Source organism: Cavia porcellus, unplaced genomic scaffold (genome assembly GCF_034190915.1).
Source record: "Cavia porcellus strain 051 isolate PalLab524CR breed Dunkin Hartley unplaced genomic scaffold, mCavPor4.1 scaffold_24, whole genome shotgun sequence".
In the NCBI taxonomy this organism is placed as follows: domain Eukaryota; kingdom Metazoa; phylum Chordata; class Mammalia; order Rodentia; family Caviidae; genus Cavia; species Cavia porcellus.
The window spans coordinates 57518775-57590863 of record NW_026947507.1 but is presented as its reverse complement, the minus strand read 5'-3'; the positions used below and the strand labels follow the sequence as shown (position 1 = coordinate 57590863).

The following is a 72089-nucleotide window of genomic DNA, read 5'->3' as shown; positions in this document are numbered from 1 at the left end:
TGTGGCAGCCAGATGGCCACCCTGTCTGCAGTGATTTCCTCAGTGGCCCCCTCTTAAAGGAGGCTTAAAAATTGACTTTTGGACGCAAACTCCTAATTCTATCCTCCTATTCGCTGGAGACTCTCATCAAGGCTCCACCAGACTGATGGATGTCTAATTCCCGAGCCATACATTATCAGGCACTATTTCTGGAAACAGCAGCTTCGAACTCGGCTACTTTGCTGCCTGAGGATGACCCCTCATTGCCTCACCACAATTGTACTGAGGTCATTGATCACCTCATGGAACGTTGACCTTATCTAGTGGATAAGCTACTATCTAGAGTTCCATCCTACTTCTCTGATGGAAGCAGTTACGTCTATCAAGGTAAGCGGGTCGTGGGAGCTGCTGTTACACAAAATCTTAGGTTCTATGGGAATAAATCTTAGAGCCAGAGACATCAACATAGTGGGCTGTCGGTGTCGCTCCCGGCCGGCAGGAAGGACACACGACAAAGTCTGGCAGTGGACAACCTTTTCTTTTATTTTCTCTCCGTACAGCCTGCCCTGGGATCGCTCCCAGCCGAAGCCTCCTCTGGTCCGCTCCCCGCGGCTCCTTCCGTGCTTCTCTCCTCTCGCGGAAGAGGCACTAGTATATATGCAGATACAGCGCCCAATCATGTTAAAGCCGGCGATGCAAGCTGATTGGCTAACGTCATTAGTTACTAGGTAAACTACATTGTTGAGCGGGTTGTTTCAACCAGGAAGCAGGAAACTAACGTGCTCGATGGGAGGGGTAATCTAACTCAGGCTTTACTCTTTACCACAGGCCGCATGATTGCTATATGCGGCGGCTCGGCAATGTGGTGGCTCCCAACATCTCCCCCTTTTTTATTTTAAATGAGTCTATGCATCGCAGCCCATCCTGAATTGAGTGTAGAGGCCTATGCCCTGATAGGAGGCCCACCATGGGCTCTCGGCGTCGGCCCGGGTCGGCCGTCCCCGAGTCTGCCGAGGCCCCAAGGCCCTCGTCCTTTTTCCAGGGCCAGGAAGGAACCGGACGGAACCTGGATGCACACAGGCATACACTCATGTCGCTCCGCATGATCCCCCCGGGGCGACATTTGGTTCGGGCGGAACCTAGTAATTCAGCGGCTTTCGTGCGGTATGGGGTAGGGCCTGTCTTAGGTTGAGTCATGCTGGGGAGGCATGCTCTTACCCGTCATTGACTCATCTACCCTGCTATATCATAATTTTTTAGAGGAGGAGTGTGGGAAGCTCACCGCCCCTAGACTCAGTCATAGGCTAGGCGAGCGAGCCATGCATATGCCTGAGGATCTTCTTGTCCATTTCGGGCTACCGCTATTTCTATTCATCTTGTTGGTTGGTCTGTGATGGATCTCCGGTAGGGCAGGTCTGATCTTCAGTCAAGGGCTTTGTCGCCCGTGTCAGTCTCTCCGGTACCCACAGTGGTTCTCGTCCCGGTTCCTGTGGGAAGACACAAACCGCACCTCGGTTCCAGCTGACCACTGGATCCGGGCCCATCCATTGTCCTGTCAGGACATCTTTCCACTTCACCCACCCTTTATGGTTGGGGGAAGGGTTGCAGTGCTCCATAGCTGGGGAGCAATTATCATTATTTAAATTTAAAAAATTGTGTGTAAATAGTGCCATGGATAATCGTGCCTTTGGGGCCAGGCCTTGGCCTACTCCCCCTTTTTGTTTAGCTAGAATTGCTTTGAGACTTCTATGGGCTCTTTCAATGATTCCTTGACCTTGGGGATTGTATGGGATACCATGTTTTAATTGAACCTCCATCATTTTGCAGAACTCATTGAAGGCTTTGCCTATATAGGCTGGTCCATTATCAGTCTTTAATATTTTTGGTTTGCCCCATGCGGCCCAAGCTGCCAGGCAATGATTGATCACATTAGACACTTTTTCACCTGTTTCTGCTGTTGCAAATATGACGTGAGAACAGGTGTCTGTGGAAACATGAACATATTTAAGAGTCCCAAACTCCTGTATATGTGTGATGTCCATCTGCCAAACATCACCAGGGATCAAACCTCGAGGGTTTACTCCCATCGGTATGGCAGGTTTGTATGTGGCACAGGAGCCACATAGTCGCACGATATCTCATGCATCTGCTCTGGGAACATGGAAATGGTTTGCTAGTGTCCTGGCATTGACATGAAACTTATCATGGAAGGCACGGGCTCGCTCGATTGGTGTTAGTAAGGTAAAAAATCCATAACGGGCGAGTGGCAGTGTCAGCAGCCGCATTCCCCTGTGCCATAGGCCCTGGCAGGGACGTATGTGCTCTTATGTGGGTGGTGAAGACCTTATGGTGTCTGTTCTGAAGCAATGTCTGGATAGACAGGAACAGCCCAGCCACTGTGGAAGTGGATCTAATTAAACCGGCAGTCTCAAGCACTTGCATAGCATTGACCACATAGCTAGAATCGGAGACAATGTTAATGGCTCCTGAGAACCGTTCAAGAATCATTTTAACGATCTGCAGTTCCACAACCTGAGGCTGATCTGGTTCAAATTGTATGGTAACCGGGGGCTTGCCTAGGATCACATAGGCGCCTATCCCCGTCTTGGAGCCATCTGTATATATTGTAGTTGCTGGGACTAATGGCTCAGAGGCAGTAACCTTTGGAAAAATTACAGGGTGCTGAGTAACAAATGACAAGATAGGGTCTTTAGGGTATTGATTGTTTATATCCCCATGGAAAACACATCTCAAAACGGCCCAAGTATCTATGCAGGCAGCCAGGGTCTTGATCTGGCTGGCGGTATAGGGTACTCGGATGGCTTGTGGTCCTGAGCCAAAATGTTGGACAGCTCTATCATGCGCTTCAAGGGCCAATGAAGCGACTGCCTCCGGGTAATGCTCTATGACTTTTGCAGGTGAGACCTTAGGGTGTATCCACAGGAGTGGTCTTTTCTGCCAAATCACCGCTGTGGGCTGTAGACTAGTCTGTAGCAAACAGATGTCAAAGGGTCGCCCTGGTTCAATTCTGTGTAAGGTAGCCCCACCTAAGGCTTCCTCCACTCTCTGTAAGGCAGCTCTTGCCTCAGGAGTGAGCCTCCTGTGGGAGGCTATATCTGGGTCTCCCTTCAGAAGGTCGAACAGGGGTTTGAGATCTGAATTTGGTATATGTAAATATGGCCTAATCCAATTAATGTCTCCCAATAGCTTTTGCATGTCATTTAGGGTCGTAACGCCATCCGTCCTAATGGTGACCTTCTGCGGAGAGACTAGCATAGGGGAGATTCTCGCGCCTAAGTAGGTCACCATTTCTCCTCCCTGAATCTTGTCGGGGGCAACATGCAGATTGGCTTGTCTCAGGGCCTCGACCAACTGGCCGAGCATATTATTTAGCATGTCTGGGTCCCTGCCGCTGAGCAAAAGGTCGTCCATGTAATGCACACATCTTATCTTGGGAAAGGATTTCCGTAGGGGGGGCAGTAGGGAATCAAGGTAAATCTGACACATAGTGGGACTGTTGGCCATACCTTGGGGCAGCGTTATCCACTCGTATCTGAGATCAGGGCTTTCTTGGTTAATGGTGGGTAAAGTAAAGGCGAACCTATGGGTGTCCTCTGGATGCAGGGGGATTGAGAAGAAACAGTCTCTAAGATCTATAACATAAATCGGCCAAGACTGAGGGATGGCTGAGAGAGCTGGCAGCCCCCTCTGGACCGCCCCCAGGGACTGCATCTGCGCGTTGACCGCCCTTAGATCATGGAGCAGCCTCCACTTGCCAGACTTTTTCTTAATTATAAAAATGGGGGTGTTCCATGGGGAGGTCGACGGCTTAATGTGTCCTAATCTAAGTTGTGTACTGACTATTTCTGACAAGGCTAATAGCTTCTCCTTAGGCAGGGGCCACTGAGGTACCCAAACCGGATCATTTGATTTCCAGGTGATTTTGATCGAAGTGGGTAGGAGAGCTTCTTCAGCGGCCCCTAAGAAAAACCCAGCCCTTGCCTACCTTTTCTGTTCTCTACTGGTATTGGGGATGTCCGACCCTGTAGGGCATGCCCAAGCCTTTGCCGGGGGTATATCCCTGGTTCCTGAGTATATCCTTAGCCTGGGGGGAGCAGTTTGACGTAAGTGTGACATCCATCTGAGTGAGGATGTCCCTTCCCCATAGAGACACTGGCAACTGCAACACAAATGGTTGGAAATGGCCCTGATGACCCTCCTCATCGCATCAGAGCAGGGTTGAAGCACTAACCTGAGGAGCTGACACCATCCCCAGGCCCTGCAGCGTGTTATCTGCAGTGTTGGTGGGCCAGTTGGAAGGCCAATCCTTTTTGGAGACAATGGAACGGTCAGCTCCTGTGTCTAGGAGCCCTGTTATATTCTTGCCATTGACCTTAAGTGAGAGCATGGGCCTTTTATCAAGTGTCATATGGAGTCCCTCGAAGACTTCCCCTGAGGAACCGAAACCTTGACTTTCTCTAATTTTCTGCTTTGAGGGAAATCTCTTGTGGAGACTGGGGAGCAGCAAGAGCTGCGCTATCTTGTCTCCTTTATTGATTACCATAGTGCCCACAAGAGATTGAACCATAATTTTAATATGTCCTGTGTAGTCTGAGTCTATGACCCCCGGGACTACTGTGAGACCCCGGAGGGCCGTGGAGGACCTTCCAATCACCAGACCGACGGAATCCTCGGGTAATGGTCCCTTGAAAGTGGTTTCCACCACCTGAACACCCATGTCGGGCGCTAATATGAGTCTGGAGGCGACACAGAGGTCCACACCGGCTGACCCAGGGGTGGCCCTTGTTGAAGGCTGCCATCCTGCACTGTCTTGTCTCTGGGGCGGGGGCCCGCCTGTGAGGAGGGCCCCCTCTGGCCGTTTTTTGGCTCTCTAGCATCTCGTCCACAAATACGGTTGCCCTGAGCATCAAAGACCGACCTACACTCCTCAGCTTTGTGTGGTCCCTTCTTGCATCACCCACAAACATATGGCTCTTCATTCCTAGGACGGGGCCTAGCATCTGCATTGTTTGGGCAGTGACGTTTAATGTGTCCTGGCTCCCCGCAGGCAAAACACCCTTTGGCCTTACATTCCTCTCCTGATCCGCGGGGTCCCTTCTGCTGTACAGCTGCTGCCAGGAGAGCGGCAACTCCCGAATTGGAGAGCGGCCCCCCGATCTCTCTGCATATTCTGATCCAGTTGTTAAGATCCTTGTTCTTATGGGGGGCTATTGCTGCTTTACATTCCTTTGTGCATTGCTCGAAAATCAACTGTCTAACCAGCGGTTGAGCCACTTCCCTATCGGAAAAGATCTTATCGGCGGCATCTTGCATCCGAGCCACAAAATCAACGAATGGCTCTGTTGTGCCCTGGACTATTTTAGAAAGGCACAAGGATGCCGCTCCGGCACCACTCACCTGCTTCCAGGCGCGAAGCCCAATGATATTGATCTGCTCATAAACTGCACCAGGGAACTGAGTCTGATCATCAGCGTGTTGGCCTTCCCCCATAAGCATGTCTCTATTCCACCCCCGGTTTCCCCGATTGGCGTTTCTCTCAGCCTGCTCGGCAGAGAACTCGGCGTACCAGGCTCGCCAATCCAGGTAACTACCTGAGGGCAGACAAGCCTTCGCCAGCTGAACCCAATCTGCAGGGGTAAGGGGTCCAGAAGACAGGTTCTCCAGCAAGGCAATGGTGTAAGGCGCAGTCGGCCCAAAGGTTGTAACTGCATTTTTAAGTTCTCTAATCTGCTTTATCTCAAAAGGCTCCCATGCATTACGTCCCTGGCCCATAGCTACTTGTACAGGAAATATCCCGTAGGGGCCACTATCTATCCCAGGTAGTGGATGTACCTCATGAGACAAACGTCCCCCCTGCCAAAGCCGCCTGTAAAAATACCGACCCGCCGGCGGCGGAGCATAAGACGGCAGCCGTGATTGGGCGGAAAATGGCGGCCTGTGCATCACTTCCTGTTCTGGCGAAAGGGGAGGGAGCTCCCACGCGGCCACCTCGTGGCGAGGGATCGCTTCTGGGAACAGCCCCCAAGGCGGGGCGGAAGGCTTCGCCTCCCTCTCCCGCCAGGGGGCGCTCAGGAGCTCTCTACTCCTCCGCAGACCAAGTTGAGCGGAGTGCAATTCGCGGCGCAATGCTGCGAAAGAACCCTGCGACTCCTTATCGAGCGGCCTATCCTCTTGGCATCTAGGCTCCTTGGTCTCATCGTTGTCTAAGCCTTCCTCATTCTCGGAGTCAGACGACTCCGAGGCCTGAGCCCCGTCTTCCTCCTTTATATCTTTGTCCCCCTTGACGGACCCCTCCCGGGAGCTCCCTGACTGGGCCTGTTCGAATGCCCTACGCACTTTAATGAGCTCTTGAGAGCCTTCCCTGCAACCACCCTCGCTCTTCAAGCATGCATATATCATTTCCCACAGTGGCCGAGCGAAGACCGAAGCCCCGCCCTCCCTTTCCGCTAGAGAAACATCCCTGCCCAACTTCTCCCACGAGGGCAGGTTTAAGTGCCCTGTGGGCAAGAACCAGGGAGCGAAACTATTAATCTCCTCAAAAAAGCTCTCCAGCGTTTTGCGTCCCACCTTGAGGTCTCTGGACTTTAAGAGCTTCCGGAGGACCTGTACCAAGGGCTGGGTGTTGTTACTCGGTACGTTACCCATATTTAATATGTTACTCACCGCGTGAGGCCCAAAAATCCGCCACTTACGCGTGAGCCTGAGAGGAGTCTACAAACCCTGTAGGTGCACGCCACCCAGGGCCCAGGTTTATCCTCTACTCACCTGTCCTGCAGCTCTGCGTCAGAGAATGTTGTCCACTGCCTCGTCTCGGGGTTGATCAACCCCCGTAAGGGCCACCAGATGTCGGTGTCGCTCCCGGCCAGCAGGAAGGACACACGACAAAGTCTGGCAGTGGACAACCTTTTCTTTTATTTTCTCTCCGTACAGCCTGCCCTGGGATCGCTCCCAGCCGAAGCCTCCTCTGGTCCGCTCCCCGCGGCTCCTTCCATGCTTCTCTCCTCTCGCGGAAGAGGCACTAGTATATATGCAGATACAGCGCCCAATCATGTTAAAGCCGGCGATGCAAGCTGATTGGCTAACGTCATTAGTTACTAGGTAAACTACATTGTTGAGTGGGTTGTTTCAACCAGGAAGCAGGAAACTAACGTGCTCGATGGGAGGGGTAATCTAACTCAGGCTTTACTCTTTACCACAGGCCGCATGATTGCTATATGCAGCGGCTCGGCCATGTGGTGGCTCCCAACAGTGGGCTAACCTCATTGCCCACACTGAGGCCTCAAGTTGTCTTTATCAAAAATGGTGTTTATTGTCTTCTGGGGTCAAAAGATTAAAAATGCTCCCCAAATTTGGACTTGTTGGCTGCCATCTAGATGCCAAGGAGAGTGGCTACTATCTGCTGTATAAGCCATTGGGCAGAAGATGGTCTTGTTATAGGAGAAAATAATTTGGCAAATGCCACCTTCCAAAAGACAGCCAGAAAGCCCCAAAATCAGTGGGGATTGAGATAAGCTTGACATTACTGCTGATCCCACTTATTTTCTTTGTCAGAGCCCATTTTCACTTTAAAAGACCAGCATCTGGTAGCTCAACTTCCAAGAGATCCCCTGGGCTAGATCAGCTAGCCCAGTCTGTGAGCTTCAGATGCCCTCAGTGCCAATTGGTAAATCTAAAAGTACTGCAACAAATAGAAACCACTGGTTATTGTGGGACTATGCCTAAAAACACTGGAAAATAGATTTTACAAAAATAAAAAGCCCGAACTTCAAAGACATAAGTGTTTACTTTAATGGTTGATACTTTCACTAGATGGGTAAAAGCGTTTTCTACTTAGTCTGAGTCAGCTCTGATAGCAGTTTCCCTGATTTGGTCTCCCTTTTTATCCGTGGGGTCCGACAATGGCCTGGCTTTTATAGCCTAGTAACTCAAATTAACCTAAGCTTTGCAGATCAATTAGAAAACTCGACTGGGCTTACCAGCCTCAGAGTTCAGGAGAGGTAAAAAGATAAGTCAGATTTTAAAGACTATAATTACTAATGGCCTTGAAAACTGGTGAAAACTGGGTGAGTCTCTTTTCCTTTTGCCCCTTTTGTGTGCGTGATGCACCCCCTATGTTGCAGATATTTCCTCTTTTGGGGTTTTATGTGAGAGATCTTCCTCTTATCCTTAAAGGTTTCTAGAAATTAGCTGATTTAACTAATCAAGATCTTATTAAGTCTCCCCCAGACTTTTCAGCTAGCTCTGACTTCCATCTACGGGTTATTTTGCTGCTGCCCACTGCGAGCTAAAGAGCCTAGGCACCTGGACAAGCGACCTCACTGTAAATCTGTTGAGCTGCAATGGACTGTCAAAGTAGCTGAAAGCCTGCCTGGATTCATTGTTCCTACTGCAAGCAGGCTTCAAAAGACAATCAGCCTGCGGATAAGTGAGCTGTCATTTCTTCCAAGGACACTTTAAAGCTTAATATTGTCTAATATAACTGTTAATTTTGTGTTCTCCTCCTTTGTAGAGACCCCAAGGAGGCCTCTGTCTGACTTAAAAATTGTTACTTGTATGATAAAACAGAGTAAATTTAAATGTTGGTTTACTTTCTCCTTTTGGTTAACAGCTTTAATGACAGCTGCAAGACCTTTGTTAATCCTCCTTCTGGGCCTTGTGTTGTAAACAAGTTGATAAACTATGTCAAAGTTCTTAAAAGCTTATGATTTTAAAGACACAAGCAAGGTTATAAACAGATGCCAATGATCAATGATTTGACTCACTGACTAAAATCAGTGGGGAATGTTGTACTCTAAGAAAATAGATTCGTTATATGTGTATTATAGCAAACCTGTAAAGTGGCTTATTAAATGTGTTTTTTTATCCTTTTTCCTAACTAATATGTTAAGTGACCTAATTGATATATTGCAAGAATCACACCTAATTGATATGTTAACCATTGTTGCCCTCTACAAACTACAGAAGTGGTGCTAAAACAAGCTAACAAGGGTTGTTAATCTCTGTTAGGCGCCTCTATTCTCTGCTAAAGAGCTAAAGAAAATTAAAATGGCCCATTAATTTACACTTGTTGAAAGTAACCTGCTTGTGTGCAGAGAGATTTGCATATGAGTTTAACCCTTTACCCTGACCTTGACACATAACCGCCATTTTCTGTTCTGTATGGCGCCTTATTGCCTCCCTCTCCCCTCACCTATCTATCTAGGCCATAAAGAATTTGGGTTTCTGGTGACCTCTTCCCGACCCGGTGATGATCTGTCATAAAATGAGCCTGCCCCAATTTTAAGAACTGTTTAGCTTCAAAGAAATTACCAGGAAATACTATGGCCCAAACCCCAATCATTGCTTTCCTTTTGTTCTGTATGCATCAAATTAGTTAGATATCAGATCTTTGTAAAACTTAAGTTTCAGCTTCTTGTAACTCTTGACCGCTTTGCACCCACTAGTGAAAACGAGCTGTCCTAGGGAAATTAACTGTCTACTTTCTTCCCCAAATATGGCTGCAGATGTGCCACTCCAAGATAATGTCAGTCTGTAGGATGGGAGTAATTTGAGAAACACCAGGAACTCCCGAGATTGTCAGAGCTAAGTGGACAGCAATACAGTTTCCAGACTTGGGTCAACAAGTTTGATGGCTCTGCAGATTTCTTTGTTTCCACCACCCCTTTTCCTCCAGCCTCTTTTTAAAGTCCTCCCTTCAGTCTCTGGGACACAGTCTCCAAATTGGCTCCTGGAGACTGGTCGCCAGGCCTAGAAATAAAGCCTTTGCCACCTAAATTTTTGGTCTCTTGCCTCCTTGGATTTTATACCGGGGCCCAAGTTATAACACTAACCACACTACTATATGCTATATATGCTATTCTGTCCTAACATTGGCTCATGCTGCATATACTTTCAAGAGAATTTTTAATCTCCTGGATAGCTGCTTGAATCTATTTCTTTCTTTTGTTGGGTATTTATGATTTCCATCATTTTCCTAAGCTCCTCTATTTTTATCTATATCTGCTGTGAAATCACTAACCCTGTCCTTCATTATGCTCACCCTCTCTGTAGTTATCTGAGAAATTATTCCTCATTTGATTTTTTTCTAGAGCTCACTTTTAAATTTTTTTATTTTAAAGATAATAAAATTCAATAAAACAAAACAGAACAAGGCCAACAAGACCAACCAAAACAAAGCAGTAAACTGGCACAAAACTTCAAAGCAGGATACTAGGAAAACAAGAGTAGCATAACTTGTTATCTTCACAATAGTTGTCCATTCCATCAGGTATAGTAACATCAAACCAAAATGAAACAGAATAAAACCAATCAAAACAGAATGTTGAATAAAGCAAAACAATTAGAACAAAACGATATTGGCTTTCAAAGGCAAGACAGAAGGAAATGCCCCATATTTGCTATATTGCATACTGTCATCCTCCCAATAGATATTCAGACTGCTGGCCCCAGGCTTGCAAAATCAACCAAACAATATAAGCATTTAGCTGCTTTTGTACTTTAATTGCTATCAACTCAGCCTGTCCTCTGAACCAGCCTGTTGCTTATGGGCAAGGTATGTGTGTGGTGGTGGGGATGGGGGTGTTGATTCTCAGCCCACATACAGGCAGGATCAGGGAAGGTGCTATTTGATTTTTCTCTTCCTGAAATCTTCACAGTTTTCTACAGCCTCATTTATTGCCTTTTCTACTTCTGCTGTTACTACTTCACTGAGTCCAGTGGGTGGTTTTGAATTGTTCTACCTCACTGTCCACAGGTTTGCCTTGGGTGAGCTAGAAGTCTAGAGTCACATCTTGCTTCCATGTCTTCTCATTTTCTATTTTTTTAAATTCCTGGGTTGATTCTTATAAATTGCTTATGGCAGGTAGCTTTATTGCTATTATTGAGAACCCTTAAGAAATGACAGTTTCTCAGAGATATCTTCTAGTTGTAGCTGACTTTTGAGTTTTGAATCTGTCGCAAGATCTTGCCTCTTCAATTTATTGGGGATGGGAAGTTGCTACCTATGTGGCCTTGCTCCTGGTTCTTTGGCATTGGCCTATACCATTGTTAATAAGCCTCAAGCAATCTCAGTTTTGGAATATCAGTAAGAACAACTGATTGGAAAAATTATGTCATCTTGGCTAAAATAGTACTATCAGTAATAACTATAGTGTCAAACCAGATTAGAAAATGACAAACTGTGGTTGCTATTAATTTACCACCTTTAAGCATATAAACTAGATTTGTGGTTATACAACAAAATCTAAAACAAAGCAGAAAATTGTATACAGTGAATATATCTTCAAAGTGACAGTTTTACCCTTAGGGGAGAAAATTTAAAAGAGAGAGAGAAAAAGAAATAGAAGAAAAGGACAAGTTTAAAAGCAAGCCTGGAGAACAAAGGAAGATTACATGAACTTTGAGAAACTGGTGAAAAAGACAGGGGGGAAAGAGAGAATGAAGAAAGAAAACAAGAATACGACAGAATGTTCACACCATATAAAAAGAACAATAAAAATACAAAAAATTTAAAGGATAATAATTTTTAAAATGTCCACTTCAGGACATGTTTCAGCTGTCATTTGTAGACAAAGTGGGCAAACAGAGCCCAGAACTGTGTTGCTTAATTTCAGCAAGCCAGTCATAGATACATGGCAGGGTAATGGGTATTCCAGCAAGCCTGTGCCTTAGTTTCACTTAAATTCAGGCTGGCTTCTGGCTGTGAGGCTGGAACCCAATCTGTTCAGCCTCCAGCACTCTGCCTCCTGCTGACTTGAACTCAGCTGGCTCCTGACATAGGAGCCCTGAGATGGAGCCAGCTAGCAGTTGGTCTGAGTTCTGAGCTTAGTTGACCCCTCCCTAAGATGGCAACAGGTCAATCAGCCTCTTCCACAGGATGTCTGAACCCAAGTCACTCATCAGTCACTGCTGCCCACTGCATCTACAATCAGTTCCACTGGTGCATTTCTCTGTGGAGGTCTCTGGGGTCACAGTAGTCACAGTGCATCTGCAGGTTTGAGCACCCCTCCCGTGCTGCCAGTCAGGGCTCAGGGAGAAGAGAAGATGCTGCTTGCCACTTCCTTCTTCTACTTTAAGATTCTCTCTCTCTCTCTCTCTCTCTCTCTCTCTCTCTCTCTCTCTCTCTCTCTCTCTCTCTCCCTCTCTCTCTCCCTCTCTCTCTCCCTCTCTGTCTCTCCCCCTCTCTTCTTCTTCTTCTTCTTCTTCTTCTTCTTCTTCTTCTTCTTCTTCTTCTTCTTCTTCTTCTTCTTCTTCTTCTTCTTCTTCTGCCCTCCTCTTCCTATGGATCTCAGTTCTCACTTTACATCCTTGCTTGGGCTTGGGAATCCACTTCGCTCCTCCTCTTCCTCACATTGCCATATTCCAGTGTCTGGGCACCAAATCTCAGAGAAGCTGTTTCTCTCCATTGTCATATTTCAGTCCCTTTGACAATGCATCCATGATATACTAAGAATATAACCAGTCTTAAGGTTTTAAACTATTCCAGAAATTGCTGGTGATATTTTTATTTTACTTTTCAAAAATTTATTCAAGTCATAAGAAAATGTAATAGAGTTCCAAGAAAACAGCTTTGTGACAATTCTTGAACTTAAATTTAAACTCATGGAAAGGTTCTCTGGTTTCCAATTTCTGGAAGCTTGAGATGCATCAACTCTTTTACTCAATTTGATGGATATGCATCCAGGCTCCAATAAATAACCACTGAAATAGCAAAATGTCCCACTCATAGAACAGGCCAGGGTAAGCTGTGTGATGTGAGTTTGATTGGCAATTATCTGAGCAGATACACAGTAAGTTGCACTATTCAGTGGTGAGTTAGAGCTGGCTTGTACCATGTCATCAATGCTGAGCATTAAATATCTAGAAGTGGCCAGTTAGTAAATGATTTAGCTTGAATTTTCCAATGACAGGAGTGTTTATACCATACACACTTTAATAAATACAGGCTTTCTTACATTTTACTTCTATTTTAAAAAGAAAAACAAATGTAAGTATTATGGTATTTGTCCTGTGTACTTTATCGAAATGACATTGTTTTAACTATGCTGTAGGTTTAGTAGCTTATGTGGAATAGAATGGGAATTGAACTAGTCAATATGATATTGTTTTATGTAAAAGATACCACTCTACGTTCCAAATATCAAAATAATAAACGTACTTTAGCATTATCACATAAGGAAAGTAAAATGGATTTCCATATTTTTTCTATTTCTTGTGTCTAAAAACTGTTTAAGCTCAAGAAGTTCTTTGGTAATATGTTAGTCTTCTCTATTAAGGAGAGCTGAAGTGCAACAGAATCTTTCTCCCTTTGCAAAATCCTCCCAGCCTCAACAGGGAAACTATGCATGGGCTAGAAAGGTAACCTGGCTCCCAGCTGCCTTAGCAAGTGCAGAGTCACTAGAGGAGAAAGTCAAAGCAGCTATGTGTGTTGAGGATCTTCAAAATACACCTCATCTAAAGGTCTGGCCAACTTTAGATCACTGCATACAGAATTTGGCCCTGCTTTTTCCAGATGCTGAACAAAAGCACAGGGGCACAGATTTAAAAAGCGTAATGGCTAGCCTTCCCTTGGTGATGGAACTCATAATGATTCTGAATGGAGGCAGCACAGCAGACAGAGGTGGATTCAAGTTTCTCTCCTGGGCACCCTTGGAAAATTTAAACTCTCCAACTCTCATTTTCTGCGTTTTTCAAGTGAAGATACATGTGGCCTAGAGCATGGCATTGTTGTAGTGTTTGAATTCCATGACTGACCATTCTTAATGTAAAGTTGATAATAATTGCTTGGCCTTTATTACCTTCACCTGTTACATCCACATGACAAAGGTGGCACTGGGCTTTAGATCACACGCCTAGTTTGAGCTTCTTGTTCTGTCAGACCTCTAAAGGTAGGATTTCTTATTTCAGTGGTGACCTTGATCTTATTCTTGAACTAGGCTTTTTCCTAAAGTGTAACATGGGCTAATCATACTTACTGACCTTAGTCCACTCTGGCTGTTTTAACAAAGTACACACCCTGAAAGGCTCATAAATAACAGAGATATACTGCTCACAGTTATGGAGGTTGGAAATCTGAGATTACCATGTGGCAAGGTCAAGTTCTGGGGAGTGGATTCTTCTGAGCTGCAGATTACTTATTTCTCTTTGTGGCCTCAAGTGGCAGAAAGAGGGCAAGCAAGCTCTCTGGGGTTATAAATAATGGCACTAGTTCCATTCATGAAGGCCTCGTTCTCGTGACCTAGTTACCCACCCAACCCCAAAGGCCCACCTCCTAATACCATCATCTGGGGAGTTAGGATTTCAACATGTGCATTTTTGAAGGATACAGATCAGGTATTTGGTCTATTGTACTTATCTTGAAGAACCAGAAATTTAAAGGTTAAAAACAAGATGCTGTTTCTCAGCTAGAAACAGCACTGGGACTTGTGACTCAGTCCTAACTCAGCCCTGAAGGAAGGAAAAAAAAATCTGTGGCTGTGAAGTTCTCGGGATGTGCTGTGCCAGGGAACTCAGAGATAGAGCCTGCCATTAGGCTAATCAATGTTGTAAAATATGTCAGACTCGGGCCTACAGAAACCAGGTGTCTTAAAGATAAGTTGTGCAGAACAAAGACAATTAACTCTGACCCGCTGGTCACCCCTTATGAACTGACCAATAGCAGATAGATAAGATGCCCACTGCTCCACACTAACTGTAATGATTGGCTTTTGTAATAAATGCTTACATTGCAGTTTTTCCCCCTTAAAAACACCAGCCTTGCCCCAACTCAGGGTTTTCCGTTTCCACCTGTTTGGAGGACCCCGTGTACATGGAATAATAAAAACCCCTTTGTTCTTACATGAGAGTGAGGCCCTTGGAGTCTCCTTCGTGACACCAGTCTTACATTTTGGAGGCCCCAGCGAGATCAAACTGAGATTAGACCTCCTCGAAGAGGGAGACCCCAACGGCACCTCTCTGGGGTAAGTAGTACGGCCGGTTTTTGTTTACTTTCATTTTGATCGATCGCTTATTTTCTCCCCTTTCTTTTACTGCCCTGAACCGTTTGTTCTCTTTGGTTCTGATTTCAAAGGCAGTTTGTTTCTCTTGGGGGACGCCCCAAGGTTCCCCTGAGGAACGTTCGTCGGTGGCTCACCGGTTCGCGTAGGCAGGTCGCTCCTGCTGAGTTGGGCAGGTCGCTCCTGCCGTTAGTTGTAGCCATTACACAGCTACGTTTGCGTAGGCAGGTCGCTCCTGCTGAGTTGGGCAGGTCGCTCTTGCCATTAGTTGTAGCCATTACATGGCTATGTTCGCGGTGGAATACTCCGCCGGTTCGTTTCCACCTGGTGGTTTTGGTATGTGTGTGCATGATGCTGGCTTGTGAGTTGTGTTCTGAAATGTAAACTTTTTGTGTTTGTCTGAGTCTTCCCTGTTCGTTGTTATTATTCTCTTTTTCTCCAGGATAAGATGGGACAGACAACTTCATCTCCTCTCTTCCTTACCTTGGACCATTGGCCCGAGGTTTGAGAGCAAGCTCACAATCTTTCTCTCCAGGTTAAAAAGGACATGATTAATGATGGTACAGCTGAGGGAAAAATGCCCTCCTACAGTATTGGCCATTTTCCTCCTTGGTTGCCTGTTTAAATTTGTTACTAACTTAGGGGCTTGTTGCTCATTTCTGTTGCAGGATCCATATGGCTTATTAGATTCAAGGTTCATGATAAGAAAAATTATTTCCTTTAGCTCACCAAACTGTACCTTTCTTTGTGTCTTTAATGTTGTAGCGCCTTGTTTAATATGTAAGTCTTCAATTGATTGCTTGCAACCTTGGCATGCCTTTTAAAAGGAGTATTTTTCTTTCTGGTTAAAATGTAAGCATATGTGCACATATATGTATATATTTATGGTTTTAAAGAATCATATCAACTTTACCAAGTGAAAACCAGGTCATACTGTAACTGAGCCAGTAAAAAGGTTATAGTTTAAAAAAAAAAAAACACCCTGAGATAGTGCTCCTCCAGTTTGTGAATGACTTGTTAATAGCCTCGACCCCCCCCAGAAGCTTGTAAGCTTATTGAGAGGCAACTGAGAAACTGTTAAGGATTTTGGGGCAATTAGGCTATAAAGTCTCAGCCAAAAAGGCCCGATCGTGCTGTCAGGCTGTGACTTATCTGGGCTACAAATTGCAAAAAAAAAAAAAAAGGAGGACTTTGTCTAAAAAGGAGCCCAAGCTATATTGCAGATCCCATTCCCAGAAACTAAGAAACAGGTGTGCAAATTTCTGAAAGCTGTCAGATACTCCAGGCTGTGGATTCTAAATTTTACTGAAACAGCTCACCCCCTATATGGATCCCTTAAGGGAAAAACTAACTAAACTGGATTTATAAATGTAAACGGATCTTGCAGCAGCTCAAGTGGGCCTTGACAGAGGCCCCAGCCCTGGGACTCCCTGATGTTACCAAGCCATTCACTTTGTTCATAGATGAACTCAGGGGCATTGCCAAAGGAGTCCTAACCCAGGACATTAGCCCTTGGAAGAGGCCAATAGCCTATCTTTCCAAAAGGCTCAATCCAGTAACAAGAGGGTGGCCTCCATGCCTAAAAATTCTGGCCGCTGTGGCAATGCTACTTAAAAGAGGCTAAGAAACTCACTTTTGGACAGAAGATTTCTGTAGTGACCTCCCACAGTTTAGAGACTCTTATCAAAACCCCTCCCGAAAATGTGAGTGCTAGAATCTCACATTATTAGGCCCTGCTCCTACACCCAGAATTGGTAGTTTTCAAGAATTCTTCAGCTTTAAACCCAGCCACCCTTATGCCTGACAACGACCTGAGAAATTTCACAGACGGAAGCAGCTTCATCCAGAACGGCAGAGGCAGATGAGTGGCTGGGGCAGCAGTGACCACCAAAAAGTAGGTACTCTGGGTTAAACAGTTAGAGCCTGGCACCTCTGCCCAAAAGGCGGAGCTCATTGCTTTGACTGAGGTAGTAAAACTAGCCACAGGAAAGAGGGTAAACATCTATACTGATAGTAGATATGCTTTTGCTACTATACATATACATGGAGCCATCTATTAAGAGTGAGGTCTCTTAACCTCAGCCAGAGCTAAGATTAAAAAAAGGGGGGGGGGGGCTCCACAGATCCTAGATTTGCTGGCAGCAGTCTGGCTGTCAGAAGATTGCTGCTATTCACCCGAGGAAGCAATTTGATAGATCAGGCCGCTCAAAGAGTAGCAATCACATCAGAGGGGCCAGCCGAGAAAGTAACTGCTCTGATGCGAGTCCCCCTGACCTTGTCAGAACCAGTCTACACAAAGAAAGACTGCACTGGTTGTTGTGAGCCATCTAAAAGATTCCAGTCCCTGTGACTAAAAGTGCAAAATTTCTAGGAGCCACAGGACTGATCCAGAGTTTGGGACCCTGGCAGAGGCCTGTTGCCTACCTTTCCAAGAGACTTTGTTCTGTGGCAGCCAGATGGCCACCCTGTCTGCAGTGATTTCCTCAGTGGCCCCCTCATAAAGGAGGCTTAAAAATTGACTTTTGGACAAAAACTCTTAATTGTTTCCTCCTATTCACTGGAGACTCTCATCAAGGCCCCACCAGACCGATGGATGTCTAATTCCCGAGCCATACATTATCAGGCATTATTTCTGGAAACAGCAACTTCAAACTCGGCTACTTTGCTGCCTGAGGATGACCCCTCATTGCCTCACCACAATTGTACTGAGGTCATTGATCACCTCATGGGACTTCGACCTTATCTAGTGGGTAAGCTACTCTCTAGAGTTCCATCCTACTTTTCTGATGGAAGCAGTTACGTCTATCAAGATAAGTGGGTCATGGGAGCTGCCGTTACACAAAATCTTAGGTTCTATGGGAACAAATCTTAGAGCCAGAGACATCAGCATAGTGGGCTAAACTCATTGCCCACATTGAGGCCTCGAGTTGTCTTTATCAAAAATGGTGTTTTTTGTCTTCTGGGATCAAAAGATTAAAATACTCCCCAAATTTGGACTTGTTGGCTACCATCTAGATACCATGGAGAGTGGCTATTATCTGCTGTATAAGCCATTGGGCAGAAGATGATCTTGTTATAGGAGAAAATAATTTGGCAAATGCCACCTTCCAAAAGACAGCCAGAAAGCCCCAAAATCAGTGGGGATTGAGATAAGCTTGACATTACTGCTTATCCCACCTACTTTCTTTGTCAGAGCCCATTTGCACTTGAAAAGAGCAGCATCTGGCAGCTCAACTTCCAAGAGATCCCCGGGGGCTAATATCAAACTAGCCCAGTCTGTGAGCTTCAGGTGCCCTCAGTTCCAATTGGTAAATCCAAAAGTACTGCAACAAATAGAAACCACTGGTTATTGTGGGACTATGCCTAAAAACACTGGAAAATAGATTTTACAAAAATAAAAAGCCTGAACTTCAAGGATATAAGTGTTATAATGGTTGATACTTTCACTAGATGGGTAAAAGCGTTTTCTACTAATCTGAGTCAGCTCTGATAGCAGTTTCCCTGATTTGGTCTCCCTTTTTATCCGTGGGGTCCGACAATGGCCTGGCTTTTATAGCCTAGTAACTCAAATTAACCTAAGCTTTGCAGATCAATTAGAAAACTCGACTGGGTTTACCAGCCTCAGAGTTCAGGAGAGGTAAAAAGATAAGTCAGATTTTAAAGACTATAATTACTAATGGCCTTAAAAACTGGCGAAAACTGGGTGAGTCTCTTTTCCTTTTGCCCCTTTTGTGTGCATGATGCACCCCCTATGTTGCAGATATTTCCTCTTTTGAGGATTTATGTGAGAGATCTTCCTCTTATCCTTAAAGGTTTCTAGAAATTAGCTGATTTAACTAATCAAGATCTTATTAAGTCTCCCCCAGACTTTTCAGCTAGCTCTGACTTCCATCTACGGGTTATTTTGCTGCTGCCCACTGCGAGCTAAAGAGCCTAGGCACCTGGACAAGCGACCTCACTGTAAATCTGTTGAGCTGCAATGGACTGTCAAAGTAGCTGAAAGCCTGCCTGGATTCATTGTTCCTACTGCAAGCAGGCTTCAAAAGACAATCAGCCTGCGGATAAGTGAGCTGTCATTTCTTCCAAGGACACTTTAAAGCTTAATATTGTCTAATATAACTGTTAATTTTGTGTTCTCCTCCTTTGTAGAGACCCCAAGGAGGCCTCTGTCTGACTTAAAAATTGTTACTTGTATGATAAAAGAGTAAATTTAAATGTTGGTTTTCTTTCTCCTTTTAGTTAACAGCTTTAATGACAGCTGCAAGACCTTTGTTAATCCTCCTACTGGGCTTTATATTGTAAACAAGTTGATAAACTATGTCAAAGATCTTAAAAGCTTATGATTTTAAAGACACATGCAAAGTTATAAACAGATGCCAATGAGTCAATGATTTGACTCACTGACCAAAATCAGTGGGGAATGTTGTACTCTAAGAAAATAGCTTTGTTATATGTATATTATAGCAAACCTGCAAATGTGACTTACTAAATGTTTTTTTGTCCTTTTTCCCTAACTGATATGTTAAGTGACCTAAATTGATATGTTGAGCAACACTCTCCTCTGTAAAGAATTGCAAGAATCTCACCTAATTGATATGTTAACCATTGTTTCCCTCTACAAACTACAGAAGTTGTGCTAAAACAAGCTAACAAGGGTTGTTAATCACTATTAGGCGCCTCTATTCCCCTCTAAAGAGCTAAAGAAAATTAGAATGGCCCATTAATTTACACTTGTTGAAAGTAACCTGCTTGTGTGCAAAGAGATTTGCGTATGAGTTTAACCCTTTACCCTGACCTTGACCCATACCCGCCGTTTTCTGTTCTGTATGGTGCCTTATTTCCTCCCTCTCCCCTCACCTATCTATCTAGGCCATAAAGAATTTGGGTTTCTGGTGACCTCTTCCCGACCCAGTGATGATCTGTCATAAAATGAGCCTGCCCCAATTTTAAGAACTGTTTAGCTTCAAAGAAATTACCAGGAAATACTATGGCCCAAACCCCAATCGTTGCTTTCCTTTTGTTCTGTATGCATCAAATTAGTTAGATATCAGATCTTTGTAAAACTTAAGTTTCAGCTTCTTGTAACTCTTGACCCCTTCGCACCCACTAGCGAAAATGAGCTGTCCTGGGATAATTAACTGTCCACTTTTTTCCCCAAATATTGCTGCAGATGTGCCACTCCGAGATAATGTCAGTCTGTAGGATGGGAGTAATTTGAGAAACACCAGGAACTCCCGAGATTGTCAGAGCTAAGTGGACAGCAATACAGTTTCCAGACTTGGGTCAACAAGTTTGATGGCTCTGCAGGTTTCTTTGTTTCTCCCCCCACCCTTTTCCTCCAGCCTCTTTTTAAAGTCCTCCCTTCAGTCTCTGGCACACAGTCTCCAAATTGGCTCCTGGAGACTGGTCACCAGGCCTGGAAATAAAGCCTTTGCCACCTAAATTTTCAGTCTCTTGCCTCCTTGGATTTTATACCAGGGCCCAAGTTATAACAAATATGTATATACATACATATATATGTATATTTATATATGCACACACATATATACGTGTGTGTGTTAACTCCTAAGACTTTAAAAACAAGAGCAAAAATAGGGAAAGCAAGCTTGGATAGGGTAACGCAGAGGACTCCACTCTTCTTGCTGTCCAGAATGTACTTTCAAAGAATTTGTACAGAATCATAGGATCTTTCCTCCCCCCAGCAGCTTCATAAGCCCCCTGAAGACTTCCCTGTTCCTCAGGCAGTAGATGAGCAGGTTTAGGATGGGCATGAGGATGGCATAGAAGGCTGACACCATGTGTCCTGTTCTGGGGTGTGCGAGGAGGCTGGTCTCATGTACATGAACATGGCAGCCCCATACTAGAGCACAACCACTCCTCACACCCAGGTGTGAGGAGCAGGTGGCAACTCACCCCAGAGCCCATGTGGATGACGGCTTGAAGGACACAGGAATATGACAGTGACAATGACTGCGACAGGGAAGATGAACATCACCACGCAGCAGATGAACAGCAACCTTTTGAATGTAGATGTATCTGTGCATGAGAGAGTTAGCAGGGCTGCCACATCACAGAAAAAGTGATGAATTTCCAGAGAGTGGCAGTTGGAGAATGACAGAGCAGCTGTGAGCATAATTATGCCATCCAGAGAGCCCAAGATCCAGCAAGCAGCAATCAGGAGCACACAGAGCTTCCAGCTCATGAGGACTGGGTACCTCTGAGGCTGGCAAATGGCAGTATAGCAGTCATAGGCCATCATAGCCAGCAGGAAACACTCAGCTTCAAGCAGGAACACATAGAAGAAGATCTGGGTCCCACAGCCTGCCAGAGAGATGGACTTCCTTTCAGACAGGAAGTTGATGGCCATCTTGGGCACAGTGGAGCATGAGGTCCTTGAGGGAAAGCTAGCTGAAAAGGAAGTACATGAGTGTGATGAGCAGAACCATGGCCATGTTCCCTACACAGGCCACTGTGAAGATGGCTAGGACCAGTGTGAAGAGGAAGGTGTGGGTGGGGCTGTGACTAAAGATTCCCAGCAGGATGAAGTCAGAGTAGAAAGTCTGGTTTCCCCATCGTAGATAAGCTGCCTTATCTGAAAGTTGCAGAGAAGGTACCAGCAGGTATATTAGTTCAATTTTCAAAGGTATAACTGCAGCAAGGCCTCCACTGGGCAGGGTGTGCAGTGCACATGTGAGTTTCTCTCCCAAGGCTTAGGGATCTCCTTTAGATGTGTACGCTGGGAGACATGGTCCAGGGCTTTTTCACTGTTTCCATTCATTGTTCACAAAGAAAATCTCCAGTAACACTTACTTAGTGTTCACATACAAGACTATCAGAGCTCATGAGAGCACACTCATTTACTCACTGGTAGAGTAAATAGAAAGCTTAGGAGAAAGCTAATGTATTTGTCTGTACGAAATTATTCCTACCATTGGGAACTCCCTTGTTGACTTTCATTTTGGTGGACTCAAGACCATCCCTATCCTTATTCCTACCACCTAACTTTATTCCTACCACCTAACCTCAGCCAAATGAAAATATACCGGGGCCTTACCGAATGGAAACACAGCCCCACTTTAATCCAGAGAACAGATTAATGGCATGTATATATTATTTTTTGAGATAGAATCTTGCTGTGTAGTCAGGCCAGCCTTGAGTTCACTATGCAGCCCAAACTGGTCTTAAATTCACAATTCTCTTGTCTGCCTCCTGAGTGCTGGGATTACAGATATACATGACCACGCCTGATCAATAGCCTATATTATAACTTTTCCACATGTCTAATTTTCCAAATCTTTTCTTGTCTAATTTTATGAAAATATCTAAAATACTCATGAAAAGGAAAAGAGGGAATGAGGTTTTATTTTAAGAATAATTTCATATCTCCTAATCCTTCTTTCGTTAAACTTATTGATACAATTTTTGTTTACATAATGATGTCGTCCATCATAGGGAGTCTGTTCCTGTGTGTAATACATCTTAATTCCTTTTTCCCCATTCCCTTCCCTCCCCTTCCACTCCTCTTCTCCTCCTTATTTACAAAATATTTGTTTCCATTCTATCTTTCTTTTCTCATCGTTTTCTTTAGCTCCTTTCCCATCCCTCAGTTACTTTTCTTGTTTGAACAATTTCTTCCTGTTCACAGTATCTTTATATATTTTGGTCCTTATTTACACTTTGAGGAGGGGAAATGAGTTTTTCCTTCTTTGTTTCTTAGTGTGTATTTGTGTTTTTGAGAAACTGATTTTTTAAATTTATGCTGCAAAACAGCTTATAAACCCCTGAAATAAACGCATAGAAAACATAAGAGTGCTCATTCTGTGGTCCTTAAGGGTTTCACTTTAGTTTTGTAGAATGAGGGGTGTGTCTGCCACTGTGAGTGAAGTAATAAGAGTACAAATCATCCTAAGACCAGCTCGTAAACTTAGGATGCAGGATGTGCTTTTGTGGGAGGAAGAAAGGACACTTTAATAGGAGTGTGGAGAAACCTGCACATGGGTGCACCCTTCACTGTTGCTGCTAATCAAGGAAACACAGGAACAGTGTTGGTTGAAGTTATGGAATGACATGAAATGAGGTTGCATGAATAAAACTTCTCAGTTGTTGAATGTATGACAGAGGTGACAGGTTACCAGGAAACCATTTTGAATGGAGACCAGAGAGAAAATGCTCACATCCCTGGAAGTGGGACAAAGCCCAAGTAACCACAGTGAAAGAAGGAGAGGTTTGATTAAAAAAGATCACCTGTCAGTCCTTTGTAAAATGTTCTCAACTGATTTCAAAATATCTATAAAACCTCATACTATGGGGTCATTTTCCTAATTAATTTACTCCAAAGTAAAGCCCCATTCAAAGCAAGGCACACATATATGTTTATATATATGGATTTAGATATTTAGATATAGACATAGCTATAGATATAAAAATAGGTATAGATAGAGATTTTCTAAATTATAATACTTCAAAGGCATCATTTTCTGCTGACCTATTTTTTATTTAGAAAGAATAATTTAGAGACAAGACAAATTAACTATACAGAAATAGAGGCAGGTTCCAAAACGGAGTTCTGAAGTGAAATCCAAAAAAGACTGAGCAGCAATCCTGAGATCTTGGAATACTAAAGGAGACTGGAAAAGCAGGGGATCTAAATCCTGAAGAGATCTGGGTAAACCCAGAGCATCTGGAGAATCTCAGCCTCTGGGGTCCACCATGTGCCTGGGTCTTGCAACTTGGATGAACCTGGAACTTCCATGCAGCTATCCCAGTGCATTCAACAAGCTTCAGGTCTGTGACGCACTAAATCAAGTTTCACCAAATCATTCTTTCATTTTTAAGGCATGGAGTCCCAGGGATTTTGTTCATTAGTGTATTTGATGACTCAAATCAAACATAAATAAGGAAGCTGGATGATTATGGGGCAAAAAATCACATTCCTAATAATTTATATACAAAATCTTTACACTAGGTTAGTTGTGCATGCATGTTGTTTGTTTTTCTTTTAAGAAAAAAGATGTTAATATGTATATTGTTTTTCTAAACTAAAACCTCACTATTCTGGCTTAACTGCAGTGTTGGTCCTTTGAGACACAGGAGTGAGTTTTGAGATGTAGTTTAGGGACTGGTCTCTAAAAGGTTTGCCATCACAACAGGAGAGGGACTATACAGTTTTCCTACTGCAAATCTTTATGTGTCTGCTTAAAGGACAGGATCAGAGCTGCTCATGTGTCAGTGTTTCTGTAAAGTCCCTTTGAGCTGCTTATCTACCAACTAGAAGATATTGACATCTACCATCTACCATAAGGGTTTTTTTTTTTTTTTTTTTTTTGTCTTTTTCTTTTTTATCGGTACCGGCAATCGAACTCACGACTGCCTGCTTGCAAGTCAGGTGCTTATGCCGCTGAGCTAAATCCCCAGCCCCTACCATAAGGTTTAATAATCACTGAAATACAGTCTTGAAGAGATCTCATCTCTTTTTTCTATCACTCCTTTGCAGACAGAACACAGGGTTTCGAGCAGGGGATAAGGCAGCTCAGCACGCCGTCAGCCTACCTACAGTATAGTGAATCTCTAGAACACCACCACCGTTTTAATAACCAGGCTGGGGAGCATCTCCCTGTATAACCCTACATTGTGCATGCCTTTCTCATATGTATTATTTCGCATTTGTCCTCAACAAATGTGCAGGGGACTCTGTGCAAGGGGAGACCACACTCGCCATACTCACAGGTGCAGGCGAAGGAGCTGATCCCAGGAAAAGCCCTGCTCTACCTTCCCTAGGAAGCGACACTCCTCTCTCTTGGGCAAGGCTTCCTGCCACACAAAGCTGACCTCTTCCTCTTAGGAAGGGGACTCTAGAGACTGAAGCTCCCTGTGACTCAGAGCCCTGCCCTTCCCAGGGTCCCAGACCCTAAATCCTCTGCCTGCACAGCGGGCTCCGCCCATGACCTGGGTGACAGTGCCACGCCCTCTTTCACAGGCTCCTAGGAGTTCCCCTGACTGGGGCACAGATGTTCATTTTCATGCTTTACATGCTGCAACTGCAAATGAAGGCTGCCTGCACTTTCTTTAAAGAAGTAGTGTTAATTCTGAAACTCAGTGTTCACAACTAAAAAGGTTAAGATTAAAAAAGAATGCTTAATTGCAAAGTGAGATATGTCCATCTACCTGCCCTCTCCATTTAATTAATATTTACCTCTTCCCAGGAAGCCTTATCAAATATTTAGGCTGAAATAAACATGAGTTGAACTCACAGAGCTCTAACTGTGTGTGATCTGACTCTTAACAGTTCAGATGGCTGCGTAGGCTCCACACATTCTCGAGCCCATCTTTGTAAGATAACTTTTGCACTTTTCAATAAATTCATCATGCAAACTTTAGAACAACTCTATTGCCATATCTGTCTTCACCCTGAAAGTTTCCATGTTCCTAAAAGAACATTTCAGAAATACCAATACCAGTACTACTTTTTTCATAAGAGTGTCCAGTGTCCCTTAGTAAAAGCCCATGATTAAACTCAAGTTTCTCACCTCTGCTACAGACTTGTGACAATTGGCCTCTTTCCTTAACTCCTTAACTCCTGATTAGCCTCCCTTTAGAAATCAGAGCTCTGCCTTATTCCCTGCTCTGTGGCCTTTAAGGATTAACCCACTTTACTTTTCCCTTTGTCCTCTCTCTCCTTCTGATGATCCCTCAAAACCCACACCCAGAGATTGTCCTGGTGACCGCAGCTAGGCAGGATGTTTTTCCTGTGTATGTGGACAGACCACCAGGAAGCATGTTCTGAAACACATATTTTATTTAACTACATGTTCTTCTTTATTCTACCTATTCCATTTAGGGGACTAATTGTCCTTCATTTTGGAGCCCTTGGCACTTCAAATATTTTGGATTCTTACAAAGTTGACTTATAAAATGATTGTCAGAATAATAAGAGCATATCAAATAGTGTAAAAAAGAGGATGTAGATGATTAGCACAACATTATGCTAAAATTGATAGAATAGTGGTTAGTTTCAGTGGTCTTTTTAAAAATAAATTCATTTTGTTTGGGGAAATTTTCCATTTTCCTTTTCTGTGGAAAAAAAGTTAAGTAAGCTTTCAGTTAGACCTTCACTGAGGACACATTTTAGAGTAGTGCTTACATTATTTTCTGATTATATAGAGGACATTACATAGTCACCCATACTGATAACAGCCAGAATAATCCAAGTGTAGGAATCAAGGATGATTGCCATGAGGAAATCAATCATCACTATGCAACAAACAAAAGAATCTCTTCAAATGTGGATGTGTCATTGCATGAGTGGATTAGCAAGGATGAGAAGTCACAGAAAAAATGGGCTATTTCCTGAGACCCACAATAAGAGAAGGAAAATGTAGCTATGGCATCAGTGAGTCCATCAATAGAACCCAAGACCCAGGAAAATTCAATCATAAGTCCACAAATTCTGGGTCTGATGGGATGAGTGTATGTCAGAGGCTGGCAAATGGCAACATAGCGATCATAGGCCATGATAGCCAGCAAGAAACACTCAGAACCAAACAGGGACACATGGAAAGAAGATCTGGGTCCCACAGCCTGACAGATAGATGACTTCCTGCCAGACAGGAAGTTGACAGCCATCTTAGGGACAATGGTGCAGATGATCATGAGGTCCAAGAGAGAGAGCTGGCTGAGGAGGAAGTACATGGGCATGAGCAGTTAGGCATCCACGTAGATGAGCAGAATCATGGCCATGTTCCCCATGCAGGCCACTGTGAAGATGGTGAGGACCATTGTGAAGAGAAGAGGAAGGTGTGGGTGGGGCTGTGACCAAAGATTCCCAGCACAGTGAAGTCAGAGTTGAAGGTCTGATTTTCCCAGGCCATGGCAAACAGATTCTTCATATAGTACCACAAAAGGTGAAGTCTGTTTACTCATAGCAAGCTTTTAACCATTATCTTACAAAGTTTCTGATTCTGGAAATTTCTGTGTGTCAGTAAAATATGAATTAAGAGACTCAAAAGTTAATAAGCACAGCCTCAGAATGAAACCTGCTCTATTCAAAAGTGTCAAATGGTACTGTTGGTAAACACATATGAGAGATTGTTTCCTTTAAGTGTGTTACTGAACTTTATCCTGAAAATGTCTACAAATTCTCCCTGTACAATAGAAGACAAGTGAGAATTTGTATTACTACATTTTAATGACAATGAGGTTTGTTTATCAAAAAATCTAATCTAGGGGCTGGGGATTTAGCTCAGCAGCATAAGCGCCTGCCTTGCAAGCAGGCAGTCGTGAGTTCAATCCCCAGTAGCGATAAAAAGGAAAAAGACAAAAAAAAATCTAATCTAAACCATTCCACAAAATCTCTCTCATCTGATAAAATAAAATACTCAAGTTCTGTACATAGTAAAACTCACTTGAAAAACACATAGAACTTGTAAAAGTCATTTTAATGTGCATTTTGAGAATTATAGATTTTTCTATTATCACTCTATTATTTTCTATTATCATATATCATTCAGTGACTTTATAACCCCCAATTAGCTACTAGCTCATTCAAACATATATCTTAGTGCATTATTTTGATGTAAGTAGGGATTGTAGGCAAAAATGTTTAGAGATTTCCTTATTACACAGTTTGCAATAGAGTCATTTTGCTAAGTTTTAATGCAAAGGTCATTTTACTTGAGAAGTCTCAACAGCACAGCATCCAGCTTTCTCACCTTATGCCTGCCAATAAGGGTTTCCATCATTTCTTATGACAATGAGTACTGACTATCTTTAATTTACCAGGTTATGTAAGAGCGAAATGGATGTCAGTATTTCCAGATGAACAAGTCAGCTGAGGTCCACACATGTGCACCGAGTAAGCCACATTTGATTCCCACTGAATAGCGTTGTTCTGTGGAGTCCTGCTGAGTCTCTGGGGCCCTGCCAATGTTTAAACTGTTTCCTTAAACCACGTACTTGGAATGATGTAATGAGTCTCACATGCTCAAACAAACCACTCCTTGATTGCTACACTTGGACCATAAAATTCCTACTTAAGTCTTTAAATGAAGAAACATTGATGAGGTTACATCACTTTGAAAGATCAGTTCATGTACAATTGGGCATGCACACAGGGGAAAGAGCTGCTGGAGATACTGGCCTTCTATTGATGGTGTGGACACAGAGACGGTATGGTATTTGTATGGATGTCATGACAATTGTCTCTTTTCTTCCATCTGATGCTGAATGCTCATGAAACTGGTATGCATTAATAACTTATTTAAACAGACATAATGAAATTGAATAGAAAACAAAGCTATCTGCAAGTGTTGATGTAAATCCAAATGTCTAATGTTTCAGTTAAACGTCACTCAGAGGAAGTATTCTGTGAAAGTGAGTGGTTCATCACAAGTACACAGACACTTAAATTCTTCCCATGAATTGGAAATGTAAAGCAGTATATGAGTGAGCCAAGGTCTGCCAGCAATCCCATCATGTCAACAAGTCTGACAGTGCAGGTGGGCAGTGGCGTTCAAAATTGAACTACTTTTTGCAGTCACTATCAACTGAGCAATGTAAAATCCAGAAAACTCTTATACATTCCATACAAATGTCTAAGTAGTTCTATTAGGAGGCTGCATCCAACACTACCCCTAAGGAGGAAAAGCATGAGGGAATAAAACTATAATGAAAAGCACATTAACTAGGATATATTATATTCTAACTCTTCCAAAAAATCTTGCTTAAAATTTTATTTAAAGAAAGAATAAACAAAACAGAAAATGGATAGAAATAATACATACTTTCAAAGAAAAAATAAACAGTAAGAAATCACTAGTTGATGTTAACATATTGTCCCCTTACAAATAGTTTTTCAAGACACAAAAGTGAAACATACAAAGTGCGGATTCAAACAGTGAGACAGCAAATGGTTCTGTTCAATTATCCAACAAAAACTTAGTAATATGGTTATCAGTCTTATACACTTAAACATACATGCAGTTATCCATATATTGATTTATGTTGAGATTAAACAAACCATAGTAGGCTAAAATCACTCTGAAGAAAGAATAATAGTATTGCTGGATTTCACATCATGACACTATGGGATCAGTACTGGGTTCTGTAGTGTCTCTTTTTCTTCAAAGTATTTCTTCATTTTGTCGTGCATTATAAGATCAGTTCTCATAAACTGCTTATAGGTTCTACACATGAATGAATCTTAACATGTATTTCTATCCTTTCTATATTAGAGGGACAAACAAAACAAAGCAAGACATAACAAACATGTTCCTATAAACACATGAAATGAAAAAGACATATAAAACCACTGCACAAAGAGTTCTACAATGATTACTATGTTGTCCCTTGTTATCTTCGATAGAATCATCTATATCATCAGACATAATTGAATAAAGCAGTACATAACAATATTGATAAAAACAAAACTTTGTAGATAGTGTAAAATCTTCAGTATTCTCTGTAGAGTTGGATTGGTGGTCACGAATTCCCCCAGTTCCTCTTTGTCTTGGAAACATCTTGTTTCTCCATTAATTTCTAGAGACAATTTTGTGGGGTACATCAGTCTGGGCTGAAGGATATTTTCTTTCAGGGCTTGGAACACTTTGCTCCAAGCTCTTCTTGATTTGACAGTCTGTGTCAAGAAGTCTGCCATGATTTTGATTGGTTTTCCTTTATACAAGATCTGTTTCTCTTCTCTGATGGCTTTTAATATTCTGTTCTTATATTGAATTTCTGAGATCTTGATTATTATATTCCTGGGTGTAGCTCTGTTTGGTTGTAGGTGGCTGGATTTCTGTATGCCTCATATATCTGAATATCATTTCCTTTTTCTAGGCTCGGGAAGTTTTCCTTAATTATTTCTGTGAATAACCTTTACAGTTCCTTTGTTTGTACCCCTGCTTCTTCATTCAAATTCTTTATTCTTAAGTTATAGATCCTCTTGTTGATTCTCACCTTTGTGTTGTTACTGCCTGTTTCTCTGTTATTTTAAAGAAATTTTTCCTTGCATGATCACATATTGCAAACCTGTCTGTCAGTTTGAATAATCTATCCTTAGTTTATTTCAAGCAGCTTTGCCAGCTTTCAATGGAGTTTTTAATTTCCTGGTAATCTATTTGAACCTGTTTCATGTATTCTACATTTTCATTATATACTTCATCAAATGTTTTTCTCCTTTTTGTGTGCTCCTCCATTTTCCATGTGTGTCTTCTTGAGAGGTGCTTAGCAATTATTTTATTAATCTACTTCTATCTTGCTTTACTTGGCTAAATATTTCATTTTTGAACTCATCTATGAGGTCCTGAAGATATCGCTTTATGTCCACTGATGCCGTGTCTGATATTGCATGTTTGCTGTCCTCAATCTCTTTTGTATTTACCTCTTTTGTCAGCAGTCTCTTTTGTATTTACATTTGGTATTTACCTGGATCAATGTTCTCAGGTTTGGGGCCTGGGGACTTTTTCTTGTTGCTTCCTCTTCTCATATTTTTTGTTTCTTCCATACAGGTGTATAGAGGAGGTCCCAGTCCTTTTCCTTGTTGGCTGTGCTTCTTCTAAAGCACACTGGCTAGGTGATCCTGCCCACTCCAGTGTATAATTAAGGTGCCAAAAGGGGTGGTGTATGCTGGCTCCTCCCCTCTAGGTCAGTCAACCTGCGGAGGTCTTCACTGCATTAGTGTGTGCTGCATGTACAGAACTGGTTTGGAACAACTTATTGGGTCTCAGCTAGGGGCATGACCCAGGCCAAGCATACCTCACCAATCTTGTCTGGGAAGAGAACTACTGACTGAAGTCACTGCTGTTCCTTGTTCTTGTCAGTCCTGCACTATTTCAAATGTCATCCCATTGTTGCCCCTTTCCCATGGAACAGATTTTTTCTTGGCACTCCCCGAAGGTCAATGCAGGTCCCCTGCCCACTCCATTCTCCACTGGGCTTGCCGACCTCCAACTTCAGTGCAATTGTACTTCAGTGCAACTGCAGTTCCAGTGAGTTGATGCAGTGGGAATTTGGGCATGCAAGAGCACAGAATCTTAGCTGCCTCAATAGTAACCCTAGAACTGCATGTTTGACTGATTCTTTTCACTTTTGTTTCTTCCTGAGTCAAGAGGATCCATCACCTTATGTCCAGGATTCCCCAAGAAGTGTTATTTCTGCATCTGAGTTGTCTGTCTCAGGGAGCCGCTGTATTCTGCTCTTATCCATCATCTTTTTGGCAAGTCCCAAGAATCTTTTTAAGGTGCTGCTTGTGGTTATAGCATGAGGTTGCAATTTCTTACTTATTAGTCAGTTCCTCTTAGTGGAGCCTCAGCAAAGAAATGTTAATCATGAATAATAATTAGATGAATAACAAGAAATAAATCAATAATAAGTGATATAGTTAGTGTTTTAATTGAAATTTTATTTAATGCATTTTCTTTCTTGAACTCTCCAAAGTAAAATGAGGAAAACTTCCTTTTGTTGTAAAAGGTCTGCATTTTATATTTATTTTATAATAAAGGAAATGTGATTCCATTTGAGACCAGAAGAGAATATTCATTTGATGATTCTACATGAGAAAAATGTTTACTAATTAATTCAACAAAAGAAAGAGATTGAAGTATTATTTAAAAGAACCAATTTAATGATTTACATTACTATGCTGCATTTGGCACATGCAGGGATTGGTTATTTTAATCACAAAATTTGGTAATTTTGAAATGAGAGATTTTCTTACATATTCTAAGACTACACATATTTTAACACATTATCAATTAATTAAAGTTTCATATATATTGTCTACCATTTAGCTGTCTAACAGTCTGAAAATGTTTACACACAGTAATTACCTGTGACATATCTTAGGGTCACTGGGTCGGTTGGAACACTTGACCATAATATTTTTCAGTCATAAGCAGATTTGACAAAATGAATAGGTAACATTTTAAACACAAGATGGTGTGCTTTAGAAAGTAGATTATTTTGTCACCTTCAAAGTCATGCTTTCCCAAGAGTAAATTTCAAAAATTAAAAAAATGAAAGAGAGGGACAAGTGTCTCAGGTGTTCACTGACAGCAACTTAGAGAAATTTAAAGATATTATTAATTTAGTATTTGTCTAGAGATATGAGGTTTTGCTCTTGCACAAGGCAGCAGTTTATTTTGGGAATATTTCCAATGTGTAAATATATGTAAAGGAGGAGAAGTGCAGTGTGCACTTATCTTTATAGGTGGAGTGATGTATTTTGACAAAAAATCATGTGATTTGTTTCAGTAAGTTGTATGGAAGTGGACTGTCGACGGTGAGTCACCATTTAACTCAGAAGCTGCTTTGATGTGCTCTGCTTGTGGAAATGAGATTTTTCAACATCAATATTTTGGCAAAAAATCAAGGTATTTTAATCTCAAGAGAAAAACATTTATGCTGATTTAACCAGGAATATTTAAATTATTTATATGCCATAAATTATTATTCATTCAAAATACAAAATTAAATTTTCATATTTGTCAATTATATCCAAGCGTTAGTAACACCTGATCTAGTGCTATATATCCAGGCTTATGTTCCTCCTTATGTTTTGCATAAACTGGGTTTCATTACTGTACAGTACTTTTTTTAGTCCATGGCAAGCCATTGTAACTTCACACAAAATCTGAAAATTTCATTTCTAAAACCACAGGGAATAAGTTATAGATTTTTCTTACAGAGGTGCTTGAACATAACTATGCCAGTGGTGATCCTGTTTGAGGGAAACAGATTTCAACTATAGTACAATGTGTTTTAATTAAAGTTAAGAAACTAAAGTTAGTTTAATCTTCAGAATATTCTAATTGCAGAACAACAGAGAATTTTCCCATAATTCCATAAACATGTGTATCCCATACACCAACTTTCAGATTAACCATGAAGACTTTTTGCCCAGAAAGAAAATGAATCAAGTCATAAAATTTTAGTCTACACATCAGTGAAAGCCTTATGAATGGTTATATTTTGCCATGAGTTTACTTCTGTAAGGAAAAAAATATCATTGTAGTTTTCTTAATTCTTGTTGGATTAGAATTTAAACTTCACAGTGCAATCTCTAAAGAATGCACAGAAATATTTGACATTAATCTAATTCATTAAAGATGTTCAACAGACAAATACTAGAGTTTTCTCCATAAATAAACAAATTACTAGCTTTGGAACAAAGAGATGGTGCTTTATTTCGTTGGCCAGTTTCTAATTTCCAGGTTCTCCTTCCTTTCTCTTGTCCATGAACATTTTCTTACTAATCATGGAATCACCTAAACTTATTATTTGTTAGGCCTTTAATTATAGTGTTAGTCTCTCTTAGTAGAATTAAAATTTCTTGAGATTTAGAGATGATCACTTCCTTTACTTCTCTCATATCTCCTGTAACAGCATTAGGTAAAGATGTATTATAATAAAAAATAGGATAAATTCAAAGAACTGAAAGAGCACAGCAATGTAAATCCTTACACTTTTTTTAGAGAAGGGCATTTATCTTTGGTGAAGAAAATATGAAGTTAACAAATTGTGAGTGAAAATAGTAGGTCCCAGAACTCCTGTCTCCCTAACATATTCTTCAGAAGATGCTATGTTCTAACCCACTGATAAATTACTTGATTGAAAATACAGTACGTGCATGCTGTATGTTCCTGCCATAACAATACAGGGAGTAGTAGCGTATGCCTGTAATCCCAGCACTCAGGAGGATGAGGCAGGTGGATCACTGTGGGTTTGAGGCCAATCTAGTATACAAACTGAATTCAAGGCCAGCCTGAACCATATAACAAAACCCTTCCTCAAAAAAAAGTTTATACATAATAAAATTCAAATTATATCACCAGCATGAAAATACAAGGGAAGGCAATTATAACTCACTCATCCAGGAGGAGAACAAATGGGGACATTCTTCAGGAAACAGTTACCAAATTGAGCAGAGGGCAGCAGACTCCTCAGCACAAAGGAGGGGCAGCGGGTTAGAATGGAGCTCTGAGAAGAGGCTCCAAGAAGAGGTGCTCTAAATGCACAGCGGCCAAATCCCACTCTCGGCACCTTTGAGAGATTAGAGTGGAAGAGTGACTTTTACTGAAATAGTGTGTGCCAAAGTAGGGTGTGCTCTAAAACGTAGGAAAAGGGCAAGAATGATGGCAGTTTTTGTGACAATGAGAATGGGAGCTGTCAATAATGTTTTTGATATTCTTATTATTGACAGCATGAGTTTTAACCCTAACTTGATGCTGAAAAAGAAAAAAACAAGACACACACACAGAGAGAGAGAGACAGAGACAGAGACAGAGACAGAGACAGAGACAGAGACAGACAGAGATGGAGGCGGGAGGAATGAGAGAATGTGACAGAGAAAGATGGAGAGATCATGACAGGAACATTTCTGGCAGATAATGAGAGGTTAACACTCAGGTGGAAATTAGGATTTTCAATGAAATAAGCTATGGTTTTAACCATGTCAATTGTATTTTTTCATCCTATTAAAACCTAAAATACAGGATTTTTTTTCTTAAGCTCTTCAAGATATACCTTTACAATAACTGAAAAAATATGCAATCATTGTACCGAACATTAGAGAGTTAAAAAATAAAAAAGTATAAGGTTTTAATGATATTGCAACTTGTCTAATATTAAAATATGCATATATGAAGTACATGTCAAGAACCTCACTAAATCTTAGAAGACAGAGGTTGCATAAATTTCAGTGAAGGTGGAAATTATGCACATAGCAAAAATTACAGTAAGTTAATAAATAATCATTCAGAGTAGCGGAGTATAATCCTAAAGTGTTAGAAGATCCAGGCACCAAACATGCTAGAAATGCAGAGTCAGGCTGTTAACAGTCAGCAAAGATTTATCCCATACAGTGATCTTCCTGGGCTCAGCACTTATGTCTTTTCTTCTCAGGTACAACTGACACCACACACTGATGTCCAACTCCACCATGATGATGGACTTCCTGCTCATGGAATTATCTAACATGCAGAATCAACAGGTTTTCCATTCCGTGTTCTTCTCTCTGATTTATCTGGTCACTGTAATGGGAAACCTTATCATTGCTGTGGTCACCACTTTTGACCAGAGCCTCCACACACCCATGTACTTCCTTCCTCAGAAACCTGCCCATGCTGGACTCATGCTACATTTCTGTCATAGTCAATCCCCAACTTCTGTATTAACTCCCTGCTGGGCAGCAGCTCCATTTCCAAGGCAGGATGTGCTGCTCAGGTCTTCCTAGTGGTTTCCTTTGTGCTGTGGAGCTGCTGTTTCTCACCATCATTGCTCAGGACCACTTTGCAGCCATCTGCAAGCTCTTCCATTACCCTTCAATAATGAACCCTCACCTGTGTGTCCTCTCCACGTTGGCTTCTCTGCTCAGTGGCCTGGTCTATGCAGCCCTACACACCAGCAACACCTTCTGGCTGTCCTTCTGCCACTCGCATATTGTCCAGAAGCTCTTCTGTGATATCCCTTCTCTGCTGAAGCTGTCTTGCTCTGACAGCTTCAGCAACTGGATCACCATCCTCGTCTGTATTCTGGTGTTTGTTGGTGGCTGTTTCATTTTCATCATCAAGTCTTACGTTCACATCTTTTCTACTGTGCTCAGGTTACCAGCGGGAGCAGACAGGACAAAGGCCTTTTCTACCTGTGTGTTGCACGTCCTCCTGGTCACGGTCTTCTTGGGCTCAGGCTCTTATGTCTACCTGAGCTCCTCTGTTGTTTCTGCCAGCATGGTCCTGTCTTTGTTCTATTCTATAATTCCTCCCCTCTTCAATCCTATTGTCTACAGCCTCAGAAACCAACAGATAAAGTGTGCTGTCAACAATCTCATGACAAGAATGTTCTCAGGAAATGTATGAGAATCGAAGAAACTTTTCCTTTTCAGCTTAGTCATAGTCATATTTTTGGCAATAAATTAATATAATTGATTACAGTTATGATGTATCCTTTATATACACTTAGTGTCTGAGATGGCTTGACATTTTGAGGTTAATTTTCTGTTGTTTTGTATAATTTTGATATCTCATTAAGGAGCTGGTACTATGGAAATCAATTGCTATAAATCTCACTTTAAAATTTTCCTTGCAGTCTCATGTTTATGAGTGGTGATTTGATCACGGAGCTCCCCTCTCCTCAGTAGATTCACCCACTGATAAGTCCAGCGCTAAATACAACCTCAGGAGGTGGGGTTTGCTTGAGCAAGTGCCTGCCTCAGGAAACCCCAGGAAAGTGTCTCAGGTCCCCAGCTCCTCCTGTTCCTCCTTTCTTGCTGTCCTGGGCAGGGCACAGTCCTCCAGGCCCCTACCTGAAGCCTTTCCTGCCTTGCAGGGGCTGGGTTTGGGCTGAACTGACTTCGAACCCTAAAGTGTCTCCTGTTTTATGCTGTGGATGCTGGGTATCTTTCTCAGCAGGAGGAAAGTGCTAGGTCAACAATAATACAAGCTTCTAACTCAACTAAATTCTCACCAACATCAGTGTCCTGCGGTCTATGTGAGGTAGGTCAGGGCTGGAGTGCGAGCCCAGCACCCTCAAGCCCCTGGGATTCATCCACAGAGCTGAAAGATATCAGCCCTAAAAAGCCTAAACTGTCATCTTTAAAAGAATTTCACGTTAAAATTCTGTTCTGTATTTGTATGTGCTTCAAGTATCAATAAACACAGGAGTAAGATATTCTCAATTTTCATAGTTCATATTTAATATTGTAGAAGAAATAGAAACATCTAGTCACAAATTCATTTTAAATAAAGTACATAAATTATGTACTTTTGAGGATGATAAAATATGTATAAACTGTATACTGAGGCAATATTTTATGGGGGTGGAGGCCTTGGCTGAGGTGATTGGAATCACTTTGCAGAACTTCCCTTTTCTGATAAGAGAAAAACATACAGTATTTCTGTTATCAGAGAAGAATTTGCTAAAAACACACTTGCTCCTATAGGAATGTATTTCTATATGTTTTAATAGTTTTTTTGTTAGGTTAATTAAAGGATAAATGTTTCCATTTTCCACTTATAACCACATTCACCTTCATAGCTGAGGCCTTTTGAGAGGTGAAGTGATGTCACTGTCAGTTTGGCGATTCCATCTGCATGAAAGGTTTGTTCTGAAGGCTGAGGGTGTAGTCCGTGGTAGAGCACTGCATGGCTTGCACAAGGCCCGGAATCAGTCCCTAGTTCTGCAGAAAATATTTTTGTTTTGGAATAGTGTCAGCCATCTGCACATGATTGTACACATCTGTATTCCCGGCACTAGGGAGACTGAGACAGGAAGACCCTGAGTTTGGTACAGACTGGATTACACACTGAGCCCCTCTCTAGAAGCAAACAACCATGCAATTGAGAATCAGCCCTGATCCCCTAATTTAAGCCAGAGTAGGAGTAACTGCAACATTTTAATAGTGGAAGAAAAATGATAATTTCTAGTTCACATAATTTAAATACAGGCTGAGGATAAAGCTCTCTGCACAGCCTATGGTTGCCAAAAACATTGCAGAAGACTAATAGTCATGCTGAAACACAACTTTTAAACATTAAAAAAAAAAAAAAAGATTGAAAGCCAGTGGAGATGACAGGGTCGCTTGCCAGTGCAAAGCTCAGTGATGCCCAGGGTCGTCAGTGCCTCCCCGACCTGGGGGATGAGGAACCAGGTTCTGAAGCTGCAGCGGATTCAGCCATAAACACGCGGGATGCACCGCACGTGTGCAGAGCAATTACTGTAAGACTTGACAGGAATCTCGGGAAGCCCTGTAAAGGCGCTGCTCCAGCAGCACAGTAGGTTCATGAGGCTGGTGATGTTTCTCATGTTAACAGCTGAGTGTTTGAATTTAGAAATGTGCAAGTTTATCAAGGGGAATCTGTTGGAAATGGGCACAATTTGAACTGTGGGGAAAGAGAACAAGAAGGCACCAAGAAGCAAGCCCTCCCTGCAAATCAGCGCCAGGCACCTGCAGCTGTCCGGAGAGACTGAGGCCAGCCTCTTCCAGCCTGGGGACGGGGAAACAAGAAGACCCGACCTAGCCCACTTCCAAGCAATCGGCTGATCTGGAGAAACAGGCTGAGATGACAGCTTTTGAGGTAAAACATAATTTAATGCTTGTAGCCTTAGTGCTTCACTGACTTTGTAGGTCTAAAGTTGGTGATCATCTATTCAGAGGATAACAATAGGCAATGTAGCATCTATGGGGGATCTCTTTCTGAAGGTAGTAGTCATTGTTAACTGCCTATTACCTTGTTTTGATGTCCTGTATCATTCTCACTGTTTTGTGGGGTTGGGTTTTATTCCGTTTTGTCTTGTTTCATTTTATTTTATCAGATGGCATTGGCAGCTGTCTCAAAGACAGCAAGACATATCATGGTAGCCATTTTGGATTCAGTATTATATTGTTTTGAAGTCCTTTATTGCATTTATTGTTTTGTTTTTATTGGTTCTATTCCATTCTATTTTGTTAGACTTTTAGTATCTGAAGGTATGAGCAACTAATTTAAAGACAAGAGGCATTATGGTCACCTTTGTTGATTTCCTATTGTTTTGGAAGTCCTGTGTCACACTGGTTTGTTTTGATTGGTTTTGTTCTGCTTTATTTTGCTTGGCTTTATTCTCTTTACAATAATTTTTTTAAAAATATGCACAATTTGGATTCCTTTTGATATTTTTGCTTTACAAATCTTCTCCTGATCATCTCTACCACTCTCCTCACTGTCTGTCATATTTACTGATATGAGTCCCTCACTCATCTCACTCATGGTAAGGTATATTTTTCTCTATACATGGGAAAGTTAATTTGTGAAGAAATTCACTAATTTTTAATATCAATTTAAGAAACATCTACTAATCAATATAATGAAACTGGTAAAAATTAGCTATTTAATGCATAAATCAATTTGAGAAACAATTGGATTTCCCCAAATTTCAGTAAAGCACTAATTAATAAAGTTTTTATTGGAAGGTGACAAAATATTAGAAAAATAAAGATCACATTATTATTCATGTTAATAGGTCCCCATCCCAATTGAAATAGATTCAATGCAAGATATACTTCATGTAAGAATTCACAACACTGACTTACAGTGGCTGCCTACAGTGTCAGGTGTGGAAGAATCCAAGAGGGCCATGTGCTGAGCCATCTGATGGATCCCATCAAGGGCCTGGAGCACATGGTAGTGTCCAATGTGGGTCCACATCAGCAGGCTGAAGAGTCTTTGCCAGAAGCCAGGAGAAGTCATCCAATGTTCAGGCGAAGACTGGATCTCCTCTGGATGAATACAAGTGAGCCTTCTTCTCTGTGTTCCTTTTATACCATTTAGCCAGCGGGTCAACCAAGGAGGGTCTTCCTCTCTTCTGTAAATTCCATCAGCCACACCAGAAATATGTGGATCCAATTTAGTTGGAATTTTCTTATTCAAGTTGACACCATCAGTTACCTATCATATCATGGGTACAATTTCCAACAGAAAATATCCAGTTATTTTTGTGTTAATAGTTGTGGTAATTGAATTCATCATGGAAACTGGGGTATATACAGAAGGCATAATGATCAATTTTATCCCCTCTCCATCTTCCCCCTTCCCTGAACTCTCTTCCCATCTCATTTTACAGTGATCCATGTGTACTCAAGTTTGTAAAATCACAGTTCATAATGATTACATTATAGAGGAAGCCTGTGTGATCATCAACAAAATGGATATGAAAGTGTGGTATTTACACACAATGAAGCACTACTATGCCACAGATAAGGATATATTTGAGTTACTTATGGGAAGGTGGAAGCACCTGGAAACTATAATGTTAAGGGGAAATAAGTCAGACACATAAGCTTATATACATGTTATCTATATGAGAAAATATCTACCACCATGGTGTTTCTGCCTTGAAGCTAGTCAACAATACTTGATATTCTTTGAAACTTTTGGTAGCATGCGAACTTCTGACTATATTCAGCCAGATTTACAGTTAAAAGGAAAATCCCATTTTGAAAAGTTTGCAGATTTAACAGAAAGGAAAACCTTCAAAATTGGGGTTATAGAAAGCATTGTTCCTAAAAACATTAGCAGTAAAAATAAGACAAATTTCATCAGAGCACTAGTAAAAATGACAGAAGGAATCTCTGGACTCAGCAAGATCTCACTCTTCACTGGCTGATGACAGTAAAAAGATAGAACTAAACTCCTGTGAAGATTCACTTTGAGATGAAAGCCCCAGGGTGCCCTGTTGGAGTTGTGTTTTTACAGAGTTTGTTCCACAGGATTTGGCTCACAGTTTTCAACCACCCAGAAACTCAGAGACCCCTATAAGCACAATCTAAAGAGAGAGGCCTTCCTGAGGCTTCAGCTGGGGTCCTTCCTTGTCATCATCCACGTGGTTATGGTGGAATTTGCAGGTCATAGAAGTCACTCAGATTTTGGAAGACCTTTGAGGCCAGATATAACAAACAAATAAGGAAAAATTGTCATGTTGTATCCAATAATCTAGTAAGACTTCAAAAGCTGAGTGAAACTAAGTTATACAGAGGATGTGGGAAGGTAGAATTCTTGGATCTGCATTGGAACCTGTGGTCTGAGGCTAGTGTTCCAGAGACCAGTCTGCCATTTCTGGTAAGCTTACACTGCATCAAAAATAGAAATTGGAACTGGTACTTATAGCTGTGGAATCAGACCAAATTCTTAGAATGGGTCAGAGTAAAGGAAATGATACAGGTAACCAGTAAATTCGTTTTAGTTATTAATATTTGTTCTTCAATATATATCAATCAAACACAGAATGATTTATGTTATAACACAAGCAAGAATGTTAGCAATTTGAGGGGAAAGAAAATAAATAACTAACATTGAAGCTGAGTGCGGTTTCATAAATCTGTGACCACAGCTATCCTAGAGACTGTGGAAAGAAGACACTGATTTAAGGTCAACATGAGCAACTGAGTGAAACCTTCTCTCAAGACAAAATAAGAAGCATCAAGGACTGTGATTTTTCTTATTGGTAAGTTTTTAATTTCATTGGCTTATATTCTACATGAAATTCGGAGAAGAACTAGCGCAAATAATGCTTAAGCTCTTCCAGGAAATTGAAAAGAAAGCAATTCTTCAAAAATTATTCCTGGAAATAAGTATTAGTCTGATTCTAAAATCGGGAATAAATGCAACCAATAAAGAGAACTACAGGCCAATATCCCTAATGAACATAGATTCAAAAATCCTCAATAAATCATTAGCAAACATAATTCAGTAAATTATCAAAAAATTAAACACCATGATCAAGTAGGGTTCATTGCAGGTATGCAGTAATGGGTCAACATACACATAGCAATAAAAGTAATACACCACATCAATAGAGCCAAAGAGAAAAATCACATGTTCACTTCAATAGATGCAGAAAAAGCATTTGACAAAGCCCAATACCCACTCAAGATAAAAACTCTACAGAAAATTGGAGTTGACAGCATTCACCACAATCTGATAAAAGCCATTTATGATAAACCAACAGCCAACATCATATTAAATGGTCAAAAACTGAAAGCTTTGACTCCACAATCAAGAGTACAAGGATGTATACTATCATCACTCTTATTCAATATTCTGGAAAAAAATATCCAGATAGACAAAAGAATTACAGAAAAACAAATAGATAAGGAAGTGAAGTTTTCCTTAATTGCAGATGATGTGATTCTTTACATAGAAGACCACGAAAACTCCACCAAAATCCTCTAGATTTAATAACTGAATTCAGTTACATACCTGAATATGAAGTCAACACTCAAAAATTAATAGCGTTCCCCTACACAAGCAATAAATTCATAGAGAAATCAGGGAACCCACACACTTACCAGTAGCATCCAAAGAGAGAAATACTTACAAATCAATTAACAAAAGAAGTAAAGATCTATATATTGAAAATTATAGCACTCTGAAAAAAGGAGATTGAAGAAGATATCAGCAAATGGAAAGGTACCCCTTGCTCATGAATAGGAAAAACCAGCATAGTGAAAATTGTTATACAGACTTAGTGCAAAAATACCATTAGCATACCCCACAGATCTAGAAAAAACATTCCAAAAATTCATTTCGAACCAGAAGTCATAGAACAATAAAAGCAATTCTAGGCAACTAAGACAAGTCAGGGAGTATGATTTGTGACCTGAAATTATACTACAAAGCTACTGTGATAAAATCAGCATGGTATTAGCAAGAAAAGAAAGAAAGAAAGAAAAGAAGAGGGGAGGGAAGGGGAGGGGAGAAGAGGAGAGGAGAGGAGAGGAAGGGAGGGGAGGGGACAGGAGGGGAGGGGACAGGAGGGGAGGAGAGGAGGGGAGAGGAGGGGAGGGGATGGGAGGGGAGGGGAGGAGAGGAGAGGAGAGGAGAGGAGAGGAGAGGAGAGGAGGGGAGGGAAGGGGAGGGGAGAAGAGGAGAGGAGAGGAGAGGAGAGGAAGGGAGGGGAGGGGACAGGAGGGGAGGGGACAGGAGGGGAGGAGAGGAGGGGAGAGGAGGGGAGAGGATGGGAGGGGAGGGGAGGAGAGGAGAGGAGAGGAGAGGAGAGGAGAGGAGGGGAGGGGAGAGAAAAAGAACTTGGTATCAGTGGAACAGAATAGAGGATGCAGATGTAACTACAAACACATTTACCCACCTCATGTTTAACAAAGGAATCAAACTTGTTCACTGGAATAAAGAAAGCCTTTTTAATAAATGGGAGTGAAAAAACTGGCTTTGTATATGCCAGAGACTAACATTAGCCCCATGCCTATCTCTATGCACTAAAGTAAAGTCAAAATGAATCAAAGATCTAAATATAAAAACAGAAACACTAAATCTACTGGCAGAGAAAAAAGGTAAAAAATCTAGACGTTATAGCTGTAGGCAAAGACTTCATTAACAAAACTCAGATCACATGTGAAATACTACAAAGAATCAACAAATAGGATATTGCCTAATTAAAAAGCTTCTGCACAATGAAAGAAATCACCATCAGAGTGAAAAGACCACCCATAGTGTGGGAAAAATTATAGCCAGTGGTCCCTCACACAAAGAATTTATACCTAGAATATATAAAGAATTGGAAAAAATATCAGGTCCCCAAAATTCAAAGACCTAATCCAAAAATTGGCAATTAAAATGAATACACACATCTCAGACAAAGATGTGTTTCTTTAAACACAAATAGCAAATAAACATAAGAAAAAACATTCAAGAGGTGTAAACTAAAACAGCACTAAGAGTCCATCTCACTTCAAGAAGAATGGCCATCATCAAAAAATCAACAAATAACATATGCTGGAGGAGCTATGGGGGAAAAGGAACCCTTTTCCATTGATGGTGGGAGTAGAGGCCTGTGCAGCCACTGTGGAAATCAGTGTGGAGACTCCTCAGAAAACTAGGATTAGAGGTTCCATTTTAACATGTAATTCCCCTTCCGAATATCTTTCCAGAAAAATTAAAAACATCATACCAGAGTGATATTTGTGTGCCCATATTTATAGCAGCACAGTTTGTAACAGTTAAATCTTGGAAACAACCCAAACATTCATCAAGTGAGGAATGGATATAAAAGACGTGGACTTCTAGTACAGTGGAGTACTCCTCAGCCATGAAGGAGGATAAACCTGAAACGTTATATATAAATGGATGCTGCTCGAGATCATACTCATAAGTGAAATAAATCACACCCACATGTGTATGCATCATATCATCTCCCTAGTGTGAGAAGCTAAATGAGTAAATAAGATACAATAGACATTGTGAATTGGGAAGAAACTGTGCAAAAGAAAAGAGAAACTGTGATGGGGGAAATGGGAAAGGAAGGAAGGGAAAAGGAGAAATTTATATTCCTAAGATAGTTAAGATCGTCAAACAGTTTCTCTTAGATCACTGAAAGGAAATGCTTCTGCTCACATTGTTTGGAAAATATTTCATACTCATGTCCTGTACTCTGAGTAACTGTTATGAAGATAACAATATACAATGTGTTAAAGCATTAACGCTACTCTCCTATTATGTTGTTTTGAAAGTCTTTTATTTTCATTGCTTTTATTTTTAAAATAGTAAAAGTAAATGAAATAAAATAAGGAGGACCAGGAATTGAACCCAATGTTAGATGGCTAGCAGGAGTTCCATCACTGGAACAAATAAATACAGGAATGAATAAATAAATGAGGCATGTTTCATAGATCTTAGAAGATAAGTTTTTTTAAAAAAAGACATCTTTAGTTTTATCCATATTTTGTAAGCTATGGAAATAAAAATCATTTACTATTTTAATTGAAAAGGTAAGAACAGTAATGACTTCAAAACAAAGTGCATTCATGTATGGAAATCTGATGAATTATATTACATGGCATAATCGATGAGTACTCTACACAAATTGGCTAATTAATATATATATATACATGTGCTTGAACAGAAGCATTTTAGATTTCATTATGTGCAGATATTTGCATATGCATAAATGGGAGTGGATATAGAATTAAGCCCAAAACGTAATTATTTTGTATGAAAAAAAAATCTTAAGATAATCGTAGCTCAGGCATCAGGAGTGTAGTTTTTCAATTGTGGCATCCAGTTGGTGATTTTTTGTTGTTGTTTTTGTTCCGAGGATCTAACTTACAACCTAGTGCTTGCAAGGCAGGCGCTTATGCCACTGAGCTGAATTTCCGGCCCTGGTGCTGGAACATTTTGAATTTTGAAATATTTCAGATTAGAGACATTTAGCCTGATAATTGAAGATATTTAGAAGAAAACCAGTAGTAGAACCACAGTGAGACTCCTGATTCATGAGTTCAATAACAATAGATTAGCTTTAAGAAAATTCTATGTATAGACAACTAAGCCCAAAGCACAAAGATTTTATTCAAAAAATGAGATACTCTAAGATCTGTTTTCCTCATGCTTATTGAGTTTTAAAATATGGTTGATTAAGAATGGCAGTAAAAAACAAATTAATGAGTGACATGGGTGATACAGGGGGGAAATAGGGAAGAAGCTGACAGAATTTTGTATTTTATATAATCATAAATAGGGAAGAAGCTGACAGAATTTTGTATTTTATATAATCATAAATATCAATAAGACTCTCATTTTCAAAACAGGCAGCTAGTTCTGTCTGAGGCCCTCAATGAACAGCTCCTCTTCCTGTAATTAAAAGCAAGGGATTTGGCCCAGGGGCTGCAGGTGGGAATCACTGAGGACTCAGCAAAGCCCATGCGTGGGTTTGCTTTGGATATTTAAAGCTGCCCAGATTCTGTGTAGGAGGCCATGCCTTCTAAGGGTCATTCAGCAGGTAAGTCCTGAGAGACTCTAGTGTCCCAGTGTGTCTCAGGTGTTCTGGAGGTCAAGAAGGGAGCACCTTTCACTCCAGAGCTTCTATCAGAAATGTTACTATTTAAAGCTGACCAACGAGGGAGATGATTTTTGATGTTGATATCCAGCACATTCCTTTTATATCACTTTAAAAATGAGTGCACTGTGTTTCTAGTTGTCATAATTAATGCTTTCATGTTACAGCAACGCTTGTCTTGGAAGATGCTAAATGAATGCAAGACGTTATGAGTCATAGCAAGGTAACGTATGCTAAGAATCCTTGCAAGACACCCCAGTGCATCTGGTGAATTCGTTCATGCTCTCATTCTTCATAAGGACCTCACACGACCCACTTGTGTGTGTCTCTGTTTGACTAAGAGTATGTCAGAGATAAGCAAATAGCTGATCAATCAGGAACTAGCAATCTAGTAGAGGAAACAATGGTTTCAAAAATGTTCACTGCTCAGAATGCTGTGGCAGACACAGAGAATCACCCATGGAGGTGAAAATCAAGGCGCACAGGCTTTATTGGCCAGTGGAAGATCCCTACCTGTATGGTTAGAGATGCTGACCCCGAGGGAAAAGGAGACTGAGGGTTTAAGGGTTAGGGTTGGGGCAGTACTGGGTAATGGTTACTACTTCCTCATTACATCAGACAGCTCTTCCTGGGCAATGGATCAAATACTTTGCCAGCATGATGTGAAGACTGTGAGAACAAGGGACTTGCAGTTGCATGCATTGGCCAGATGTTTAGAGAACAAACCAGCTCAAAAAAAAGTTCGTGTGTACAGGATAGAATGGAAGGCTGATACAAAGGAGAGTTACATTTACCATCGTTAGAATGAACCTGACTGCAAGATCACCAAAGAAAGTGACAAGACTTGAGTAATAATGTAACATTTATAAGATAAGCACACACTGTGAAAAATATTTTAATGAGGGACTTATAAGAATTAGCTTAATATGTCTTGAAAAAATCTAAAGGGAAGTGAGGAAAGTGAAAAAACAATCTCATAGGGATTAATTATCAAGTGACAAAGGATTGAAGACTGCAAAACAATGCAAGTTTGAGTTTCCCTGAACTGAAGATTCATATTTGTCTTTTACATCACACCAGGGCAAAGGCACACACTTCAGTGTGATGTGTCCAGGTGAGGCTCAGTAAGTGGAGAAACAATATGAAAGAGGTACACGTGTCAGAACTTGGAAACTGTGATCTACAAAAGTTCAGTTATTGAAAGAAAAGCCCTTATAGGAAAGATAATTTTGCTGAGGTTTAAAATCAAAATTATGTTAGTGAAAGTGCATGGGAGTTTTGCACAAAAACCACAGAACAGGTGACTCAATATACTTTTTTAAACAATTATCTTCTCCTACATTCCAAAAGGATTGGTAATGAGATAAAAGCCAGTTTTGTAGACTGTTTGGATCATGCAAAATTTGATATTTTGCAAAGATGAATGGTACATGCAATTGTGAAAAATCCAAAATTAGTGTGTAGGAGAAACTGGAGGAGGAGGAATTATATCCATGATGTCACAGGCTGTAAGTATAAATAACATAATTTTTCCTATAGCAATGATGTCACCACAGAGGGTTTAAGGGCTTCTCACAAAGAGGAGATGGGACATCAGTTCATTCTGTGGAGTAGGCTCCTGTCTCTCATTGTGGAAAAACAGTTTTGCACGTATTAGTGTGAGGCACAGACAGAGTAAGATGGAGTTAGAAAGTAAGGGATGGAGGGGAGGGACTCCAGCTGAGGGGCTGAGGGGTGCATGGTAAGGAGCTGCTGCAGACAGGCCGGCTCTCCACAGAACAATGTCCTGGATGTGCTGGTGACCAGTCGGCCTTGATCCCTCGCTCTGCTTTTGTAGCTCTAACTGCCCTGTCCATCACCAAGCAAGAACATTCATCTCAAGGGGAGTGAGCTTCCCTGCAAGCCATGAGGAATCTGTGGAGATTGTTCCTGCTTGAGGAGCAGCCTCATTTCCCATCACAGAGTAATTTCCCCACTTTAAGAGGTGACCTTGTTGTGGGCTGGTCTGCCAACTGCTGCTTTTCTGGAATTTAAGGTGAACACAGGTTGGAGACAATGACTGGAGACTTCCAGGCATCACATCAGGGATCTGGGATAGGACTTTGTAAAAGTTGGAGTTTGAATATTAATGAAAATTCTGTAAATAATTTACTGTTCTTGTGGTGTCTTCAGTCCTGTAGGAGGATGCAAAGATTACATAAAATTTAGGGCTAAAAAACCCTAATACAGAGCCATGGATGTAGATTAGCAGTATCAGCCTGCCTAGTAAGTACAAGGTACTGGGTTCCCAATACCCACCCCCAAAGTGAAAGGAAAATCCTTGTAGTATAGACTCTCATTCAGTGATAAACTTGCCCATGTGCTGGGCTGAGCAGGAATGCGACCAGAGGGAAGGCAGGAGATAAACACATGCTGACAACAGAAATACCCAGCTTCACCCTACTGTTAGCCACTGGACATCTGCACGTCTCCTCCTAGGTCTTAGTGCATTGCTCATTCTTGACAGAATTAGGCTGCTGGCCAATGTTGCTTTCCAAGTTTACTGGACAAAGAGTAGACCAGTGCATGAGAAGGAAAATAAGCCAAGCCTCGGGTCTATGCTGTGCTGGTCATTGCCTGGTCAGAAGTGTAGAGAGCAAAGTCATGGAGTACAGGTTTGGATAGCCTGGAGTGAGTGTGGTCATGCCTGCGACAGCTCATAGTGACAGAAGATTATTGGAGCTGGAGAGGAGGAACTGAGGTAAATAAGGAATTCAAAAATTCAATAGAGATGAATGAGCCAAAACTGAGTGGGCTGAATGCGGACTGGAACCACTGGCCACAGCTTATGCCTCAGACATGCTGCATCCAGCCGAGAGAGGGCACAGACTCCTTATCCCAGATAAAGACACAAAGGCACAAAGGCTAGACACTGTGTCATATGCAAAAAGAAGGGCAGGCTGCCAGCTCTGTAGTTAGATCCGTAATTTCTTTATCTCCTTCAACTGACCTTTCTTTTTTATTATATTGATATTTCTTTTCAAAATGTTGCAGTTCTGTTTTGCATGAGAAGTGGGCTTGCAGTTCATCTCTAACTCCAGGAATCTTTCTGCTACTCTTGACAGTCTTTCACTCTGTGGTTGATTTGCACTACCTGCATGGCTCCTCTCTACTCCCCATTCCATTTTTTTACCCCAAAGTAATGCCACCAATTAATTATCTACCTGTATTTGTATTATGGATACTTTGAAGTATTCCAGGAATGTGAAAGTTCTTAGTATCATGTTTAGTGCTTCCATGAATATGTATCATATAATCTTGTGAGGAAATTATTACACAATCATAAAGCATTATGTCATTAAATGCATAACTGTGACATCTCTTACACTCTATTGTGGGAAACATTTAAATTTCCCCTTTTCTTTCTGAAAGTTGGATATTTAATTGTGGTTACTGACATTTGAACCTACAGTCTCTTGCATTCTAGGCAACCCTTTGGCAGCCCTCGATAATTTTAGTTTCTGAAATCAACTGACAATAGACACCAGTAAAAGGAATACATAAATGGTACTGTGAGCCTAACTCATGGAAATAGGAGACCCAGAGAAAAGTAAGATGTCCTACAGAACCTAGCAAAGGGATAGGTCTTGCACTCCAAGCAGGGAGGAAGCCGTGTACTCTAGAAGGTAGGAAGAGGGTGACCCTAGAGGCACAGGTGGCCTTACACAGATGAGGTCTCCCAGGACATGGTCACCTATGAATCACTCTGGGCAACTACCAGGTCCCTAACCACTTCTTCCTGTGGAAAGGCCTTTTCCAGGCATGGACAGAGTGGGGATATCAAATGTGGGAAAGCCTGTCTGTATCTTCTATTTATTAATACAGACATTTCTCACAAAAAGTTGCCTTTCAGAGTTGTTCCTGGGTCTGAAAAGTCTTCAGTGTCTCTGAAAAGCAAATTTGGAATATGGCCAAGATATATGTTTGGGTGGAACTCCTTCCACCCCTAAGCTGTAATTTTCAATCAGGCTTTGCCTAGGGCAGTCACGTGGAAAGACCCAGGTTGGGAGCCTTCAGAGATCGTTGCTTGGGACCAGGCCCTGGTGCTCACTCTGACCTCCTGCCACACAGCAGCAAAGGATGCAGCTCTTGCTGCAGGACAGAGACACCTTAGGTCTCTCAAAGAGCTGTTGAGTCTGCTGTCCTGTGCCTCAGTCAAACACTTAGGGACTTGTGAGCCTTACTGTGTTTATCAGAAGAACAACACACAGTGGCAGGATTCTAGGAGGTCACTTGCTAGCTGAACTTTTTTATTTAAAGAAAGGCATCATCTACATTTTGAAATAGGGAATTAGGGATTCCTGCACAGTACCTCCTAGAAGAAAACCCGTAACAGAAAAATACCCATGGTGTAGAGGGATCCACAGCGACAGTGAGCAAGTGAGGGGCAGCTTCCAGACAAAGAACTGTCGCAATCAGCAAGTATTAGGAAGACTCAAGCGTGGCCTCAGTGAGGATTGTCCTCCTGGCTTTTGCTTTGTCTTGTTTCTGAGAGGGGCCCTGGCACAGAATGAGAGTCTGCACCTTCAACTCTGACTTCATCCTACAGAAGGCTTTTCCAGCCAATCGTTCAATACAGAAACGAGAAACTAAGGATGCACGGAAAAACAGGTTTATGCAGCACGCACTAAAGTTACCCAAACAAAAGTGATTCTTTCTGGGTAAGCATTATTACAGGAAAAGCATTTGTAAGACAATTTCAAACTGACTAAACATTTAGGATACACTGCCTGAGTTGAAATTTTGAGTAATTCTCATGGAATCGATGAGAACTGAACAAGTAGGCAGTGTGAGGCAATCATGTGCTGGAAGACACAGTCTCCACTGTCATCTATTCAAGGGAGAGTGGAGGAGACTCTCACACAGCACTGCACACTCCAGTGTGTGAGAAAGATACACAGTTACATTTAAATTTTTTATTTTCTAGGCAACTAGATACATTTGTAATTATTCCAAAATATGACAGTTATCTAACATTGTGTAATAAAGTAGGAAAATATTCACATTATTATTTTTTTTTTTCAAAAAAAAAGGCACAGAAGTGTTAACTGCCCGGGATCAGCCAGCTTTGCTGCTCACTCACAGACTTTGACACTGTGCCCCAGCCCTCTCCTTAGAAGAACTCTCCAGAAAGGTGTCCTGTACCAGTGGCTCAAGGTCACCCCACGATAACATCCCCCTGCTGTGACAAATCTTCATTATTAGCAATATTATTGCTCAGTGGTTTCTGACTGCTGATTTCTCAAATTCTTGGAATTTGTCTAATTTTGTCTTCTTTCCACTGGTAATCATTGCCCTTTATACTTGGCAGAAAAAATTCACAAGTAAAATAGAGTGAATGTGGAGAAATTTGATAAAAGGATTCCAAGGAAAATGAAACTGCTTTCTCAGAATTTATGAATTAGATGATGATTAGGAAACTGTGAAAGTACTAACAATGATATCACTCGATTTAACTTGTCCCATAAAGAGGATTTTATAACTTCGGAAAATTTCCCACCTATTGTCACAAAACCTACTTTGTCTGTTAAATAAGCAATTCACATTTAAAAATCACTTCAACCCAAACACTAGGATCACTATCAATCATCTATAAATAAAAGAACAAGTCTGTATCTTTATAAACGTCTTCCTGATTTACAGGTACTTCTTGAGACATAGTGGTCTGAGAAATAAAAATAAATGAAAAAACACAGTATTTCTATGACAGAATTTTACACACTTGTTACACATTCTCTCCACAGTAACTCCATTCACCATGGCCTGGGAGAATTAGACCTTCAACTCTGACTTCATCCTGCTGGGAATTTTTGATAACAGCCCCACCCACACCTTCCTCTTCACACTGGTCCTCACCATTTTCACAGTGGACTGCATGGGGAACACAGCCATGGTTCTGCTCATTTACCTGGATGCACACACCCATGTACTTCCTCCTCAGCCAGCTCTCTCTCACGGACCTCATGCTCATCTGCACCACTGTGCCCAAGATGGCTGTCAACTTCCTGTCTGATAGGAAGTCCATCTCTCTGGCAGGCTGTGGGACCCAGATCTTCTTCTATGTGTGTATTTCTGGAGCTGAGTTTTTCCTGCTGGCTGCAATGGCCTATGAGTGCTATGCTGCTATTTGCCACCCTGTGAGGTACCCAGTCCTCATGAACCAGAAAATCTGTGGCCCTTTGGCAGCTTCCTCCTGGATTCTTGGTTCCATTGATGGTATGATTATTATAGTTGCACTGACCTTCTCCTACTGTGGGTTCCGGGAAATACCCCACTTTTTCTGTGAAGTCCCTGCCTTGCTCACACTCTCATGCACAGACACCAAGACATTTGAACAAATAATGTTTTCCTGCTGCATAATTATGCTTGTCTTCCCTGTAACAATCATCATTGCTTCCTATACACGTGTTATTCTGGCTGTCATCCACATGGGATCCAGGAGAGTCGCCACCAATATTTTGCCACCTGCATCTCTCACCTCACGGTGGAGGGCATGTACTATGGAGCTGCGATGTTCATCTACATTAGGTTTAAATCTGAACGGTCCCTCACCCGGGACAAGATGTGTCTGCCTTCTACACCATCCTGACACCCATGCTGAATCCCCTCATCTACAGCCTGTGCAACAGAGAAGTCAGCAGAGCCTTCATGAAGGTGTTAGGGAAGGGGAAGTCTGTAGAACAAATGGTCTCATTTTAATTTTCATTGTTGTAGAGTTTGCTTACTGATTAAATTTGAAACTATAACTAACACAATTCAGCACCCAAAATGTTTTCACATTTGCACTGAAAAAGTTATGGTTTATACCAAAAGAGTCAAAATTTAATAACTGTACACATGAGCAAGAGATTTAGGCATGGTAAACAGGTTGGACAACAGGGAGTGAGCTTTTAACAATGGACCTCTTGCAAATCACAGATGAGATGACTGCACAGCGAGTTTCTGATGGCCTGGATCTGAGGTCAAAAGCACGTGTAGAAGGCAGAAGCCAACGTCTTGACGGCACTGTCCTCTTGGTTTTTTCATGACCCCTTCTGCCTATAGGGTATATCTTCTTTACTATTCATAACTCTTCCTCCTCCTCCTCTTACTCCTTCTCCTACTGCTTCTTCTTCTATTCTTCAGTGCTCTTTTACTTCTTTGTCTTTCTTTATTTTTCTTTTTCATTTCTTTTTTTAAACACATGTACACATTGAATTTCTACATTTGTTGGCTGTCCCTATCCACTTCCTGACACCAAAAGCCTCGAAAGGATCATTGGCCATCATGCCATCCAATAACATACACATCTGTTGGATAAATATTTGATTTTTTTGTAAAATTCAATGTGTTGTTACAAGTTAAGTATTTGTAGTATGAGGAAGTATAGAGCTATAGACTTTTAAAAATAGTAAGTATTTATTATCGCACAAGATATATAGTCCCATAACAGTAGCCCATTCTATGGTGTGTTTTTAACATATAGTAATTTTATTTACAGTGAGCCAATAATTTCCATGAGTTTGACCCTGTGACAGTGATCATCTTGTTACAACAATCAATGAAGCTAATTATGCGGAAAGTTATTCAGACACTTATAAGACCATACTATCACTGGAACACAAAATTATTGCGTGTGAAACTGAATATTTTCTACAACAGACAGTGAGTTATTCCATGATGCTGCACATTTATTTCCATATATAGAGAGAAAAATCCTCTTACTGTTGCTGAAAATTGAACTAATGCACCCATGATGGGTTAAGTATGGAGATTCTTCAAAATCTGAAAACAGAAATTTGCTTTAACCTAAGTATTGGGCACATCCACAAAGGATGAAAGGTAACAAACCATAGTGAGGCATGCACATCCTTATTACAGCAGCAATTCACAGTAGATTAACTTATGAAATAGACTAGATGTGTATCAACAGATCAAAGAAAAGATAATATATATATATATATATATATATATATATATATATATATATTTTGGTACCACGAATCGAAAGCACAACCTTGCACTTGCCAAGCATGCGCTTAAGCCACTGAGCTAAGTCCCTGGCTGAAAATTTTATGTATACACACAATATTATATTTTCAGCAATAAATAAGAATGAATTCTGTCATTTCTAGAAGTATGAAACAGCATGATTATTCTAAGTCAGACTCAGAGAGTCAATTATACTTTTGCTTATGTTTGAAAAGTCTAAAATACTAATAAATTAATAAAACAGAGGACCAAGAAACAAAACTAGAAATTCACTCTTCAAAATAAGAAAACGGGTACAAGGAAGGGGTAAAAAGGTAACTGTGATTAGAGGGATTGAAGGTGAACTAGATATGTTTTATGCACGAGCCAATTTCCAAACACAAATGTCATTATTCCATAATATAAAAGAATAAAGAACTCATATCAATTTGAAATTGTATTTATTACAAAAATAAGATAGGTAATAACTTTTCAAACATTAAGTATGAAGCCAAATAAATAATGAATTTTCCCATATATTTGAGGAAGAAATTTTACCAATTCTGTATACACCCTTCTAGAAGATGTAAACATGAAGCATAATTATTAACTGATTTACTCTAAAAAATTACTCCAGTTCCAGGAAACCATTGGGTATTAAAAATATTTTAAAGACCAAAATATGTAATAGATATTGTGAAATAGGAAGAAAATGTTCAAATAGGAAGGAAAACTGGGAAGAAGGAAGAGGAAAAGAAGGAAGAGAAAAGGAAAAAATGAAGAAAGAAGGAAAATTGGAAACAAATCTCTTGCAAATAAGGAAGAGAAGAGGGATTGAAAGGAGAGTTGGGAAATGGGAAAAAAGAATCAAGATATATCATTTGCAAGTATAAATTTCCTGAGATGAATGTGAACATCATGTGCATCTAAAAGGTACCAATACATTTAATTAATTAAAAAATAGAAAAAGTAAAATCAGAATCTCATGAATGTTAAGAGTAATATTCACAAAATATTAACAAATTCAAGAACCTCAATGTTTAAAAATTTTATACAATGAGGGCATAGAACATTTTTTTCCAAACAAAACTGGATTAGCATTTTAAAAATTAAACTAGGTATTTTATTCTCTTACCTGGTTACCAAAATATACATGGACACATTAACACATATGAAGTAAACTGACAAAATTGAACATTAATTAATTTAAATACTTTCAGTAAACAAGGAACAGAGGGATTGCAACTTGGTAAAGATAATATACAAAGAATTGAGAATCTTGTGTTTTGATGAAAAACCTAGACTACAAGTAAAATAATGGGAATGCAAAGATATCTGCTCTCATTTCTTTGTACTATCATTGTTCTGAAACTTTTCACCAATGTAAATAGGCAATAAAATTAAATAAAGTTAAGCATTATGGAAGGAAGAAAAATAAGGGTTCTAGTCACAGATATTATTATATCTATATAAAAATACATGGAGAACAAGCACAAAGACAAAATTCTACTGTATTCAGTAATTTATAATTGCAAGATTACAATTTGTTTCTAGATAGTACCAATAAACTGGTAGAATTTGAAATTAAAACCACAGTATCATTTTCATTAATATAAACCAAAATGCAATACTTAGGTAAAAATCTAGCAAAATATAAACATCCATATAAGAAAATGACAAAACTCAAGATACACAAAAATGAAGTGAGCAAATAAAAGTTTATTCCCAGTTCATGGACAGGCAGGCTCAGAACTGTCAAGATCCTAGCTGTCCGTTGCCCAGACTGGGCCAGAGCGTGAGATTCTCCTGGACGCATGTTTTCTGAGACTGTTACATTTATAAAGGGCGCATCTGGAGGGCTGAGCACAGGGCTGATCCTGTGGTTATATTTGGGCTGATTCTTGAATGGGTTCTGAAGGAGTTTCTCATTCTCTCTCTCTCTCTCTCTCTGTCTCTCTGTCTCTCTCTCTGTCTGTCTCTCTGTCTGTCTCTGTCTCTCTTTCTCTCTTCCTCACACACACACAGTAAATTCGTGTGGCTAACTCATTTTACCTCACACTGTCAAAGATTCATACAATTAAGTTTTATATGGGTTAGTTGAACTATCCAAAACTGTGTTTTGGCCAAAACACATTATATTAAGTGACTGGCTTGCCATGCATTAGTGGTCCAAACCGTGTTGTCACAGTATGTTTATCAGTCCATCATCTATATATACACCTATAACATATCTATAATAGATGTATACATAGATGTATACATCTGTTATCTAGCTATTATCGCTCTATCAATATATTTAGGTAAGATATTTTTTAAATGTCTTATTTTGGAAAAATGTTAAGTCACAAAGGTATCTGTGGGACACTAGTGTGATGTGGAAGCCCAAGTTATAATATATAATAATAAATATGTGAGAAAAAATAACATATTAAAAGGTAAAAAATATTATTACATATTTCAAAGAAAGCTTGACCACCACATAGCTATAAACAAACTCCTACTTGCACACAGCTGTGTGTGAAAATGCATGCACACATGTGCTGTCAGGAGCATTATGTGGAGTGGTGTAAGCCAGGACATGTGAGTCTTTTTGCTGTGTACTTTATTTATTTATTTATTTATTTATTTATTTATTGTCTTTTTCCTTTTTATCGGTACCGGGGATCGAACTCACGACCGCCTGCTTGCACGGCAGGCACTTATGCCGCTGAGCTAAATCCCCAGCCCCATGCTGTGTACTTTATAACAGAACTTGAAGATAGCAGTAAGATGACTGGTAGAATCAGAAAAAGAGTGGAATCAGGACCCACAGAAGGCAAGCTTGCCACAGCAGGACTGGCCTGTGTGCCTTAGGCCCACATGTGGAGGAGTGAGTTAATGGCGACCCAAATGATACCACTGATCTGCCAGCGTGAATATCACTGCTGAGCTTTGACAGAGTTATGTTTACAGGTAAATATGGCAACACTTTGAGGTGTATACTTAAGCTGAAAATGAGAAGTCCAAGTGCCTGATTTCCCCGTCAGTTTATGGCGTTACAGACAGTTTGAAAATATGAGGTTTTAAGGGGAGTTAACATGGAGTCCTAGTATATGAATAAACCAGGAGACAAAAGAAAACATAGAGTTTTTATGTATTATTAATCAATAAAATAAAATGACTCATTTTACAGTTTAAATATTGAGTTATCTTTTCAAGTTTGAACGTAACTTACATGAATTCCTAGGAGAAAAAGTGATGATAGCACAGAGTACTATTATAATTGAAGACAAGGGATAGGAGATCCCTGGGGGATTTAGAAATTAAATCACATGCAACTTAGTAAACTTGGGCTGTGAAGATCTGCTGGAAACTTAAACATTCTCAGCTGTACTGCAAGGAGCAGGTTCCACTGAAGACATTCAGGTGGGTGAGACTGCGAGAGATGCTGAGGAAGGCATCCCAAAATACTTAGGTGCTGTGGGCATTCCAGAGTCAACCAGAAAGTAAGGGAACCATGTTGCATTTAAAAGTAATGTATGGGAAATTTTGGTGTTTTAAATTTCTCCAGATAGTCACGTTTGTCCTCACTGATCTGCAACGCACCCCTTGATAGTCGTTAATAAATTCGATGGTATGCTTTTCCATTAATTACAGTTTTATGGTTAAATGAAATAATGCCTGTGTAGTGGACATAGTCTATTTGCCACACTTTCCACCTTCTTAAGGATCTGGTGGCTTCCCCTGTGTGTAAACTTCCACTGTTCAATAGCATGGAGAGAAAGTATATATGCATTAAGCATAAAAATCAACAATCAAGGAAGAAAAACAGAACTTTCTCAGCATATTTGCTACTTAGGAACAGTGGGGAGTTTTGTGGAATTTTCAAAAAGCGACTAGATGAGTGTCAGCTAGACTTGAGTATCAGTAGTACTATTAATTTTGATAACTTATACCATGATACACATGATTTTATGAGTGATTCTAAGAATCAACTTATCCCATTTTTAAGACCACCCTGTGAGAGATGAAGAAAAAAAATCTCAGAGGCATTACCTCATTAGGGTGGTAACAGGGCACTGTCTGAAGGTTTAGGTGTTTGGTATTCCTGTAGAACAGGAATAGAAGCCATGTGTCTTCTCTGAGTTTGATGTGTGCAGTTTGATATCCACAGAATAGAGAAAGAAATAGAGTAAGGTGTGTGTGTGTGTGTGTGTGTGTGTGTACACATACACGCTCTATGTGTGGGAAACGGAGCCATGATTTAAAGGGCTGCAGAAGAGCAACACCCTTTCAATTAAAGAAAGACTTCTGAGAAGCCCAGTTCACACTTGGACATCATGGAGCATTTTAATATCAGTGAGGCCTGATGATGCAAGCTTACAAGGCCATGTGTGGGAGGCTGAGGCAGGGGAACTGTAAATTTGAGGCCAGTTTGGAGATGTAGCAAGATGGCCAGGACGGGGAGAGGGAGAGAATGAAAATCTGTAAAATGCATAAGAAGTTCACAGGGTTGACTGGGAAACAGAACAAATGAGTTGAAATATGCAGATGCTTGCAAATCTCTCCAAAACACCTCATGAACAAAATTTGCAAGTCAATGGTCTGCCATGGAAAACTTGAGACAACAGTGTTTGCAAGGGGTGGAGTGATCGATCTACTGGGGCCTTGGGAGAAGACGGAAGCCACACAGCAGGTGGACTGAAGAATGTGGGGTGCTCTGTTCATAATCTCTAGGGTGCAGATGGGGAGCCCTCTGGCTCAAAGGCTTCTGAGCCTCTCTAAAAGGCATGAGCAGCCCTTCTTGTCAACATGTGTGAGCGCTCTCTTCACAGGCGTGCATTTGGGGAAAGCCAAACTTTCTGCACCGGTCGTTTTGCAAGCCACCTTTATCTGTGACCTTATGTCTGGCTTGTTTGTTTTGGTTTTTAATCTTTGATGGTGAGAGAGCAAAGGTGTAGTGTTGCCTGTCTGAGCAGGAACAGGGACTCAGTAATCCAAATCAGCACCTTGCCAATGCTGCTACCTCATTCCTCTTCCCTCAGCCCTTTATCCTCTCAGCCTCTGCTCCGCTCCAACATATGTTCTTTCACAGCAAAGTGTCCTTCAGCACCCTGCTGCCGTGAGCTGCCAGCACCATGCCTTTCTTCTCCTCCCCACCTCACTAGCTTAGAGTTCCCTTCCCTCAGAGTATCACTGCGACAGTATTATATCCTCTGATTAATCAAGGTCGATTGAACTATTTAGCTAAAGTAGTAACTCATTATAATGTGGTAGAATAAACAAAGGCTATTAACCCATAGTAGAAAGGTTTAGTAAAATTCATGGTATGGACAGACTTGTGATAAACTTAATACAAAATGAGTGGAGTAATGATGTGCATTATTGTAGGTGCAGAGATCTAACACCTACACCACCTCTTCCTTTATTATATCTCTATGTAAATGCATTCTTTGTGAATTTGAAATTTAACCCTGGACCCAATATGGGCTAGGCAAACACTCTACTAGTGATCTACACCACAGCCTTATTGTTTGTCAATTAAAAAGAGATATATGACAGTAAAAGTAATGAAAATAAAATACAGTTAGCAGGTTAGCAAGGTTTCTAAAGGTTTGATAGTATACCTACTGAAAAATTAACCAGCACAGGTTAAACTTATCTACATAATAGGAGCTTAGTTTGTTGTAAGTACTGAAACCACAAAAAGTCTTTTATAGAGCAATGGATGAGGGATTCAACATGTAATGAGTTACAACTGCATTGCTGGTGTGGTCACAAAATTTGTGATTGCTGCACAGATAAATAATCAGGGAAAACAAAACATTTGTTAAAAGATGCCAGTGGACAAGAAATGAATGAAACCAATGATTTGTCTTTGAAATAGAGGCACATAAAAGAAATAAAATAGAGAATAAAGAAGATGCTACATTAACCAAGATGATATTCATTTTTATTATTAGTGATGAAGACAAACCCACGTTCTTTCTAATAGTAAGCATGTGACCTAGCACCGAGATCCACCCAGCTCCCCCTGTAATACTCTTACAATGTACTTTGGAAAAGAAACTGAAAAAGTGATATTTCTAGATATAATATTCTAGATAAAAAACCATTTTATTACCTCCAACAATACTTCATTTCTTAAGAAATGTACAAAATAATGTTTTGAATACTTTGTGATTTCATTAATTCTTTGTAACTCCTTTTAATATGGATATTATCCATATCCCAATTGACAGAGAGGAACGTGAGCCTCAGAAAAACTCCTAATTACCTGAATACAGAGACAAATAATCTGTGGAAGTCTAAATTAGTATCCTCTGGAATCAGAATCTTCAGGGAAAGCTGGTCCACTAGCTTATCTCACAGATATACTGGATTTAGCCATGGAATGAGAAGAAACATCTTGGTGAGGGTCTTCTGCCTTCATGACTCACAGGTAGAAGAAACACATGTCAGATAACACACTTCTGGGAGCTCACATTCTCTGCTTACCTGATATTTGACTAAACATCTTATTTTACTTCATCTATTTCTCTTTTCCTCTAAATTTGTTGGAGTTATAATTTTATTATTATTATGTGATGATGATGTGGTATGTTCAGTTCCAAAGGAAATGTGGAAAAGTCATGGGATACCCAGAAATGCAGGAGTGTTTTAATAATATTAGTATGATTAAGAATGTATTATCCAGCTACTGTATGGTTTGCATCTAAAATGTCCTCCAAGTGGTACATGCATTAGAGGCTAGGCCTCTGGCAAGTGCTAAGAGGATGGGGCACTGACTGAATCTCTCACTGGACTGGTCTCTTGTGTGCTAGGAGGTGGCTTTGGGATGTAGGAAGGGATTTGGGGCACAAGCCCATGATTTGTAAAGACTCCCTTGGTTCTCTCTCACATCTGCTTCTTGGCCACCACAAAGTGAGCGGCTTTCCCGCATCAGGCCCTATTAATATGGTGTGTCTCATTAGATCAAACTGAGTGGAAGCTGAAAAAAATTGAAAACTTAGTCACAATGAGCACTTTCTTCTGTTAGTTTTCTTTGTCATCCACTAGAAAGGAGACTGTTAAAATGTTTTAGTGGAATCATTATACAAACTGCATTATATGACTTGGTAAAACTCAGAGTTCTACTAGGAAACTTGCTTTCCTTGTTAGCTATGTAACTGGATTTAAGTTTATGTCAGCCGAAAATAAACCTTATGTGCTCATTTACAAATAAAATTTTGAGAGCCAGAGTCACAATTTTCCTATGCATAAATAATTTTTTGGCATATATATATAAGAGGGAAATCTTTGTCATTTCCATAAACTATGCCTGTCAATTCTTAAAAGTTGTGTCTCCACAGTAAAAATATTCACCATGGCCTGGGAAAATCTGACATTCAACTCTGACTTCATCCTCATGGGAATCTTTGATCACAGCCCCACCCACACCTTCCTCTTCACCCTGGTTCTGGCCATCTTCACCGTGGCCTGCGTGGGGAACACAGCTATGGTTCTGCTCATCTACCTGGATGCCCAGCTGCACACATCCATGTACTTCCTCCTCAGCCAGCTCTCCCTCATGGACCTCATGCTCATCTGCACCATTGTCCCTAAAATGGCTGTCAACTTCCTGTCTGGCAAGAAGTCCATCTCTCTGGCAGGCTGTGGAGCCCAGATCTTCTTCCATGTGTCCCTGCTTGGAGCTGAGTGTTTCCTGCTGCCTGCGATGGCCTATGACCGCTATGCTGCCATTTGCCAGCCTCTAAGGTACCCAGTCCTCATGAGCCAGAAAATCTGTGGCCTCATGGCAGCTTCCTCCTGGATTCTTGGCTCTAGTGATGGAATAATTGATGTTGCAGTCACACTGACTTTCTCCTACTGTGGGTCCCGGGAAATACCCCACTTTTTCTGTGATGTCCCTGCCTTATTCACTATCTCATGCACGGACACCAAGACATTTGAAAGGATGATATTTCTCTGCTGTGTGATTATGCTTGTCTTTCCCATAGCAATCATCATTGCTTCCTACACTCGTGTTATTCTGGCTGTCATCCTCATGGGATCTGGGGAAAGTCACTACAAAGCTTTTGCCACCTGCTCCTCCCACCTCATGGTGGTGGGCATGTACTATGGAGCAGCGATGTTCATCTACATGAGGCCCATGTCTGAGCGGTCCCCAACCAGGAACAAGATGGTGTCTGCCTTCTACACCATCCTAACACCCATGCTGAATCCCCTCATCTATAGCCTGTGCAACAGAGAAGTCAGCAGAGCCTTCTTGAAGGTTTTAGGGAAGGGAAAATCTGCAGAATAAATGGCCTAATTATTATTGCTATAGAATCTGTTACTGATTAACTGTTAATATTTAACTGACAAAATTCAACATAAAACTTACTAATAGTCTTTATAAAAGTGTTCTAGTTTACACAAAAAGCCTTAAATTGAAAATACCATTCAAATTACAATTATCAATAAATATTCATAACCACAGGGTGCAGAAATGTATAATTTCAAAAAAAAAAACAACCCTAAACATGAGATGTCCTTCACAGTACCTCATTCACTTGTGTGTTTTAATGTACAGCAATTTAACATTTTCTAGTCTATAATTTCCAGTAACATGACATTATACCTGAAAATGATAAACTCATAGAACAAATAATCTGGTGGTTCCCATTTGTGGGATGCAGAGGTAGAAAACAGGAAGTCACCAAAAAGCAAGTCCTCCCTGTGAATCAGTACCATTTATGGGCCACTGGGGGTACAGCCCGACCTCATCTTTCTTCAGTGAGTCAGTGCCATTCGCAGACTGCAGAAGAAAGGAACAAAAAATCACCAAGAAGCAAGCCCTCTCTGTGAATCATGTGCAGGATGATTTAAATCATGCCCTTCTGGTATGCAGGATGGGGGGATAAAAGAGCCAAACACCACTACACACAAACCGAGTAAGCAACCAGCTTATCAGGGAGAAACAGGCTGCGATGATAAGTATTGAGGTGAAATGCAATTTCATTCCTTTGGTGTTGCACTGACTTTGCAGGTCTAGGGCTGGTAGTCTGACCATCAATTCAAAGGATGGTAGTACGCAGTGTGGCATCTACGGGGGAATCTCCTTCTGAAGGTGGTAGCCATTATTAATTGCCTATTATCTTCTTTTGAAGTCCTATATCATTCTCATTATTTTGTTGGATTTAGTTTTATTCTATTTTGTTTTGTTTGATTTTGTTATATCTGATAGCATGGGCAACTATTTCAAAGATAACAAGATAGCAAGATATATTATGGTAGCCATTTTGAATTTACTATTGTCTTCTTTTGAAATCCTTTATTGTATTCATTGTTTTGTTTTTATTGGTTCTATTCTGTTCTGTGTCTGAAGGTATCTGTAGCTATTTTGAAGACGAGGCATTATCATAACCATGGTTGATTTCCTATTGTTTTGAAGTCCTGTGTCACACTGGTTTGTTTTGATTGGCTTTATTCTCTTTTATTTGGTTTGATTTATTCTCTTTAAATAAAAATTTTAAAAAGATAATGAAAACTTGTAATTTATGGGTGAAAAAGACACTACAATTCTGCTATATCTCACGTATAATAAAGAAGTTATTAAAATATATTAAACAGGAGAAATACAAATGGGAAAAGTGGGTTCAGGAGAAGAGGTGGGTGGAACCTGATTATGAGGCTCTAAATAAGGATGAGGGGAAGGGGTCAATGAATTCAATTTAGTGCCAGTTCTGATTGAAGTTTGGAGAAATACAAGAAGCTGCTGCTAGTATATACTTAAAAGCAGAATGATAAACTTCAAATAAAATCTGAGGTAAGGCATTGAATTTTTAAAAGCCATCCAAAATAAGGTGACATGTAGAAACAAAGAGATAAAATATTTTGAAAGAATTTAGAGATTAAAGAACAGTTCAGTTTTACACAATGAAGTCAGTACTATATGGAAGATATACATGCATTACACATGAATATTTAATAAACATTTATACGGACACTAAATATATATATTCACAACTAGGCCAGGAACATACAGATTGGAAAAATCACTCAAAACAAAAATCTGTAAGTGTAGATATAAAGGTTAAAAGAGATTTTCCTTAGTATATTTTGTCCAAATAACCTGTCATTAATCTGTATATTTGAGAATTAAACTTATAGTGGCTCATAAGAAAATAAATGAATCTGAAGCTGATAAAATAAAAGAGGGATAGAAGGAAAAGGAAACAATTTTGGATATCTTATGTACATATAACAATTTTCCACTATGAATGTAATTTTATCTACTACAAATGTGTGCTAACACAAATTATAAAAAGAAAATTGTCAAATTATTCCTATTTGAAAATCATATAATTCTTTGCATGGAAGACATAAAAACTACCAGGAGAACTTCATATCTGATAAACAATTTAAATAAAGTTGTAGAATATAAAATCCATATAAAAATCAACAATAGTCTTGCACAACAATAATGAACTCATCAACAAATAAATCAAGACAATTCCACTGACAATAACTTCAAAAAATTAAATATATAATAAGCTTAACCATTAATGTGAAAAGCTTCTAAAAAAATTACAGAGCTGTGAAGAAATGAAGAGGAATTTAGAAAATGAAAGAATGTACCTTATTCTTAGATTGATAAAATTAATATTATTAAAATTACTATATTATCCAACAGAATCCAGAGATGTAATGCAAATCTTTTTTTTTTTTTGTCTTTTTCCTTTTTATTGGTACCAGGGATCGAACTCACGACTGCCTGCTTGCAAGGCAGGCGCTTATGCCACTGAGCTAAATTCCCAGCCCCTGCAGTTCTTAATAAACTGTGAAAATTACTGCTCAGAGTACTAGAGGAAAAACTCTCTAAATCATTTGGAATCCGAAAAATTGTGGAACAGCTAAAGCTATCCTGAGGGTGGGAATATGCTGAGGCATGACCAAAGCAGATGTCCAGCTGCACTGAAATGCATCAGCAGTAACAGCAACACCACAGGCACTCGCACAGAAGCAGACATGTGGAATAAATGCATCCACCTCCCACGCTCTGATTTTTGAAAAAATAGCCAAAGTATACTAGAGAAAAATTTTCCTGTTTAGCAGATGTTGACAGGAAACTGAAGATTCACTTACAGAAGACTGAAATTACATTCTGTAATCTGTCACCCTGTGACCAATCAAATCAGTGTGCATCAGAGAGCTACATGTAAAACTGTAAGAACAATGCAAAGACATCATCTCTCCTCACCTTGTTATCATTGTTCTAAAAATTTTACTAGTGCAGAAAAAGAAAGAAAGAAAGAAAGAAAGAAAGAAAGAAAGAAAGAAAGAAAGAAAGAAAGAAAGAGAAAATACATTAAGACAGAAATAGAAGTTTTGGTTACAGATGTTATGATTTCTATATAGAAATGCAAAAAAAAACCATGAAAGACAAAATTTCTCTTAGACATAATAAATTATAAAACAACATTGCAGGATACATAGCATATACATGTGCAATTACTTTCCTGCATGGCACTGGTAATGAATGTGAAACTAAATCACAGTACGAATTCCCTTAGCATATGTTGGACTGTAATACTTAGGTAAAAATCTAATAAAAGATACACATTAATAATACAAGAAAATAATGAAAATAGAAGAAAAACAAAGGAAGAAGGGCTAAAAATAAAATGTAAATGAACAAATGTTACCCCATGTTCATAAGAAGATGCTATTAAGATCAATGTGTTACTGCTGAAATAATACACAAATAGAGAGATATAAGTATAATCAACTGATTTAAACACCCATATATATTTTCAACGTATTTTAACAGAGGAAACCTTACATAAAAATACAGATTCTCCTTAACTAATCATGCTGCAACAGTATTTGCATACCAGAAACAGGACGTAAACATGGACTTTATGATCTTCATGAACAGACATATAAAATGAACCACAGAACTAAAATAAAATGTAAAACTATGAAAATTTAAGGAACATATCATAAAAGGTAATTTGGATAATACTTTACACAACTTTTAAAATATTAAATATTAAAGTACATAAATTAAGGATGAAAAAGTGGATCTGCTCATTTTCATTAAAATTAATAATTTGATATCTACAAAAGACTGTCAACAGAATGAAAATCCAAAACAAATACCAAAATTACAGAGGCAAAATACTAATCTAAAAGAATGGTTATGTACAAAATACAAATAATTAAAAGTTAAATAATAATAAACAACTCAACAAATGACTGTCATACACAAAACAAAGACATAAAAAAGATAAATAAGTTTATGAAAATATTTATCACGATATGACATTAGAAAATTTCAAATAAAAACTAATGAGGCTTTATTATCAATTAATTATCAGGACTTAAGCCCCAAAATTTATGAAAACTCTGAATGGTGGGGAATACTGATGAGTGTCAGGAGCTTTCAAATTTTTGCTAATTTAGTGTAAAATGAACAGCTTCTCTGGATGGCACCTTTATAAATTTGTACAGAACAAAGCCTACTTATACAACAGCATGATGAATTTCACGACAAGTTCCAGTTGAGCTGAAGATTTACGCTTTCAGGTAAATGTTCACCTGGATTTTTACAGTGACTCTGTTCATAATTACTAAACTTGGAAATAAAGAACTGTTCTTCAGTAGCTCAATGAATAAATAAATTGTGGAGCTTTTACATAAATGTATTTAACACTAAAGAGAAATTACCTATGAAGATATGAATGCACATGCAGAAACTCAAATGCTTTTTAGTAAATGAAATTAATCAACCTTTAGATAGCTATATACTGCTTAATTTGAATTATGACAATCTGAAAAATACAAAACTATGAAGGTATACAAATGGCCAATTTTTTGATTTGACAGATTTACAGCATAGTAAAATATTTTGTGAGATAAAAGAAATACATATGATCACAAATGTTTTAACAGTAGAGGCTGACTGACATCAAGAAGAAAAGAGAAAATAACTTGGACTTCAGTACTGTGGTTTAGATATGACAGCAATGCACCCCTCAAAGGTGCCATGTTGGAAGCTTTGTCTCAGAATTTGATGAAATTGAAGGCTAGTGAGAGGTGATCAGGTAGGTTAACGCTTCACTCAGAAGGAATAAGTGCTGTTTTGTTAAGAAATGTATTCCTAATGACAGCAAGTTGAAAATAAGTCTATACCTTACTTCTTTCTTCTTCCTGTCTCACAATGTGATCTTGCCTCTTATGTACACACCCATCATGAAACCATCAGACACACTGTGATGCTCCCAAGGGTGGCCATAGGAAAAGATGACAGGGCTCACCAGTCTTGGGCTTTCAGTCTCTAAACCTGTGAGCTGCTTGCCTGTTTCATTTACACATTTCTCAATGTAAGTATTTGGTGAGCCAGAGATAAGCTCAGCAACGCAGCACCTATATAGCAATTATGAATCCATGAGATCCATCCCAGGTAGGAAGAAAACCACCGAAACTAAAGTATTTGGTTACAGCAGGAACAAATGCACTTGTATGAGTGAAAACCATGTCATTGTGTCTTCTTTGTAATAAATGTGTCACTGTAGAGCAAGATTTGCTTAGTGCAAGATTTACAACTGTCTGTAGTATGAGTAATATCTTTGTGAACCTAAATCTCTTCTAATAAATAACATTGTTTAAAGTCGTGTTTTACCGATTATGGCAAGAATAAGAATATAATAAAGAAATATTAATGTACAATCATTCAAGTAAAATTAAAGGACTGTTTTCCCTTCATAGGATCACATATATATTTTACATGAAATAACAAAAATTAAGTGAATTACTACACTTCCACATTTCTTAAATCACTTGTGGGCAACCTCTGCAGCCTAGGGAAGCCTTGGCCGCTCTTCCTCTGCAACAAAAAGACCTCATCAGCCAAGGGGATCACTGCTCCCCAGCACCCAGACTACCTCAGCAGTCAAGGACAGCCTTGGCCACCTCTCACGCATACCCAAAATACCTCAGCACCACAAAGAGGAAGCTAACTGGGCTTACAAGATGCATGGTGACACAGCAGGGTCCTACTGGTACATACTATAGACAGGTGGGTGTAACAGCCTGGAACAGACTTAAGCAGTAGCAACAATATGAGCTAAGGGTTATTTCACATTAATACTCCTAGGCTAGTCAGCCTACAAAGAATATAGGACTCATACAAGTGGTCTACAAGCAAAATTCAGGTGACCTCTCAGCAGCACTTGGGACATTCTCTAAAACAGGCAATATATTAGCCCATAAAACATACTTAAGTAAATGTAAAGTGACTGAGATTATCCCATGCATATTATCTGAAAATAGTGCTCTGACAATGGAAAATAATAGCAAAAGAAGTTGTAAAAAATATGGAAATATATGAAAATAAAATAACAATCTTCTGAACAACCAGTGGGTATTAGGTAAAATTAAAGAAGAAATTAATCAATATCTACAATTCAAATAATGCATATATAACATACCAGAACTTGTGGGACACAATGAAAGCAGTCCTAAGAAGGATTTGTATAGCAGTAATAGTCACGTCAGGAAAACAGAACAAGCACAAATAAACAACCTAATGCTGCACCTCAAGCTTCTAGGTGAAAAAGAAGAGTAAGGAAAGCCTAACTCTCATAGAAGGGAGGAAATTATAAAGATCAGAGTAGAATTTAATTCAATTGAGACTAAGAAAATAATATAAAGAATTAATGAATGAGAGTTGTTTCTTTGAAAGAATAAAAAAACTGACAACCTCCTAGCCAACTTTATCAAGAAAAGGAAAGGAAAAATTCAAATTCATGCAATGAGGAATGAAAAGTGTGATACTATTACATATCCAGTAGCAACTGAGAAGATCTTCAACACCTATTTTGAAAATCTTTACATACATCGATGGAAAAATACAGAGGAAGTGGACAGATTCCTAGAAATATAAGGATTACCAAAGCTAGATCAAGAAGAAATAAAACTTCTGAATACCCCAGTATCAGCTGATGAAATTGAAAACTTAAAATTTATCAATAAAGAAGAGATTGGATCCTGATGAATTTACAGTTGAATTCTACAAGAAATCTAGAGAAGACTTAGCACCAATATTCCTCAAACCCTTTAATGAAATTGAAAGGAAAGCAAGTCTCCCTAACTCTTCTAGTCAAGTATTATTCTGCTACCAAAACCAGAGAAAGACTTAACGAAAAGGAGAACTATAGATCAATCACTAGAATGAACATAAAATACCAGAAAACAGAATACAGCAAATCATCAAGAAGATTATGCACCATGATCAAGTGGGATTCATCCCAGGGAAGTAGGGATGATATGATTGAACATCAAATCAATAATTATAATGTATAATGCACCACATGGACAGAGCTAAAGACAAAATTCCCATTATTATCTCAGTAGATTCAGAAAAAAAACCTTTTTGACACATCCAACACTCATTCATAATAAAAACTCTGCAGAAAATAGGAATAGATGGTCTCTACCTCAGCCTGATAAAAGCTATCTATGACAAACCAACAGCCAATATCACACTAAATGGACAAAACCTGGCAGCTTTCACTCTAAGATTAGAAACAAGACAAGGATGTTCACTATCACCACTCCTATTCAATATAGTTCTGGAAATGTTAGCCAGAGCAATTACACAAGAGAGACAAATAAAAGGAATAAGGATAGGAAAGAAAGAAGTTAAATTATAACTATTTGCAGATGACATGATACTCTACATAAAAGATCCCAAAATCTCCATCAAAAGACTACTAGAGTTAATCAGCAAATATGACAGCATGGCTGGATACAAAGTCAGCACTCAAAAATCAATAGCATTCCTATACATAAATTAAAAACTCACTGAGAGAGAAATTAGAGAAATAATGCCATCTGCAATAGCATCCAAAAAATGAAACACTTAGGAATCCATCCAACAAAGGATGCAAAACATCTACACACTGAAAACAATACAACTCTGAAAAAGGAGATTGAAGAAGATGTCAGAAAATGGGAAGATATCCCTTGCTCTTCAATAAGAAGAACCAACACAGTGAAAATGGTCACAGTCCCACAACTGTTATACAGGTTTAGTGCAATTCTGATCAAAATAAAATTAACATCTTTAGATCCTTAAAGGTCTAGAGAAAACATTCCTAAAATTCATTTGGAAATAAAAGAGAACTAAAATAAAAAAGATAATCCTTGACAACAAAATCAAGGCAGAAGGCATTAAAATCCCTCACTTAAAATATACTACAAACCTACTGTGATAAAATCAGCATGGCACTGGCACAAAAACACACTTGAGGATCAAATGAACAGATCAGAAGATGCAGGCACAACTGCAAAGATACTCATCCACCTTATCTTTGACAAAGGGGCCATATATGTTCACTGGAAGAAAGGCAATCTCTTTAATAAATGGTAGAAAAACTGGCTTTCCCCATGCGGAAGACTAAAGTTAGTCACATGTCTATCACTGTGTTCTAAACTAGACTCAAAATAAATCAAAGATCTAAATACTAAAACAGAAACTCTAAACCTGCTGGAAGAAAATATAGGTAGGATTATAGAAGACATAGGGGTAGACAAAGACATCACAAACAAAAGGCAAACCACTCAATAAGTACTTCAAAGAATCAACAACTGATAGGTCATCTTATTAAAAGTTTTTGCACTTCAAAAGAAATCACTAACCGAGTGAAAATAAAACCTACAAAATAGAAAACAACTTTAACCAACTTAATTCTTCAGACTAAGGACTTATATCTAGAATATATAAATAATTGAAAAACATCAGGCCCTCCAAATTCAAAGACCCGACCCAAAAATGGGCATCTGAGATGAACATGCACTTCTCAGATGAAGTGACCGGCGCAGCTCCCCAATGAAACAGGAGACAGGAGACGTTTTTGTGGACGACAGTTAACTGCTAGTTTATTTATGCGGGCTCTGGTTTATATATTTGGCTGTGACCAATCACAGGCTGTCACAAGGAAGCAGGGCAGGAATGGGATGCAGGCTCTGGCTACTATATCCAGCTGTGGCCAATCAGGAGTTGCCACAGAGTACGGAGTGAGCGCGGGGTGCGCACAGGTTGGCTAATTTAAAGAGGGACGTAGCGCATTGTGGAAGCTGGCGTGGTCCTTAGTCCCGGCTGGGGTATGGTATGTTGAGCACCCGCGCCCAACATCTCCCCCTTTCTTTATAACTGACGCAGGGTCTCCAGAGGTCGGTGCCCCTCGTGAGGCGTCATGCTGCGCAGTCATGACAGTGCCTCACTACTCGTTGGTGCTCTTTTGGAGGGGGCGGGAGTATTGTTTTATGAGCCCAACCCGCATGCTCACCAACATGGGGACCGGGGTGTCTCCTGGCCAAGGACAACACCCCCTGCGATGCTTTGCTCCACACCTGCGTCACAGCATGGTGAGCCATGCTGCCGGGCTTTGACCAGATTCCATGATCAGCAATGCTTGTTTGGTACTTTGTCCCTATTCCTTTGTCTGCGAATCCAACAGAGCAGAAATAGACTGCCGAATGCGGCAAGTGTAGTTATGGTAGCCAGAGCCCCTGTTCCTGCCCATTCCTTTATGAAAGCCAATTGGAGAGTTGACCCGAGCTGGATCACAGGAAACTCGTCTGAGTCTGCCATAACTGGAACCGGTGCGAACTGGAGTACCTGCATAACAACAGCTGAAAGTGTACTGTTAATCCAACATAACATATAACAGGTTGCGGTGGAGCAATTTAGAAAAGTCATTGGCTGCAAGGACCGTACGAGATGCAAGAAGGAGGGGAAAAGGAGGCTGCTAACCAGGGGAGTTGGCCAAGGTGCCATGGTTAATGGGAGTTGTGGGTGTACTTGCTTGGTCTGGCTTGTGAGGCTCCTGTTAGTTCTCCTGTTCTGTGGTTGACGTTTCCTCTGGGTTGGGGTCTGGTGGTTTGCAGGGACGTATCAGGCGTTCCGGGACCCAGACAGGTTCGCTGCCTTCTTCCTGCGGGAAGATACAGACCGCCCCTCTCGCCCAACTAAGTACTGGGCTGGGGCCTCTCCACACCCCATGCAGGAGGTCTTTCCAGCGTACCCAACCATGTTTGGGTGCGACAGGGTTGGCATGTAGCTGTGCTGGCGTGGATCCTTGTGGGTTGATGTTTACAAAATTGTAAGTGAAGAGGGCAAGATTTAGTCTGGCCCTAGGTGTCATGCCCTGGGCAATACCCTCCTTTTGTTTAAACAGAATAGACTTGAGGGTTTGATATGGCCTAACTTTAATTGCTCTTCAATAAGTTTGGATGTGGCTTTTGTTTTGTCTCGTGGTAGGGCCGTCAACAATGGCAAGCCCCGACTCCTGCCAAGTTAACGAACTACACCTGGTGCTGATCCAGAGTAGCTGTGAGCTGCTTAATGAGCGGCATGGCTGTCTCTGCGTCCCCAAAAATTCTCCCTGCCGCCTCCATCATGCGGGCCACAAAATCTGAAAAAGGCTCGCTCAGGCCCTGTAAAATTTTTGTCAAGTGGCCTGAGACTTCTCCCCTAGCCGAGACCCGTTTCCATGCTTGTATGGCTATTCTATTTATCTGTGCATACACCTCTTGTGGAAATATCAGCTGGTTATTGAGATACTGCCCTTGTCCTAATAACATATCCGCGTTCCAGGCGGCCTGATTGTTCTGGGCATTAGCTTGGGCCTGTTCTGTGGCAAGTTCAACATTCCAAGCTTTCCAATCAAGATATTGGCCTGGGCTGAGCACTGCCTTGCACAAACTGGCCCAATCAGCAGGTGTCATGGCGTTTCCTGCCATGGCTTCTACTAGGGACAGGGT

The 72089-nt window shown here is 40.4% G+C and overlaps 1 protein-coding gene and 3 pseudogenes across 1 annotated transcript; 3 read left to right on the top strand and 1 right to left on the bottom strand.

Moving 5' to 3' along the window:
• Positions 1–20671: 20671 nt before the first annotated feature.
• LOC106026332 (olfactory receptor 2M4-like) lies at positions 20672–21771 on the bottom strand (annotated as a pseudogene).
• A 13140-nt stretch (positions 21772–34911) lies between these two features.
• LOC100721667 (olfactory receptor 14C36-like) lies at positions 34912–35842 on the top strand (annotated as a pseudogene).
• Positions 35843–51102: 15260 nt separating this feature from the next.
• Positions 51103–52043, top strand: LOC100733936 (olfactory receptor 2M3-like; annotated as a pseudogene).
• An 8596-nt stretch (positions 52044–60639) lies between these two features.
• On the top strand, positions 60640–61578 carry LOC100733656 (olfactory receptor 2M3-like). The gene has a single exon (XM_063234552.1). The coding sequence runs from the start codon at positions 60640–60642 to the stop codon at positions 61576–61578; it is 939 nt and encodes a 312-aa protein (XP_063090622.1).
• The last annotated feature ends 10511 nt before the right edge of the window (positions 61579–72089 follow it).

What these genes read in the sequence shown, in the direction of transcription:
- LOC100733656 (XM_063234552.1), top strand. Translation starts at nt 60,640, where the DNA reads ATGGCCTGGGAAAATCTGACATTCAACTCTGACTTCATCCTCATGGGA.